The following is a 72,089-nucleotide window of genomic DNA, read 5'->3' on the forward strand; positions in this document are numbered from 1 at the left end:
TAGGCGCAGAAGTAAATAATAAAGAACAGATAACTTATAATTAAAAAAAAAAAAAAAACGGGGATTCCTGTGTAAAACGTTTGAGTCGCTTGAATGAGCTGAAGAACTCTTGGGTAAAATATGTGCTTACAACATGGAAAGAACTACAAAACATACAAACTAAACAAAGATGTTAAAATCTTAAACTGACTGGCTTATGATCAAGGTTTTGCACCTAAAATCACAACAGGTATAAACGTTTTTCATCAGATTATAAAAGAAAATCACATGAAAAACTTTGATATATTGAAAGAATACTAATGAAGTTATTAGGGTTAGGGTTAGGGTTAGCCTAACCCTAACCCTAACCCTAACCCATAATTAAGAAATTAAACAAAGTAACAATCAAATATATTAAAACAAATGGGAAAGAGAAGGTAATCCTGTTTTGACAGATGAAGAGTGGGAAAGAACGTGCATATCCCAGTGCATGACCACAACATTTTAATATTGGACTGAAATTTATAATGCACTGCAGACTCTTTTTGACACTGCCATTCCTCTGAACTCTAGAGCTATGTATTTGGGCCTCAAAACTCCTGCCATGGACACAGTTGGCAGATACCTTTGGAAAATGGTTTTGGCAGCGGGAAAAAAGGCAATCACAAAGAATTGGATGACACAGACCTCACCAACGATCAGATTATTATTACAATTATTATTTTCTGTTGATGATTGATTAATGTCTACTTGTTGACATGTTGTTTTGATTTTCACTCTGGTCATGTTCTGCTCCATGTCGTACTTGATACTTGGGCACAAGTGTATGTATGTATATATATATATATATATATATATATATATATATATATATATATATATATATATACAACATCATTACTGCAGGGGGAAAGATGGCATACATGGAGCGCCATATATTCTGTGATCTGTCCTTTTCCTCTGTATCTACTGCGTTGTATCAATGAAATTTCCCCATGTGTGGACAATAAAGGATTATCTTATCTTATAACCAGGCAGCTGGCATAGTGTACAGGAACATCTGAGCAGAGTACGGGCTGGAGACCCCAAGGACAAAGTGGGAAACACTTCCAAAGATAGTGGAGAACGACCGAGCCAAAGTCCTCTGGGACTTCCAGATAAAGACAGATAGAATTGTAATGGTGAACCAACCGGACATAGTGGTGGTGGACAAGGGTCAGAGGAAAGCCGTGGTGGTGGACATCACAGTGCCATGAGATGGAAACATCTGGAAAAAGGAACATGAGAAACTAGAGAAATACCAAGACAGAGAGGAGCTGGAGAAGGCCTGGAGCGTGAAGATATCGGTGGTGCCCGTAGTGATCGGAGCACTTGGGGTCGCCAAACTGACCCCCAAACTGGAAGAATGGCTTGAGCATATCCCTGGAAAAACATCAGTGTGGTGCTATAACGGCAAAGATACTGAAGAACACTCAAGCACGCTTGAAGGGGGGAGTATATATATATATATATATATATATATATATATATATATATATATATATATATATATATATATATATATATATATATATATATATATATATATATATAGATGTATATATATACACCTAGAATGTATAGTTGCACTATGTAACTTTTTATATGAAGGTCAGATCTGTGGAGAAGCGACAGCGCTCACAGTAAGAATGCATGTTTTTCCAAGTTATTTTATTTTTGATCACACAGACAGGGGATCTGTGTGATCAAAGTCTGACACTATGTATTTTGGTATATATTAGTCCCACTTGTACCAGCGATAGGTAAATATGTCAATTTAAAAACTATTATTACTCATTATTATTTTATTAGTAATATTTTCTTTTTAACAATGTAATGTTACTTGATCTCATTGACAGTTGGTTCACTTTGTGTCATGGCTTTTTTCCTGTTGCCAAACCTCTATTGTTTCCATTGCAGGAGTTGTATGTCCCAGACACACAGATTTAAAGTCGAGTGGGATAATCATGATAAATCGGAATGTCCCAAAACACAAATTCTCCTGGAAACAATTATGTCCCTGCGAATAGTGTGCACTTTGGCACTTTCTTTTCAATAAAAACACTCACGAATAAATGCAAGACCAGTTTAATGTTGCACCGTGAAACATCCCAGACAATGCAATAACGTCACATAAAAGTAACACAAACCTTTAAAGATGATAGATTATGTGCGTCTCTTCTAAACACCTGCCACTTTAACTACAATTTAATCAATCAATCAATCAATCAATCACTGCACTGCACTGCACTGTCACTTTCTGCTCTACATCTGTAAATTAACTGTACATTTGGATAAGATAAGATAAGATAAGCCTTTATTTAAAAAAAACATAACTTTTAAAAAACACTCTAGTAGAAAACTCTTATTAAACTCTAAAAAATCTTAATACAATTACTCTTAATTACAGCTTAATCTTTTTATAAAGATTTTTTTTAGAGTTTTATAAGAGTTATCTGTTTTTTATTATTGACTTCGGCACCTACTTTGTGTTGCAACACTGGAATTTCTCCAATGTGCGACAAATAAAGGCTTATCTTATCTTGTCTTAATATATAGTAAGCCTATTTTTCTTTTTTTAATTGTTTTCTACATTGCATGCTCTTTTTGAGTCCATATATCTTCTTTTTTATTGTATTTGGCACCGAATCACCATTTTTCACAACGTTTTTTTATTTCGTCCATCGGCAATAATAATAATATTAATAAAGGCAATAAACCTTTTCTGATTCAGATTCTCTGCTCGGACCCGGACACGCCACATCGACGTGCGCCATCCTTCGCGTCCTCCCGCACTCCTGATTGGTTTACCCGTCGGGCGCACCACCACTTGTTGACAGCCTTTCTGACCACGCTTTCACTCTTTTTATAGTTTATGGGCTTGTTTCTCCGCGAATGTGCGGCGCTTGCATTGGCCGAGGGCGACGCTCGCTGTCACCGCGCGCGCGTCGCGTTCGCGGACGGGCGGACGGAAGATCGGGACGACTTGTTGCGAGCCAGAGCTGTCAAACACCGCGCGCGGACGTCTCCCGTAAGTAACGGCGCGTACCAGACTAATCCATCAGACAAACAAGTCGCAGGAGAGATTATCCTTTTTTTTCCCCCTTTTACCGCCGCGACCAAACCACGCTCCCCGCGCGCGTCCATACGGTTGTTTTCGCGTTAAATCATGCGCGTTTTTTTTTTTTTAATGTCACATGGCTTTGGAGAATTCAATAACAACAAAAAATGGCGACAATCACGTTGCTCCGTGTGGTCTTGCTGCGTCATTAAAAATATTCATGTAAACACGGGGATTACTGCGCGCGGATTCCAGGTAAATCGCGGTTGGATTTGATGTACGTGCGACGCGAGGTGAAATCTGCGCGTGAAATTGTCAATATGCTTGGATCCATTTCAGCGTGCTGTTTGTTTTTGACCCGAAAAAGGGGTGTGTGTGCAATGCAATGCTGGGCGTCAACCTTTGGCTGTATTATTCCATCATTTTAGCACGAAAACACGTCTTCAAAAGCTTATTATAGAGCACGACAAGCCGTCTTAAAGCGCGTATTGGTTATATAATGTAATGGAATGTGCGTAAATAGCCGTGCCTTTGAGAATATGACAACTTTTCTTCTATTTGTTGTGACAAGAGAGGGTGCAATGACTTTCCGACGCGGCCCATTCACAAATAAGTGTATTCCACCCCCGATCCAGTTATTTAATCTATACATCAGACCGCGCCGTGCATTTTTAACCCCATGTGTTCTCCGCGTTGTCTCCTCGCCCCATCGCATTTAACACGCCTTTTTTAACGCGCCATCGGCACGATTCGGCCCTTGCAGACTTAAACCCAGCTGCGGCTTCACGAGTGACCTGTTTTTCTGATGTTTTAACGTGTGACGTGCTCGGTTTTTTGCAGCGGGGCCACGGGACTTGTTTACATCGAGCGCAGAGGGCGGAGGAGGGGGAGGAGCCGCTCCGTGCCGTCTGCCGCGCGCCGACTGCCCGAGGAGGGGGCGGGGCTCCGGACGACCATAACAAGTCTGACGTCACTGGAGAAAATAGAAAATACAGTGAGGTTTTTCAGTGCGTGAGGAGGAGAATGGTCAGGGATTGAACGGTTTGTGCAGCAGCAGATCTGGGGAAAAAATCGTATAATATCCTATTTTTTAATTGGCATAAGTAGATTATATTTATTTTCACGTTTTGTTCATGTTCTTTTTAGTGTCGTACAAGGGGACATTAGTTTTGACACCTCTCTCAACTCATAAAAAACATTTAAGCAAACAGACGCAAAACAAATAATATAAAAAACATAGAGTAAATAAAGGAAAATGTCAGAATAACCCAAAAAGTACATTAAAACAAATGGATGTTGTTCATTGTCAACAGCAAAACTGATCTAAAAAGGTTGAATAATATAAATATGAATAGGACCATGAATGCATAAGCCCCACCTTTTCAGTTCACTGTAGCAAGCAGTATTTCTTTACATCGTTTTATTGTAGAAAAATGGCTACATAACATTTCGGAAATTTACGTGTTTGAACTGGAGTCAGATTATTTGGAATAAATGCAAATTAAGATAAGATAAGTTAAGATAAGATATTCCTTTATTGTCCCACATGGGGAAATTTCATTGGTGCAACGCAGGTAGATACAGAGATAGATACAGAAGAACAGATCACTTATAGGAAGTCTGAAAAACACTTTCAGTAGAAGATCTCCTATAAATAAATAAAAACTCCCATAGACAAATAAATAAATAAATACCATTGCATGTGATCCCGACAGTAATTGCACATGAATATGTGTCACGACAGCACATAGATTGCACATGAATTTCATAGTAATTGCACATGAATTACACATGAATTCCAACAGCAATTGCACATATTAATTAATTAAATTGAAGTTCAAGATCAAGACTCATTATGCATAAGATATCTGCCAAAAGGAGCAATCCATCATCCTTTACCGATTAGAGGTTAGACTTAGACAAACTGTATTGATTCACAAGGGAAATGACTTTGCAGTAGCTCACAGGTCACAATATTACATAGACGTAGGTCAATAAATGGCACTTTTGCCTTGAGCAGAAATGTAATAATTAACTTCTTGGGGTGACAGGTCAAAGAAAAATAATGATTTACTGATTGTTGCAAAGAAAAGATGTCAATCAACAACTTTTCAAATGTTTTCGTAGTTTTGTAGTCTGAATGAGGGCAATGAAATAGAAAATGTGGGTGACAATGATATCGTGAATTAAATAAAAGAACATTCAACTTTCTGAACCAAATGACCAAATGATAACATCAACAACATGGCCATCCACCGCTTCATAAAACAATTATTATCAGTGGAAGAATATTTGATTTGAACGTGTTTATTCTGTATTTGACGGACAGATAGTTTGTTCATACTGTTCCTTTATCCATATCCAGCTGATATTTGATTACATACTATTGTTGACATTATGTTCCTGTTTTAAATTTGATAAATGTCTGTGAACGTGTAATGTCGTTGTGTAAAGTTGCGTGTAGTCGTGACAGTAATGTAAACCTGGCGTGGACTGTGAGATTTGCCGGGCTGCCCTGGTTCAGTTATCACGGTGCTGCTGCTGTCGCCATTGAAGGTACAGTACTGTGATAACTGAAGGATGGCTGCCAACTGGACCCAAAACACCCACACACCGGAGGACCCCAAGGAACTCACAGGAACCCACAGGAACCCCCGGAACCCCCAGAAACCCCAGGAACCCCCGGGGAACCTTACGGACCAAAGAACCTCGCACCAGCATAGAGTCAGCGGCTGTGAGTTTGCTAATGAATTCATCGGTTCCAGGCGTATGATTCCTTCCTGAAGTGATGGATATTTCCCAGTCATATTTTAGTTTTAAGATGTTGCTATAACAAAAAAAAATCTTTAATATGGTGAGGAAACAGTTTGAATAAATGTCATGATGATTCAGTTGTAAATTAAACGCTGTGGGCTGAAATTATGTGCATTATGTTTTTTCATATGCAGAGTAATAACACCACAATACAATATACATAATAAAACACCATTTTATTTTACTTAGAATTTATTTTACAATGAAGCAGTTGTTAAAGCGGAGTCCATAGTAAGGATGATGATGATGATGATGATGGTATTACATCAACAAAAGGTATTTATTTTAATGCAGCAGTTCCCTAAATTATTAAAACATGAATTACTGATTACTAATAAAATTTTAATCAAGATTGAGATTTTGTCATTGGCTCGACGAGTTTTCTTAAATGCCTGGTTTCTTCTTATTATTATTATTATTCATGGTCATTCACGGCATTTTTGACCCCCTGCACATTGATGAATGTCACACATGGGGGCATAGACGCGAATAAAATGGAGCTTGCGAAAACGCCCGTCGCAACAGTGCCGACTAGTTCAAAAAAGAAAAAACATGAAACGCTTAATCTTTGGCCTAGGCACATGAGACTTGGGACAGTGATAGAGCTACCTTTGACCTCTGACCTTTGAGGAGTAAAACGCACCTGGCAGCATTGTTGTATGATAAACAGGAAGTCAGCCATGTTGAATCAAAGTGGCACCGCCTCGCTTGACTTTTTTTTTCAAAATCTTGTCCTAGGTTTTTTGTCTGATCGAGCTCAAAACAACACTTTTTGCATCTAAAGACATTGCAATTTAATACAAATTCCAAAAAATGTTGACATTCCTTACGGTCTCCGCGTGACACGCCCTCAAAAAAGGCTTAATTTCCATTTTTTTTCACGCCTAATGGAATTGATCTACGGAGCTCATATTTCACTCACTAATGTATTTTTATGGTCTGATTGGAAATAAATACCCATGTAACAAATTTACTCCATAGCGCCCCCTACCCATTGTGTGAAAAACTCAACATTGTCTGATTTGTTTGAAACTCATGGTTTATATTCTCCTCAAGACGCCATGAAAAAAGTGCATTGCAGATATTGTGTATTTTCACAATTGGCCAGCAGAGGTGCAATGAATGCCTTCACTTCCTCTTCCGCTTTTATTTTGATGGAACATTTCCTCTTGTGCCGTGGTCTTAGCATTAGCATCAGCGTTAGCATCGGCATTAGCGGCGGTCTCTGTTGCTAGGTGACAGAGGTACAGGGAGGAGGCGGTCTAAAGAATAAAGTCTAAAGAATAAAGTCTAAAGAATAAAGTCTAAGAGTATGCAGTGTTGGGCGGGTGGCGAGAGCCATCATCGTCGCTACCGTGGCTTTAATTTCTAATTGTTATTTATTTAGTTATTTATTTGTCACTGTTGTGTGTGGATTTTCTTTTTTCAAGAGGTTTAGAGCCAATTAACCAGAGCATTGCAATAAAATGTGTTGAGTTCAGTGTCGTAAGAGCTTTACTATTGAAATATTTACTGTGTTAATTACATTTGAATTGAGCTTTAGTCATTCCTGTCACAAATATGATGGATCTTTTCTATTTAGAGGTCCAAAGCCTCATATAAACGTCAGTGAAAGCATGTGATTTGGAGCTCAATAATAAGCAATAACAAAATATTAGTACTTTTTGTGATGTCAAAGAAAGCTACAATCAGGTGCTGAACATCATAGTTTTTTGGAGCGTAATGTCTCTGTACATTGTCCCTTCAAATAAAGACTAAACTAAACTATTGGACTTGTTATAGGCGATTAAATTGTATGTTGGCACTTTCAATTTATCTAATTTGAGACAATAAAGGTTTATCTTATCTTTTATTTGTTCTCTTAATTAAACAAAAAACACATTGAGAAAAGCCCCTGTCAAGCACCTGGCGAGCACCACATTTGTAGACTATATTTGAAACACAAATAAAAATCTTTAAAAGGACATTTTATTTCTAATCTTATATCACATGTTCATTTTGGCAAAAAGCCTTGGTCAGATCATGTCTTTCTGTCTTTTTTTTTCTTTGGACCAGTGCAAGGAAATTAATATTATTTTTTCCTTTTTAAAGTTGCTCTTTCCTGCATTTGCACCAGTATCACGTACTATTTTTAATTTGGAAGATAAAAGTCTGTCAGGAAATGTATATCGAAACCGATTTATTTGATTATAAAAACGACAAAATAGAATAGAATTGAGTTTAGTTGTCATGTATTTTGATCACACACGATGTAGGTCATGTTTATGTCCAGTGTTTAGTCCCAATAACCATGACCAGCATTCGTCAGTAGATGGCGCTGCAGCACTGTCCCGTAGAGCCGTTATGTTGTAACACAAATAAACATGACACAAACTGAACCCTGTTTGTTTGTGATGAACTGCCACATTGAAACTTGACAGATTGATGGTGAAATAATAGCATGTTTTGGAACAACACCTGCTTGTCCCTTTATGTTAAACCACTGAATGAACAGGAGGAAATCCCCTCAACATCCTCAGCTCACGGTTGTGGCTTCTAACCTCAGCTTGTCTTTTGTTTTTATGTAAGTCTTTTTTTTTCTGTCTCCACTGTGAGAACATGTGAACATCTCGGTTGTGACATGAGCCCTGCCGTCTCTCCGGACACTTTAACAGCGCTATGGGGAATTTCTGCTCAACTTCTTCTTAATAAAATGAGACACTGCATCCAGGGAAGTCCCTCTCTTAACTGTGAACGTCCCATACATTATCATTATTTTATCCTTTTATATAGTGCGTTCTTTGTAGCCTTTTTGCTTCCCCCATTGAGATTTGCATGGTGTGTGACAAAAGAGTCTGCAGATTAGATCACGGTTGCGTTTGAGTGTGTTTCCTCGTCTGAATTCCCCTCCACGAGCAGGGCATCACAACACAATGGAAAAAAGAAGAAAAGAAAACATAGCTAATTATTGAGTCGTCGTTGCTCTCACATTGATAGTGCTCACGAGAATTTCCTACTCAGTTGATGTGGTACTTAAAAGGAAAATGTCTGATACCACAAGGAGATAGTTATTATGAGGTCCAATGCCAGTTCTAATACAGATCAAGACTATTCTAACTGTTTCCTTTTGTAGTTTGTTCAGTGCGTTTCATTAGTTTGAGTGTTGATTGTTAGGACGACCTTAATTGATATTTGTAGTTTGAGTATTTAAGTATTTGTACCCCAGAATATTTCCTTAAATACACGAATGTGACAGGAAAGGATGTCCAGATTAAAACTGCTTTATGCAAATGTATTCAGCTGCCCTGAGTCTATATTTTGTGGAACTGCTTTTCCAATTTGCTTTCCAACTTTCGGGTATTTCCCTGCTACCAGCTTTGCACGACATGTTCTTCTTTGCAAAACAGCTCATGAATATGTTGAATATGTTTTGTTTTGAACCATTGGACTGCGTCTCTGGCTTTATGTTTAGGTTTGTCAGGTTTTCTTCCATTGCCCTGTATTTGTCTCCATCCATCTTCCCGTCCACTCTGAGCAGCTTCTCTGTCCCTGCTGCAGAAAGCCAGGCCCACAGCATGATGTTTGACTATGAGGACAGTGTTGTTTTGTCTTTAGGTGCGTCCTCAGAGCACCTTCCTCCACATGTTTGCCTCCTCATGGCGTCTGGCAAACTGCAAACAGGACTTTTTAAGGCTTCCATAAAGGCCAGATCTTTGCAGTGCACATGTTATAGTTGTCCAGTGGAAAGATTTCTTCTGTCAACAAACTTCTGAGGCCTTCACAGAACAGCTTCATTTATATTGAGATTAGATTAAGTCCAGGATGACTGTTTAATCATTAGGTCAACATTCAATCTTTCATCCGAGACAAGAGACTGAATACTTTTACATGCTGTTTTTTTTCTGTATGTTTTTTTTTATTTTATTTCTAGTAATCATGTATAATTTTCCTTCCACTGGTTTATTTTATAAATTAAAATATAAGTTATTTAAGCTTGTGGTTGTGACTGGAAAAAATGTTCATGGAGCTGGATCAACGTAATACAATGATGATTATGAGGACGCAGCTGATCAGTCACAAATGCAGAAATCCTTGAGTCAGAACACATTTTAATATATATACTGGGCATATACTGGCATATTCAGTCTTTCAGGGATAGTCGTGCAATGCAGGTATTACAATAGAGTGAGTTAAATGAATAATGCATCAAATTGTATTGCAACTTTGAAGGTCTAGACATTGACGGTGAACAGGACATTTTTGTGCTCTACAGTTATTGTTACTGTATTTGTTTAATTGGTCGGGACAGTTACGTGTTAATGAGCATACAGAATACACAGGCTGTAAACACTGCGGATTGTTGCCATGGCATCATTTCCATCCGTTGTCCCGCATTCAAACAACAGCAACAGCGATGCTACGCCTCAGTGGGACTTAATAACACCTGTCCCTGTCTCAATAGACAAATATTCACTCTCTCTTTCATACACCTGCATACTTGGACCCTGGAGGCAGGGTGGATAAAGTGTCATGCCCAAGGACACTATGACAGAATGCACTACAGGCTCATCCCTGCGCAGCGTCAGAGATCCCGATGTTGACGTCACAGCCTGACTCACTCCTGGCATAAGTCCAACGCATCGTTTCATTTCTTCTAAATATCTGTATCCTTATTGTCAACTTGAATGTTGTCGCAATTGTATCACTATCGGCACTTAATTGTGTAGTGTGTTGGGATGAAAGGTGAATATCTCTTTGTCTTATATATTAGGGAATACAAGAACAGTAAATTAAAAGTAAAATAGACACAAGGGAAATGTTAAAGAGTCAAAGAAGTGTGTCAAAGAAAGTAAACATAAGTAAGTCTGAAATAATCTCTTGTTTGGACCATGGGGCTTATGCAGTACAACATCAAGTCCATTCAGAAATTCATCTTCACAGGGTTTTATTCCAAGGGCATAAAACAATTGTTGGTAGAGCGGTCAAATCCCCTAAAGTCCCCACACATGACCATTGCCATTGTGTCACTGGGAAAGACACACCACCCGCCTGGCCCCCAGTGTCTGCACACACTGGTGTATGAACGGGAATATGAAGTATTTCCATCATACATAAACCGTTTTGAGGGGTGATAAATGCTCCGTATGTGACCATTTACCAGTGCCCTCCAGTCTACCTGCACTGACCACCTGCTTCCACACAGGCGCCTCAACCTAAACCCCAAAAATGGTGCTAATACATAAACAAATGGAACACAAATCAATTAATACCTCTATAAAATATCAACGCGGCAAACAGTGACGCGACTAAATACTGCAATATAGGATCGAAATATGCAAATTTGCAAAGATTTGATCAGTAAAATAATTTGAAATGAACAAAAAAAAATAATTAAGTGAATCATAATTGATAACTAGTTCCTTTTAAGAGTGTTACTAAACCCTGAGAGAGACCGTGGGACAGTCCCTTTGTCCCCTGTGTGGTCAGTTTAGTACACACAGACACGCACATCATCATCTCCCCTTTAAACACAAGTACAAAAAGTCAACATCAGCGGCGTGGACAGACATCCGGCAAACGCACGGGCCACATTATGTGAACAAATCAGTGCGAACTCACTCCACATCCACCTTGAATTTGTGCCAAAAACTGCTCATTCTTCAGCCGGTGACGTAACCCGGACTGACAGGCGCCTCGGCCAATCAGAGGCAACGTCGCACGGAAGGCCACCGCGTCGTTTTCGAGAAGGGGCGTGTGCTTGTCAGGAAAGGAGCAGCGCGACTGTTTGCGGACTTTACGGCTCTAAAATAAGACAAATACACCGCCGATTTGTCTCTGGATCCGCAAATTCGGCGTCCGACTCACTGAGGAACGAAACGGCTCGACATATCTCTGGAAAGAACGCGAAACTTTGTCTAAATGCGAGATCCAAAAGGGAAGTAAGTTGCCAGAAGCAGCAGCAGCAGCTAAGGTGAGCTAATGTCGATTATTCTTTCTGTTTTGCTTTTGAAAGTGGCTCGATCGGGCTGTTATAATCGTACGGACACATTAACAGTTCAGTTATGATGTATTTATGCTGTTGTCAAGCTTAAATGTGGTGTAGTTTTTTTGTCCTGATGGTTACGACGAGCTAACGCGCTTGACATGACGCGATGGGACGCGCTCGATCTACGCCCAACGGCAGCGCCAGTTTAAGACTTTATTACGGGCCGTAAATGCTTATAATCTACTTCAACTTGTCATAATAGTTGATTATCTAGAAGTTGAGAACGTGACGCGCTTGTTTGCCGTAGTGGCGCAATGATTGTGCGTGAAATGGAAGCGCATTTGAGGCTGACGTGCGACTACGTGACATAATTGAGCCGTCAAGGAGTAATAACGTGTAATAAACGTGTAATTAAAGTGTCGTAATAATCTAATAATAGATTATACACATTTTTTTTACATTCTTCTGTTATTTCTGGAACTGTTTGTGTATACTGTAATTTATTTGTTTGATTTTTATTCATTTTTTTCGTAATAAAGCGATATTTACATGGTATTATCACAATATTCATTTCACGGGTACAATTTCTTTTTGCAATATCGTTATTGCAGTCAACCTGTCAGCGATTATTATTTGATTAGTCAATTTGATTCGTTACATTCAAACTTAAGTATAAATCAGCCAAATGAAGGGTTGAAATTTGGCTTCTTGAATTATTGATGACATATTATTTTACATTTTGATTGATTAATTCCACTGTCTTTTGTTTCATAAAGGTATTTTGATATGTTTTATAGTCCATATAAGGATTGTAATTGTTTTTAGTGTTCGTGCTCGTCACCAGTAGTTGATCGGTGCAGTCCTCGTTGTGGAGAGGCTTAACAGAAATATAGAAATTATACTTTTTCCTTCCTCCTTAAGTCTTTGGTGCACTTCGGTAGCCTAATGCCAAACAACTAAGACACAAAGTACTTTATGAGTTCTGTCTTCATATTGTCTGCACTTATGAGCCTTTAGCGGCTGCTGCGAATACAAAACAACGCATTCAATCAAAGGAGCAATAACTGGGGGTTCGACTCCCGGGCCTTTCTGTGTAGAGTTTGCATGTCTCTCCCCGGCGGCATAGAAGAATGGGTCAAACGCAGAGGACAAATTTCCCTATGGGGACAAACAAGCGTACCTTAACCTTAATGTAACCTAAAGCCCAATATATATATCGGATATTTGAATGTTTTAGCATACACGGTATTGGCCTTACTTCTCTTCTTCTTCTCTGGTGTATTATGGCGGTTGGTATCATAAAGTGTTACGTAATTACCGCCACCTGCTGTAGTTGTACGTCTTCAAAGTCTGTGTTTTACTCTATACCGTTAAAAAACAAAAAAAGAGGGGGAGAGCTAGAGAGAGAGAGGGAAAAAACCCAGAGACTTGAGACGTATTCAACTCATTCACAAGTTTGGCCTCACTTCTCCAGCATGGGCTGCCTAAAGTGCCTGGTGAAACAGGGCTGCGGGTGAGTTTGTGTTGAATTTAAATAAATGCCAGAAGGGCAGAGCGTGTATCGGCAGAGCGTGTATCGGCAGAGCGTGTATCGGCAGAGCGTGTATCGGCAGAGCGTGTATCGGCAGAGCGTGTATCGGCAGAGCGTGTATCGGCAGAGCGTGTATCGGCAGAGCGTGTATCGGCAGAGCGTGTATTGCATGCTACTGCGTTAACACTGTAAGATAAGGTGACTTTATTGTTTGGTTATCTTCTTTGTTCCTTCTCTTCCCTGTCTATTTCGTTTTTTTTTCGATGAGAGCGGCCCGTTTGATTTTCTGTTATTCCTCTGTAAAATAAGGTGACTTTATTGTTGTGGTGACTCCGCCCTGTGCTGGTGACTCCGCCCTCTGCTGGTGACTCCGCCCTCTGCTGGTCTGTTTGGTTATCTTCTTTGTTCCTTCTCTTCCCTGTCTATTTCGGGTTTTTTCGATGAGAGCGGCCCGTTTGATTTTCTGTTATTCCTCTGTAAAATAAGGTGACTTTATTGTTGTGGTGACTCCGCCCTGTGCTGGTGACTCCGCCCTGTGCTGGTGACTCCGCCCTGTGCTGGTCTGTTTGGTTATCTTCTTTGTTCCTTCTCTTCCCTGTCTATTTTGGTTTTTTTCTATGAGAGCGGCCCGTTCGAATAGAGTTCTTACGACCGATAGTTTGTGTGTAGTGCAGTATTCGGATGTAAGTATTGATCTGTGTGTGTGTGTGTTTTCTGTTCACCGTTGTTATGACGCTGCCGTTTTCCATGTGGTGAATTTGGACGTCCAGAAAAGCCATTTCTCCGTCTTTCTCCCCCTCGTGCCTGAATTGAATGTCACCCGCGCTGTCTTATGCGTTGACATGAAAAGGAATATCTCTTTTTATCTTTGTTTGGGAGATTTTATGAGTAGACGATACACTCAATATTCTAATTTTGCATATCTCCAAAACGAATGAGGGATTACACCGACATATCTCCAAAACATTCATTGCATCATTATCAATTTCTTTGATGCCAAGTTACACAATTCCTGCCACATGAATGCTTTTAAACGCCCGCGGCATCTTTTGACTTGCTGCACTTTTATGGATTTGTTTTATGGATTTGTTGATCGCAGATGTAATTCCATTTTAAAACGGTAAATCAATGTCATTCTCCCAAAGAAGTATGGTTTATCAGTTCATCTCTTGTCATCAAACTTAAACAACTTAACTTTGTTGTTGGATTGAGTAAAACAGTAGGCTGATTGTACGTTTTCAGATAATAACAAAGTAGTAATTACTCAACTTGCTGCTGGTTGATCAGACGGTGCACTTCTCTTTTCCTTTGTACAGTCCGTTACGTACATTGGTATTGGTACACTGAGTCTGAGCTAACATTTAAAAAGGATTACATGGACTTAAGGAAGTATTATCCCATATTTTCACATTTAAATACTTTTATCCACATGCCAGAAACGGTTTAATGACTCAGATAAAAATGGCACAAGAAATTTGTACAATTACTATTAAAAAAACAAAAAAAAACAAATCTTGCTCGTTCTCAAGTGGCATTTCTTTAGATTCATTTTGGTTGAATGTTGTAAACATGCCACAGTCATGGGCCTATCACAGTCTAAACAACTAATCTATTAATCAAAAGAATATTTGCTCAATACTGGCACTAAACTGGGACTAAACCCGGAACTAAACCTGGACTAGACCAGCACTAAACCAGAACCAAACCAGGACCAAATTAAGTCTACATCAGAATTAAACTGGGCTCAAACTTGGACCAAACAAGTGTGAACACAGCCCAAGTTGACTGTAGTGGTATTTTCTTTCACACAAGAATTCAGACAAGAACAACATGGTGTACATCGCAACCAAAACATGCAGAATACGTCAGATCCTCCAGCTACAATAATCCTGATCAAACTGAGCTGTAGATGTGGAGATGTTTCCCCGAGCGCCGTGCGACACCAGCTGCTGACAGTTTGCCCCAGCGGCGTCGAAGGATGAGTCAAATTCATGAGTATTAGTTGGGATTATTAAACTTTCCCTTAACACAACAAACTAAGCTTTCACAGTTAACGTTCAATTCAATTCAATTCAATAAAATTTTTTTTGTAACAGCCAAAAACACAACAGCCGTTGTCTTGGAGGGCACCAACAGCAATCCATAATAAAACTGAATGATTAAAATACTTAAAGAACAGGAGGTCGCGACATAGACCAAAGTGACCAGTAAGGATCATGACAGATCAATGATCATCTAGAACAAACATGTTCACGATGACTCATGGTGTTCATGGGTAATCTTTAGATCCCTGATCAATTCATCGTTTTCAAAACGATGATGATGATATTTTAATTTGTAGGTTTAAAGATCATGATGCATTTTGTGAATTGTGCATTTCCATGTAGGGCTTCACCGATATATCGGCCCAGTATCGGTATGGGCCGATATTCACGTCATTGAGTAATATCGGTTTCTGTCCAAAACCACCGATATCGATCGATAATGAAAGAGTTAACTCTGCAGTCACTTCAGAAACGAGGAAGAAAACAACAGTGGACAGAAATGACAAAGTTACAGACTTTTAAAAGCTCTAGAAAAGTTTTAGACAAAACTCATAACTAAATATAAGCGCGACGATAAACACAATGTTCTTTTAAGACTTTATTTGACTAGTTTTCCTCCTAAAAGATCAGTTTAGACATGTTTCCTCCAAATAACTCTAGTGTGAGTTGTTTAGCTTGTGTTAAAGAAGGAGAACAGAGTGAGGAGGAAGAGGCGGAGCCACACGAGGATGACACACGGCTGGAGAGATTCAGAGAAACACTTCAGTCTGAGAAATAATCTAAATAAAACAGGAAATTCACAGAATGGAAAAGTGTGAAGGCTAATTTACTCTAATAAAGAAGCATCATATTTTAGCCTCTATTCTAGCCTGTATGTAAACACAGTGCTTCACACGCCCTATCATATCAAACCTTTTCATTTTTTCTTGTAGCCGATGCGATGTATACAAAATGTATTGCCAGTACTAGAAATTTTAGTTTGTTTAGCTTGTAAAACATTTCTAAAGCTTGCCCAATAACATTATATTGGCCCAAAAGCCCATATCGGTGCACCTCTATTTCCATATTATTCCATTAAAAAGTGAACTGAAGTAATCAAGAAACAATATGAAATTATAGTCCTGATACTGTAAATATTAATGACATATTCATGCAGTAGTACATCATGCACCACTGCATAAATATGTCATTAATTCATTTATGCAGATATCATGACGTGATGCATAATAATACATGAGGTCATGATTATAAAACGTTACCTGTGGATTTACTATTTAAAAAACCCAAGATGATCAGTGATGAGTTGAAATGATTTGATTTTAAAGTTTTATTTGAACACTTTAGTGTGAAGACTGCACTGCTTTCTTATCCAGTTTTGTCGTAAAAGCAGTTTTACAGTTTGTCATATTTTGAAATTATATTTGGAGAAAATAATCAAAATTGTTTGTACATATCAGGTCAAAAATATCGTCAGAGTTTATCACCCACTGTTTCCCCTGGATTCTAGACTACGGTATCAATAATGAGCATGGAAAAGCACAATAAACCATATTAATAATAACCGCACCATGAAAGCTGAAAGCGCAGGTTTTATGGCCGGTCCTCGGCTGCTTTTATCCCTGGTCATGGTTCATCAGGTGAGTAGATATTGAACCGGGCCGAGTTGTGTGATCTCACTGCACTGATGATGATGAGTCACTGTTCTGCAGAAGTGTGACGTTCACTCAGACCGTATGTCCACAGGGAGCCCAGTCGCCACACATACGTGAAGAGTTCCCCCTCACTCTTCCCCAAACATGATCAAGTCTTTTGTTAAGATCAGTTATTATCTTAACACGCAATCAATCAATCAATCAATCAATCAATCAAATAAAACAAATAAAAACAAAAACACTTCACGATGCAAATAATTAAAAAACATGAATAGTCACAATAGTAAACTACAGATAAAATTCCCTCACAGCTAAAAAAAAAGAGACTTTTTCAGCCTAGATTTAAACATTGTTAAAGTAAAGGCCTCTGAACTAATGAGTAATAAATGTGTAGTTATTACGACGAGATGCATTTGTTGCCCCTTTGACCCAATAGGCATTTAATAAGTGTTTGGTGGTTTGAATTGTGTAGGCGTCAGTTGTAATGTCTTGTGGAACCACCTTTAGGAGCTTTCTGTAAACTGTGTGTTTGCTCGGGCTGCAATCGACTAAAGACGCGCCCTGTGCATCAGTTGATCAATTAGAAGATTAGAAGGTAAAGACTTTCAAGTAAAGCTGCATTGTCATAAATGAAGTGAAGGCCGGATAAACTGTCCAGTCTCTCCTAAAACTCACACGCACTAACTCCAGGCTTTCTCCATCCATCTTAAACACAAACATCCACGTAAAAAGCACTTGGTTAGCTTTTATTCGGAGGAAACGCACCCAGACACGGGGAGAAACATGCAAAGTCCACACGCTTCTAAAATAATCAGGATTATCGCAAAAGAAAATTGAATTCTGGGCAAAAGTTTTTAAAAGTGAACAGGCTTTTAGATAGGATTTGAAAACACCCCGTCCAAATCATTTTGTCTGGGTGTACGGGGGCCGACTAGGCGAAAAAAGTAGTAGCTTCGGCATTCTCCGGACCACGGCTCGGCTGCCAATCAGAGCTAAGCACACAAATTTCGTCGACCAATCAGCGCGCAGCATGCAAATTTTCACTTGTAAACAAAACTGTCATGGAGGACTATTGTCAAATACTTCCCGGCCCGATTTAATGAACATATTCCCTTTTTTTTTTTACTCCGTCCAAAATACGGGAAGACGGCCCTCTATCTAAAAGCCCTGACTCACTCCAAGTATTCTCCATCCATCTTAAACACAAACAGCCACATAAAAAGCACTAGGTTAGCTTTTATTCGGAGGAAACGCACCCAGACACGGGGAGAAACATGCAAAATCCACACGCTTCTAAAATGATCAGGATTATCGCAAAAGAAAATTGAATTCTGGGCAAAAGTTTTTCTAAGTGAAGTGAATACATTTTGCCACCTTGTTTTGCTTTGGCACCCGCCCAGACAAGAGATTACACGGACATGACTGCACGTTGTTGTTGTTTTTTGTCCTCACCTTGGGATTACCTTGTGATTCAAAGCGCAGACGCAGCCGCAAGTTATTTTTTGCACAGTCTAATTCCAAACAGGGGTCACTTTTGTCACAGGCTTTTAAAAAAAAAAATGCTGCGTTGACAGAATAAAACGTTGACTGCCGGTGTTGCTGTGTCGTCAGTGTCTGAATGCCAAATCTGCGGGCCATGGAGTTGAGTCGGCAACTGTGCGGGAAGATGCGGAGGTCCAAGCGATCGCAGACTGCCTCTCCGCCCGACGCTCCGCCCGGCCTCCACATCCACCTGTACACGGCGGAGCCCCTCTACTACAAGGGCAACTGCTACACCGCCGAGGAGCTGTGCGTCGAGGCGGCCAGGAAGTGCAGTAAGTCGGGATTACTGTGTGTTTATTCTCTGTTACAGAAGTGTACATCTATGAAAAAAAAAATAAAAAATTAATACATATTGGCAAAAATAATCGTACGTGTGGGGAATATTCTGATAATGATAAATGTGCAATCTATTAGAAATGAGCTATCTCTTTGTAAAGGTAAAGTATCACACAAAAGTTAATGTTAACTAATGTTGTATTATATGTTGTATTTTATCATTGTAATCATTATCTGGACCAGGGGTGCTCACACTTTTTGCGAGTTACTTATAAAATTACCAAGTCCAAATGATCTACCTACTGCAAAAATCCCAAACATATTTTTTTATAACTATTTTGAGAATAATTTTTACAATGTCTGTTGATGTACTTGCATAGCCACATGAGCCCATACTGCACAACACAATTAACTATGTACAGTCTTTTTGTCATTACCTGACTTCACTCTGATGACTTGCACTAAATGGAATCAGCCCGGGATGCATAGTCCGGACAGTAGCTGCTGACAGCCAGCCTCAGGCACACTTCCAAATGATTATCAGTCGTGGTGGAACGGTCCTTAATGATCTTCATGTGTGAAAAGGTCGACTCTTGTGCCCCGTGGTCGAGTGGTTAAGGCACAGCACACGTATGCCAGGCTCCAAGTGCAGCCGACAAATCACAAATCCCGACTCCAACATTTGCTGCATGTCTTCCCTTCTCTCTCATCCCCATTTCACACTCTCCTCTTCTGTCTAATAAAGCCTACAGGCCAAAACATCTTAAAAAAAAGAAGAAAAGGCCGACTCACGTAAATAAGAGGAGCCGATTAATGCAGTTACGGAGGTGGCACATGCGCAGTGACCTAAGTGTCAGAAAAAGTCAGATGTCAAGTGGGATGGATGATTTTTTTAAATGTAATTTGATCTACCCACAGTACTTTTTGAGATTGACGTATTGCGCACCCCTGATCTGGACTATACAGACTCTAAAACGCATAACACCTTAAATATGCTTTATTTGTACATATTTCTATCCAAGAGCCATCAGTCAGCATATTTCAAAATGTTATTATGTATTTAAAAAGTATCAATCAATCAAATTTATTTATAGAGCACAATTCGTACAAAGCGCAATTCAAAGTGCTTTACAATGTTAAGACACATTTAAAAAAGTAAAATAAAAACACAATGTAGTTTATAAGAATAATAAGTAGAAGTTCCAGCCTTAGATTTGAACTTAAACCTACTTATGCAGAAATAAATATAACTTTATTCTCTTGTTTAAAGATTTCACTGCTGTTACTGCAACTTTATGCAAATGTGTACTTGCCAATTGTGAAAATTGTTGCTCACAGAGTGTTTTTAACATCGATGCTTTGTGTTTCCAACAGCGATTTCTCCCTTATGCTTCAACCTGTTTTCCCTGTACAATGAAGAAAGCGGCCTGTGGTATCCCCCCAACCACGAGTTCAAGATCACGGACGACACCAGCCTCAAGTTGAACTATCGTATGAGGTAATATGGGCTTGATTGTTCTGAAAATTGTTAATAATAATGTTAGCTACTATAAGGAAGGTATGCAAGAAAAAAAAGTACATTCGTTTGATGTGTTAATCCATTTACAACAGCCAGATGTTTGGGTCAGTTTGGAAAGATTGAACTCCAAAGGCCGCCACACACTGTATACTGCGAGTCACGGCTCTTAAAACGAGTTTCATCTGCTGATTACTGTCTAAAAGAGCGACATAACGCGGAAAGGAAAGGCCAGAGGAAAAGCGGTGATTTGACAGGTTTTAGAGACAGGAGTTTTCCGGCGCTGAGAGAAGACGAGAGGAGCTCTGCCTGCCTCGGCTGCAGCTCTTCTCACTCTAGACTTTTACGGCGCTCCTTCTTTTCTCTCTGCAGAAGAATCAAAAGCATGTGTTTACTGATTCTGCGCCGCATCCTAATTCGACAAATTCCAATTGTGGCGCTGTGTGCGCACCTGGCGTGCGCGCGCACGCCTGGTGCTCGCGCATGCCTGGTGTGTGCACGCCTGGAGCGAGCGCACGCCTGGAGCGAGCGCACGCCTGGAGCGAGCGCACGCCTGGAGCGAGCGCACGCCTGGAGCGAGCGCACGCCTGGAGCGAGCGCACGCCTGGAGCGAGCGCACGCCTGGAGCGAGTGCACGCCTGGTGCGCGCGTGCCTGGCACGCTCGTAGAACATAATAGAAACTCACAATCTGGAGTTTAGGGCGTGTTCACACCAAAGTTCACACAAAAACTCCCTGTGGCCTTGGACCACTGTGAGCAACATCAGACACACTGTGGCCACACACCCCAAAACATGAGATCAAAGATATTTACATGGCTTATTCAAATAATTATAGCAGATTCTGTCAGATTCCAGTGTTCTCGCTGGGCTGAGGGTTGAGGATGGCGGTGGGACACCAAAAAATGTCCCTCGATATAGAAAGCCAATATGATCACACTCCGCCACTTAGGAGCGGCGTATTGCGGTGCTCGGTGCCCACTCTGCGCCCACTCGGCGCTCGGTGCCCACTGTGCAGCAGGCGCCACGGGCGAACAACACCACGGTGCCCGCGCCGCCCGCGGCACCCGAACGCGCAAGTGAGCGCAGCAGCACCCTAATGCCCGCGGCCCGCGCACGGTTATCTTAATACCTGGTATTATCTTTTGAGCATGGCGGGTGCCAACGGCAGTATGGCGGGTGCCTACGGCAGCATGGCGGGTGCAGCATGGCGGGTGCCTACGGCAGCATGGCGGGTGCAGCATGGCGGGTGCCTACGGCAGCATGGCGGGTGCAGCATGGCGGGTGCCTACGGCAGCATGGCGGGTGCAGCATGGCGGGTGCCTACGGCAGCATGGCGGGTGCCTACGGCAGCATGGCGGGTGCCTACGGCAGCATGGCGGGCCGCCATTCCAAAAGCCCTCAGCGAGAACACTGGATTCTTTAATTAAGTGCTTGAGGCCACTTACAAGGAAAAAGACATAAATCTTGTTTTTGAACTGTGCAGTAGGTTGAACTGGCTGGTTTAGCTCTTTTGTTGCCTGAGCAGCCATTCCCAACACGTTTTGACAGACTACTTTACAAAGCCTTGAGGGTCTGGGATCCAACCCAGTCGCTCCAATTATCCAAATCCAAAGGGTGTAATTGACAGGCGGATTAACCAATCAGATAAACGCATTGTCCGTTGTGTCTAAACAAACATGGCGGATTACGAGGAAAGACTAAAAATAACACAGACTGAGAAACGTCGCCGACTTCTGCTGAGTCAACACGCGTCGCACTAAACTAAACAAATATTAAAATTATTTGAGAGACGTCTTCTGCATTTGAACATAATGTGGGAGGGACTGGCTGGTCAGACTCACATAGTCTGATGATAGAATTATGAATTGAATTTTTAGCAGGTACTTCTGAAAGCAGGGGGTCTGGGGGCCCTTCCCAAGGAAAATATCAACTAAATATCTGTAATTTCCAATAATCTAGGGTATTTTGTGATATTAAATGTAGAGACTTGTTAGTTCTTCAGCTGCTTGTGACCTGAAATAGAAATGGGATGTTAATGGGATGCAGAACGTTTTTATAGATTCCAAACTGTTTCTAGAGCCTTTGACTTTGCGCTGTACGGTCTTAATGATCAGTGCAGTGTGCAGCTTAGACGGAGCACTGGCTCACACATGTTTGGTCCCAGTTTAAGCCCACTATAATTATGATGTAGACTTGATTTGGTCCTGTTTAGTCCGAGTTTAGCCCTGTCTTTAGTCCTAATTTGAATGTGATGTTAGAACAGATGTGAACTCACCTTCAGCCTGAATTGAAATATGTATAAACAAAGACCAACCGCCACATGTTGCAAAATAGCACTAAACACCCCAACCATCATGATACTTATCACTTATAAATCTAAACATTTATAAACTCAGTGCATGTTTTCTTATCTGTGCTTTTCTGTCGACAGGTTTTACTTTAAAAACTGGCACGGCACCACAGAGGCCGAGTCCCCCGTGTGGAGACACTGCATTAGTAAACTCAGAGGCAGCCTGAGCCCACAGAAGACTCCAGAAGGAACTCCTCTGCTGGACGCCGCCTCTTTGGATTATCTGTTTGCCCAGGTTTGTGCTCACATGAGTCACAAAGTGGCGCCAGTATATGCTTTGTTGATTCTTATCTAGATAAAATGATATAATATCAGTTGTAGCATGTTTCCTCTCCTCACTTCAGATACTCAATGTTTGTCTTTGTGTCTTTGTTGTGCAGGGCCAGCATGATTTCCACACAGGTTTCATCCCCCTGAGAGCGTCTCACTCAGAAACAGAGCAGCATGAAATAGAGAACGAGTGCTTGGGCATGGCGGTTCTGGCCATTACTCATTACTCTCTGACCACAGGAATCCCACTCACGACAATTTCACAAGAAATGAGGTAAGAAAGTGCCCACGCCCGGTCTCCTAATGACCCATCCCTGACCAACTGCCTCTGTCCTGCGCCTTTTCAGATTAGAAAAGAAAACGTACTTCAGCTTTTTGTGCTCGAGTAGAAGTTAAGAAGGAGCTCCAGTTGAAATCAGTGAATATTTTCATAACCGACAGAAAATATTGACGAAAAAAGTAGTACTCGATGTGGGTAATGGCACACTAGATCGCAATTATTGATTACATTGAATACAGAAAAGATCAATAAACTTAATAATTTTTCATTAGTTGTAACCCTATTTGTTACACAGCAATGTCAAGTACGAGAATAAATGATGAATGAAAACATAAGGAAAACGTTTGGGGATAAGACTTTAGGATCAGTGATAATAAATCTTGTCATTCATTTTGTAGTTATTATTATTTAAGTTCTTTTATTAGACGACAATCATGATTAATGGCACTACTTTCTGACGTTGCTGAAAATAAAATTGACGGGTTAGTCTTTAAACTTAGTGCCAGTTCCCGTGTCATGCAGATAGAGTTAACAATTTGCTCCGTAAACCAGAACGACAAATCCGCTATCCAAATGGCAAAAAACCCGGCCCGTCTCCAGCTCAATTCGTAAACGACAAATCATTTCCTGTGTCTCTCCACGCCAGCTACAAGTGCTTCATTCCCGAGTCGCTGAACCGCAACATAAAGCAGCGCAACATTTTGACGCGCATGCGGATCAACAACGTGTTCAAGAAGTTCCTGAGCGAGTTCAACCAGCGCACGGTGAAGGACAGCCACATCGCGCCCTACGACCTGAAGATAAAGTACCTGGCCACGCTGGAGGGCCTCACCACGGGGCTGGGCACGGAGCTGCTGGAGCCGAAGTCCGTGTGCATAAAGCAAGAAGGAGAGCTGTGCAACGGGCTGTACCACGGTAAGAAGGAACAGCGGGAAGTGGAGCTCGTAATAGATGTGCAGAGTGAGGGTCGCGATAATTGTCTGTGAGAGCAATAATAAGCTCCTCAGACAGAAGTGGGACGTGTATGGAAACTTCTATGATATTATTTGAGGTGGGAAATGTATGGAAATGTATATAATATTGTGAATGTGGGTTTGAATATTTGCTAAATCAGGGGTGTCCTAACTTATGTCACAGCGGGCCACGTTTTGAAACGTATACGTTGCAGAGGGCTACAAACAACCCGACAATGTTTCAATGAACCTCCACATCTTTAATAAGACTTGAAACATTAATATTAGTTTTGTATAACATCAAAATGCTTGAATTTTTGTTGTTGTTTTGACCCAAAAAAGTTGGTCTGAGGGCCGCATTTGGCCCCCAGGCCGTAGGTTGGACATGTCCGCGCTAAATTTACAAAATTATTTTGTATATGTATTGGTTATAAATATAAATGAAAAAGGTATGTTATATCGGTGGGGTGGATGATATAGACAAAAATGTTTATTTCTATTTTATTTTTTTGGACTGTACCGATAACGATATTCAAACGACTCCAACGAATGCGTTTAAACATGCCTTTATAGGTATTAATTATGTGTAATTACAACGGAAACTTGTCACGCTCTCACTTCAGATGAACAACACGCTGCACATGTTAATGCTGTAAAAGTTATTGCATTTTCCTGGTTTAATTTCCTGTAACTTCGTCCACATCTGATGTAAAAGCACCTGACAAAAGCTGGACTCACCGGTTTGTTTTAGTCATATTTGTTCACACTTTCACATCTGTGCAGAGTCCATAATTGTTTACTGTCATTCTTCCCCGTCTCGTAATACTTTCTTAGCTGACTGTTTCGGCTGATGGTGCGGTTGTTATTGTTGCCGCGGTTGTTAGATAACCGGTTCAGTCACACCCACTTTCAGTTCAAACAATTGAGGAAGTGAAAATAGACTGAGCGTGTTGACATCTCTCTCTCATGCATTGTGAAAATAAAATCATTAAAATGACTCAAAGGTGCGCACAATTTGAAGAACACTTATAGAATCAAATTTATGCCACTGACGCATAAACCCGAAAGCAAGATTAGCCAAAAGAAAATATTCAAAATGTGCAATACTGAATTGAATTGTATTAAAACATGAGCTGCAATAATTAAACCGCAGAATTAAACACTTTTTAGTGGTTAATTTGTATCTGTAGTTGGGGAGATTAACTAATAATCGCGACTAGAAGCAAAATGATGTAATTTCTATTCAATCCAAATAGGGCTGCCAAATTTATGTGGCAGTTTATATCACAAAAACTTTACGTTTGCATTTAGAAAGTTTGATGTCATAAAACTGGTCAAGTATCAATGGAACATGCATTAGAATGAAAGAAAATTAAGGATTTCGCTTTCATTTTTGTCATGTTCCAATAATCGTGAATAATTATTAAATTCTCACAATAATTTAAGTAACCGTATTTTCCGGACTATAAGTCGCACCGGAGTATAAGTCACACCAGCCAAAAAATGCATAATGGAGAATAAAAAATATATATATAAGTTGCACTGGAGTATGAAATGCGGTTGCAAGTGTGAAAATAACAAATAATATCACATATAAGTCACTCCCGAATATAAGTATTTAAGTATAAGTAGCACCCCGGCCAAAACTATGGAAAAAGGTGCGATTTATAGTCCAGAAAATACGGTATTTATTCAACTTTATTCAGTCTACTGCTCAAATCTTACGGTAAAACAGGAAAATAACCTACGATAAATATGAAACCCTCAATAATGATAACAGAACGATCATTTAAGTCGATATAGTCATTATTGTGCTTCTATAAGGATTGCGTATAATATTTTGTTGTCCGTTTGTTGTCTTCAAGGTTACTACAATGAGAAATACGACCAAACGCCCACTCATACGTTAGAAACGAGCAACAACATCCAGGTTTTGGTCACCGGCACCGCTGGGATTTCCTGGAGGAAGAAACCCGCGCCCGTGAGTCCGACCGACGTGAACTGTGCGGCGCTGTTTTCTTTTCCCGCCGTTTGGTGTGACTTACCGCTGTGCACGTTCTTAAATCGCAGAGCCACACCGGAGCCAAAGAGAAGGGGAAATCGAAGAAGAGCAAGCACGACGGCAAGCGCAAGGCCGAGCAGAAGAGCGAGGACGGCGGCTGGGAGGAGTTCTGCGATTTCTCCGAGATCACGCACATGGTCATCAAGGAGTCCACGGTCACCATCAAGAAACAGGACAACAAGACGATGGTGAGGGGGGAAGACCGAGGGTTCTCTTCATAAATCGCATCAGACGACATATACAGTGGTCTGAACTAGAGATGGACAGAAACGAGAGAATCCAGAGAACGCGATGGTCAATAAGCTCTGCCGATATTGTTTGGCCGATATGTGGGGCTGATTTTGATGATTTCCCCCAAACTTTATAATTTGGAAATGACTACTTACTCCTTTACAAAATTTGTTTTAACTACAACATGGAAGTAAGAGCAGTGCAGTCACTAAAGTGTTCAAATAAAGCGTAATGCATATTCTTTAGGCAGCAATTTGGCCAAAATAAAACTTTGGGTTCTGTTCGGTCAATATACGGCACTAAAAAGTGCAATAAATTGGTCTATCTCTACCTGGATATGTTGATGTTTGCAAAGAAAACTCAGGGATGGCTATATTAATGCTAAAATTTCATTCATTCATTTTATTTATACAGGGAAAATCCAATGAGAAAAGTTCTCTTTTACATGGGTCCCTGTTAAAACACAAGACAAACTGTCCTGAGGTGTAACGAACTTGATAAATAATCTGGCAACTTGCCAAAAAGAGCCTTATAAACAAACACAAGGCAGTGCTGTTCTCTTCATGCAATATCAATGAGTTTGTTTACTTTTTATTTTTGTGTCATTCCCAGTTCATCCTCAGTGGATCAGATTAACCTTTTTTTTTCCTCTACAAATTCATGAGTAAAAATAGAAAAAAACAGGCTAAAAGATTAGTCTGTATGTCCCAGATAAACACTTTTTGTCATTATTTAACTAAAGTGAGAAATTCATTTTCAGATCTTGACTCGGCTCTTTGCGAGTTTATGCAAAAGCAACATATATAAAAAATCAACAATGTACACACTGACGACATCTACACGAGGAAAATATAACCCTGCACTTCCTTACAAGAATAACTGGACTAAACTCTTACACACTCTTGATATACTGTGTAATCGAATATACTCCTGTCGTGATGTGTAGGAGCTTCAAATGGAGTCCCGCGCCGAGGCCAAGTCCTTCGCCGCGCTGGTGGACGGATACTTCAGACTCACCGTGGACGCTCATCACTTCCTGTGCAAAGAGGTGGCCCCGTCCTCAGTGGTGCACGACATCGACAACGGTTGCCACGGACCCATCTGGTAACGCTGAATGCTTCTCTGTTTTCTCGAAATACCGTATTTTCTGGACTATAAGTTGCACCTTTTCTCATAGTTTTGGCCGGGGTGCGACTTATACTTACATTTATACATATATACATATACTCCGGAGAGACTTATATGTGATATTATTGTGTGTTATGTTATTTTCACACTTGCAACCGCTTGTCATACTCCAGTGCGACTTATATTCGTGTTTCTCTGTGGCAAACGCTCATCGATTACGTTTGCTTCCGTATTGACATGGTACGTAAAGGTCTCGACATGCTGCCTGTGATTATCCATCTGTTACTCACTGTTACTCACTCAATGTCATTTTTATTAGACTTGGCTAATTCCCTGTATGAATGGAGCAGGAAGTGAAGCTCTGCGTGTTTACTGTCGTTAAAAGAGCTTATACTTTTACTTTTGTACTTTCCACTACTGGTAAAATAACCTTAAACATTTAATTTATTTATTTTTAATATAAATAGATGCATTTACTAAATAAATTACAATTGGTTCAGGATCAGATTTAGACATTTTGCTTGTAAGAAACCACTTCAGTTTGATTAAATCTATGTATAGCACGGACCACACCATTTCACACTTAAAAACGTACAAATTAATCAAACCCACACGAGATAAATAATCATCATTTTAACAATTCGTGTTTTTATAGCCTTTTTTCTCATGCAGGAAATTATTTGATGGTGGCATACGGTGAGATCCTTACTGTGAGAAAACCATGAAAAATGTTATTATTTTGTTATATGTTTTTTTTCTTTATTATGCATTTTTTGGCTGGTGCGACTTACACTCCAGTGCGACTTATAGTCCAGAAAATACGGTAAACGCTCCTGATTTTGTTGGCGTTTTCATTGTTAAATCTGTCTCTTTTTATTGTTCTCTGCAGCACGGAATACGCCGTCCATAAGCTCCGTCAAGAGGGCAACGAAGAGGGCGCCTACATCCTCCGCTGGAGCTGCACCGAATATCACAACATCATCATTACGGTGGTGTGCAACGAGGTAACGAGTTTTTCATTCAGCTGGAAAAAAACATTGGCTGAAGTAACTGTATGAAACATCGGCCTGGAATATTTTGAGTTTGGATAGTGAAAATATTGTTTATTGAAGTAAATTTGGTAGTCTCTTGTGATAAAATGTAGTGTAAAGTCATGGGCGAGGAGCAGTGCGCTAAACTGCTCTGCAAAGTGTTGCACGACAAGAAAAAACACTGGGATCGGTGTGTTTGTTTTGTATTAATTACTCTACAAGCAAAGGTCGTCATAACGAGAAAAAAATTACCAATGCCTTCTTGAGCGCTTAAAAATGCACTGTAGCTGTTCTGTTCTGTTCTCTTTGCCTGGAATGAACGATTATTATAGCAGTCGACTAGTCAAACGATTATTTCTGTTGTACATTGATCATTTTCAAAGGTATTTTTAGTTAAGAATAAATTGTATTATCAAAGGGATTATTTATGTTTATTTTATAATGTATAATGTATATAATCTTTGTTACAAAAAGGTAATTTCCTATGTGGTTTGGAGTCTGTATAGTCCAGATAACGATTACAATGATAAAATACCACTATATGTCAATTCATTGTTGCAGCCTTGTGGAGAGTTCACTCGCAAATACAATTTCATTATATTTTTAACAAAAAAACACAAACAATATCACCCGTAATCAAAAAAAAAAGAAAAAAAAAAAAGAAGTTAGATGTTGAGTGCGACACTGTGGAACATTCCAGGTAAAGCGATCAGGCCATCATCTCTTTGGAGACGCGCTGTGGGGCCCTCATGTGGGTGGAGGGTCCCAGTGTGTTTGGGGCGTTAATCATGTGAGGTTGTTTCCACTGCGGAAAAGTTCTTTAAAAAAAAAAAAAAAAGTGACGCGAGTTGACACTTTCCCCCCCCCCCGAGATATTCAATTAAAACTTATCAAACGTTTTGTCCTTTTCAGTTTAAGGAGGGCCGCCCCGTGTGCCTGTATAAAAACTTCCAGATCGAGAAGCTTTGCCCCGACGGGTTCCGTTTGTCAGGCACAACCACCGAGTGCCCCACACTCAAGGAGCTGCTGGAACATCTGGAGGGACAGAGTCTAAGAACAGACAACCTGCACTTCCAGCTGACGCGCTGCTGCCCCCCACAGCCCCGAGGTGGGTGGGCACAAACACAAACACACAAACACTCGTCTTTGTTCGCGTTGTCTTTGTGTTGCCGTGCGCTGTTGCAATCAGGTGTAGTGTACTTCCTGGAGTTAGGCAAATGTGTTGAGTCATAGATCATGATTGATGTTTGTTTGTTTGTTTGGATGTGCACGACACCAGTCAAAGCTGTAATTATGTCATTATCTCACTTTTATTCAGCGATGTAAAGGAATCCATGATACGAATACGCACCCATACTTTTTCGTCACAATAGTGGGGGAAGAAGTTGTCATTTATGATCTGGTGTGAACTTTTGGTCCCACAGTCGAGCTAGTTTGAGTCATTAAAGTGCACTTAAAAGCACAAATCGTTTTAAAAGTCCTTGCTTCCAGATCGCTTCTTTACAAAACTCACAAGCATTTGAACCGTGGATGTGTTAATTCATCAAATATTTAGACGCGTGTCGGATGTTTTGGGCTCGTTATGTTGAGGTCAGACTGAACACTGAGGTCAACTACAGGCACTAAGAAATGGATAATAATGGTTAATTATGTTTAACAGGAATCTTAACGTGGCACTCTCCATCACAGACTCGCTGTCATCGTTCGGTCGGCTCAATTAAGGATTTCAGATTTGAGTCTTTTATTACTGTGAGAGGAAACAACACAATTTAACAATTATTCATGATCGTTGACACCGCGGCTCACAATTCCTCTAGTACAGTTGTTCTCAAACCTTTTTTCACTTGCGACCCAACCTACATCTCTCGCCCTTTTTTTTTTTTTTTTACATATATATATTTTTTAAGTAGATTATAGGCTTGTATATGATTGAGAATATGCTTTTTATCTGTACGTTTAACCCGTAATGCTGTTAATGAGGCAAGAGTGAGACCCATCACCGTCATACAAAAGACTTACAACATTACCAGATAATAAGTATGTGTTTTATACTGCGTTTACTGTGTTTTATACTGCGTTTACTGTGTTTTATACTACTATACTGTGTTTTATACTGCGTTTACTGTGTTTTATACTGCGTTTACTGTGTTTTATACTGCGTATACTGTGTTTTATACTGTGTTAACTGTGTTTTATACTGCGTTTACTGTGTTTTATACTGCGTTTACTGTGTTTTATACTACTATACTGTGTTTTATACTGCGTTTACTGTGTTTTATACTGCGTTTACTGTGTTTTATACTGCGTATACTGTGTTTTATACTGTGTTAACTGTGTTTTATACTGCGTTTACTGTGTTTTATACTGCGTTTACTGTGTTTTATATTGTGTTAACTGTGTTTTATACTACTATACTGTGTTTTGTTTCCTGTATGTGGAAGTACCAAAGCTCTAGTTTGTTACCGTCTTCATGATATCAAACTTTCTAAATGATAAAGTCAAGCGTTAATAATACAGTATAATAATGTAAAGTAAGTTATTATGAACACTGTCGGTGTAATCCCTCATTCGTCCAGGCGTGTTCCATAGTAGAAAAAGCTTCAGTTGTAGTCATCTGGACTCAGTTTGAAAAAATAGACGTTTCGACTCTCATCCAAGAGTCATTGTCAATAAAAGAATTTAGATCGAGAACTCCGATATTAATACTGTTCTGTGGTAAGACCCGCCCATTGGGAGGAGCCTTCCTGAAGTAGAAAGAGTTGTTTGTTTCAACAGAAACTCCCCCCTTGTATCTACCGAGCTAGCCTATTCAGAATCTTAATGGGCTATTAGAATCCTCTTTGTCTTTGTGAGACCCTGGCTCAACCACCCTGAGTATCTGATTAGCATCTACATGTCCTGGTCCTGGTCCTCTACCTTTCCAGGGGTTCAGTATTCCATTATAGATACCAGGAAGATGAAACCTAAGCCCTCCATTTCTGTTTAAAGAAGGTCTTTCTTTTTTAACAAAAATAGCTTCCTTGACTCCTCTTTCAAACCATATTTTCTCCCTGCTTAAAACCTTCACCTCACCGTCTTCAAACGAGTGATTAGAGGCTTCAAGATGGAGATGCACGGCACTCTGAGGTCCTGAACTAGTATTTCTTCTGTGCTGATAAAGCCTCTTGTGTAGAGGCTGTTTCGTCTCACCTATGTACCGTTCTTTACAACTTTCTTCACTGCATTGGATCGAATAAACTACATTGCTCTGTTTTTGAGTCGGCAACTTGTCCTTAGGGTGAACCAGTTTTTGTCTTAAAGTGTTTCCTGGTTTAAAATAAACAGGGACTTCGTGTTGTCTAAAAATTTTTCCGACAGGCCAGACACATAGGGGATAGAAACACCCTTCCTTCTCTGTTCAGTTTCCCTTTTGTCCTGCTTCTTGGTTCTCTTCACTCTGTTGAGAGCCCAAGCGGGGTAACCACAGGCTGAGAGGGCATTTCGGACATGTTTTTCCTCTTTCTTCTTGCCTTTTTATTGACAATGACTCTTGGATGAGAGTCGAAACGTCTATTTTTTCAAACTGAGTCCAGATGACTACAACTGAAGCTTTTTCTACTATTATTATGAACACTGCCTTTTACATTCAGGTACAAGGTTTCTAAAATGGTCCTCATTCTTTTTATTAGTTCGTACTATTCGACGTCAATTCAATTCCGAACGGTAAAAGGATAAAACGGTAAAAGGATAAAACGGTAAAAGGATAAAACAGTAAAAGGATAAAACGGTAAAAGGATCGTCTTAAGATTGTTTCTCTTGGGTAAAATGATTACATGACGAGGGGCCTTGTAATCCCTCATGTGTCCAGGAGTGGTCTTTGGTAGAGAAGTTTCAAAGGTGCTCACAAGTCATTCTTCTTCTTTTATTGATTCTTTTGTTTGTTTCGCTAATTAAAGACAGAATAGGTCAATCCAATCCAACTTTGTTTGTACAGCACATTTTACAAACACAAAGTCTCCAAAGTGCTGCACAGAGTCCCAAACAAGCACATAAATAAATACAAACAGACCAAATAAATAAATACAAATAAACCAAAGAAGCACAAGTAAAATAGGTAAAAAAAATAAATAAATACATACAAACCAAATAAATAAATACAAACAAACCAAAGAAGCACTAGTAATGTAAAACAAATTAAATAAATAAACATAAAAAAATACATACAAACCAAATAAAAATGAATTAAAAACATAAAATACATATAAAATCGAATTAAAACAAATTAAAAACAACATGAAATATATAGAATCAAATAAAAACTAATTAAAAACAACATAAAATATATCAAATCTAATAAAAATGTATTTAAAAACTACATATAAACAATGAGTCTGTGAAGCGCTTTAAAAACAAACAAGAACATTTTCAAACCAACTCTAGAATGAATGAGGAGCGAGTGCAGTGTGGATAAAATGGGTGTAATATGTTCTCTACGTCAAGGTAAAAAACAAGCTATTTTGTCTTCTTACAATTACATTTATGATTCTTTATTTTATCGTTCATAGTCAACAGTGCGCCTTCTTATACGTGTCCCATTAACACTCAAGAGAAGACTGGCATGAGTGAAGAATCGAGACTCAGAACAGGTTTGCAGAGTTGTAACTGCGCGTTGGGTCCATTCAAAGAGCGATTTCCTTTGGATCTCGCTGAACCGAGTGTTTGTCGTGCCTTTGTGAAACGGGGTCAGGGAGGAAGAGAGTTGTAAATGTGGGTTTCCTGTGCCAAAGTGGAGCTTGTTTACCTGCATGTGCGAGCGGCCTCATCGACGCGTTACATAATGAACACTGGCTCACGTGTAATCGTCTTTTACGCACAAATGTGAAGGGAGCGGTCTACGTTTGATTCTGAACGTGTGGGATGAGACCGTGCCATTCAAGGGCTGTTGTTCCTGAATTAAACTATTTTATTAAATGCATTACTCCAGGCATTAGCGCTTTTTTTTAAGAAGAAAAGTGACAATCACATGTTCTGAATTTGGGGCATGACACTTCACATTGGCTAGAATGTGGGCAATATTGACACACATTAATATCACAATATTTTTTAATAGTCAGACGATATTACGTCAGTCCAACAAAAAATGTAATGTCCTTAACAGCATTCGTTGAGATTGAATTGTCAGGCAAATTGGAAATATCTGCAGGTACAGAATAGTTTTGACCCTTTTCATTTACATTTCTAAGCTCTTTTTGAAGCTTATTTTTTTTAACTCGAAAATTATTTGATAAAATCCAGGAACAAGAACATTTCATCTTGAAATACAATTTCACATGGTGAATATATGTACGTATGCTAACGCTAACACCTTCAGCTACATGACGCAGAGACAACGAACTGTGGTAAGTGTCTGGTATGTTAACGTAACATATTAACAGTTATTCAGATAACTATAGCATAAAGAACATGCTAACAAGTTTACCAAAGCATCAGTTTTACCCCAAATCACTAAATCCATTGAATTCTTCTTCCTCTGTGTCACTTCTGAACAACTCCACAAACTCCAGAGGTAGAGGAAGAGCCCCCTTGCTGTTGCCAGTGTGAAAATAACGAATAATGTCACATATAAGTCAAGTTTCACAATCTTTAACACTTTCTCTTTCATTTTTATCTCCACATTAGTTTTTACTTTTTACCATAATTATTCTTGTCAAAACCTGCACAAGTGTCAAATGTAACAGTCACATGTCACTAAACTCCAGAAATCAGACAATGACCAGGTTTATAATGTGTAATGTGCATGTAGAGCTCTATTACTTGACTTTTGTCATAACGGGAAACACTGGGAGTCGGTGTAGCGTGTCCCTTGGCAACAATGCATTTATGTCTCTGAAGAGGAAGTGGGAAGGCGGCGCCGCACAGCACGGCGGACGAGAAGATCAGAGCGCACTATTGTTCGCCGTCGGTGCAAAGAGCTCGTCTCTGAACGCTGCGCCGTGCGATGTCGACACTCTGCAGCCGTTTCCCTCTGCGACCACAATGTGCTACTTCTATCACGGCTTCACTTGTGAGCGCCCGCAAACCTGCAGGGCCCCACGGGTACGCTTACGGGTACATGTACCTCCCACGCCACGCTCAAAAAGTAACAGTGACAGATGCGGCAGCGGCACAACAACCTCAGTCGCTGTTCGCGGCCGCATTGACGTAACTGCTCGTTTTTTGGCAAAATATGTTCTTGTGATTTCTCTGGTGGGCATTTAGATTTCAGAACATGTATATTTGTATATTTTTACACCTTATTCTATGCGTGCCTTTTATTTAGTCACAGATTATACAGTGTTTTACTACTGTTATTCGTTGTTTTTCATTGTTTTATGCTTCATTTTGCCAAAACCAGGTCTGTTCTGGTTAGATTCTGATTGGATCCTTTAAAATCACGATTCAGTTCATACATGTGCACAATTTTATGACTAAAATCTGAAATATGAACTGGTAAAGCAACACATGAATCACATTTCATAACATGGTCGGGTTGTGCACGGGTAAACGACTCAAAAGTACACAACGTCAAATAAAAATAACAAAACTAGGAACATAGCAGTATTGCATTTCAGACCGCACGGTTAAAGGATCGCATGACTCGCCTGGAATGTTCCGCAGTACGACATCGAGAGCGCCTACTTCGCTTTTACTTCGCCGTGGCAGTTTCTAGAGCTGTGTTCAGGGTCGTAACGGTTATTTAAATACTGTCGTCTCGTGTCGCCAAAAGTATCACGGTTATAATCTGGGGATGTCGCAATATATCGAATTGTGATGACAATCCTTTGCGTGAATGCCACAGAGGGAACTGCAGTACATCGTAGACCATGATCCTTTGCTCCATTTCAGCGCAGCCAACGTGCACTTATCGTATTTTCCGGACTATGTAAGTCACACCAGCCAAAAAATGCATAATAGAGAAAAAGAAAAAAGAAAAGAAAAAGAAAGAAAAAAAACATAATATATAAGTTGCAATGGAGTATGAAATGCGGTTGCAAGGGTGAAAATAACAAATAATGTCACATATAAGTCGCTGCGGAGTATAAATATATAGGTATAAGTATATAAGTTGCACCCCGTTCAACTCTTTGCAATACGTTATTTGTACCAAAGGTTTGTCAAGGCATTCAAAAAGCAAAACTTATCTAATTTCCGACTCCTCCCCCTCCACAGATCTGAGCTGTAACTTCTCCACCTGCTTTTTCCCACAGAGATGAATGCGTTTAATGCCGTATCGTGCAAAAGGCAATAGCAGACACCATCAAAATAGTTTTGGAACATTCATTTTTGCGAGATGACAGGAATATGAGTCACTAATACAAGTAACTACATTTGTAACAAGGTCTAAACTGCAGGATTAAGTGTTTTTAAGACTGGATATTATGTCGTTTGCGGAGGTTTAACTGCAGCTTTTTGGGGTTTGTGAATCCCTGTCCCTTTATTAGACAGGAGAGGAATATGTGAAACGGGGGATGAGAGAGAAGGGGAAGACATGCAGTAAACTGTCGGCTGCGCCTTAACCGCTCCACCGCCGATCGCCGCCATTTCCTCTCGTTCACGCGCCATTATTTAAATTTTTTCCCACCACCTTCTTCCAAAACATTCGCACAATCGTCTTCCAAAGCGACGACGGGAAACACTGATCGTCCGTGTCGTCTTTGTTTCGCAGAGGTCTCCAACCTGCTGGTGATCACCAAAGACCGAGCGCCGCTGCCGTCGGCCTCCACGCAGGAAAGCCAACTCAGCTTCCACCGCATCCTGAAAGACGAGATCGAAGAGGTACACACTGTGCGCTTGTATTGCAAACGTATCTTTTCGCGTGGCGTGCTTTGAATATAACATTTGCTGTACTTGCTGCGCGTGCCCACGTCATTTGCATCTGGTTGTTGTTTTCTAAGGATTCACATAGATGTCACTTATAAACCCCTTTGAACTATTTATACACCGCCGCAAACTCCTTTTCATATTTGTGGCTTATCTGTTCCACGATGGGGGATTTTTAGTGTTGTAAATTCAAAGTACAACGTGTAGTTTGAATGAAATACAAGGATGTACGGTGGACTGTGCTTATCAGTGTGGTTTGATCTTTTAATAGCGCTTTACTAGTACATTTAACGTTACATATTATATGTTTTCATGATCTTCAGTTGCTCTATTTTGAAACATTTTGCAACGATCGATTCCCAAATTAAAATCATTTTCACAAACTTAAGTAGGATTGAAATGACTACGCTCCAGTTTAGGACTCAGTAGTACTTTAGGTCTTTTTAGTAGTCGACTAGTCAAACGATATTTTCTACTGTAAATTGAGACTTTTTGCATAAATACAGTACATCATCAACCAAATAAATGTTTACTGAAGGCTTCTAGTTGGAGAATATTTTCAAATTAGTGTGTGATTAGTGTATTATCGTATTTTCCGGAGCATAAGTCGCACCAGCTAAAAAATGCATAATAGAGAAGAAAAAAACATATATAAGTCGCACTGGAATATGAAATGCGGTGGCAAGTGTGAAAATAACAAATAATATCACATATAAGTCGCTCCAGAGTGTAAGTATATAAGTATAAATATAAGAATAAGTCGCACCCCGGCCAAAACGATGAAAAAAGTCCGGAAAATACGGTATTAAAAAAATCTGCAATAGTTCATTCTTTTTTGACACTTTGATTTAATAATACCACGTTTTTTTGTCTTTTCTCATGTGTTTTAGTGTCTGTATTATGCACGTTCCACTTTATCTTGTCCGTCTGCGTTATAGTCACGTTTTGTTCTTCCGTGACTTCGTTGTGGTTTTCAGGGCGACCACTTGGGCCAAGGAACCAAGACCAACATCTACTCCGGCACGCTGAAGGTGAAGAGCGAGGACGAGGGGGACTACCTCTCGCCCCAGGAGATGAAGGTGGTCCTCAAGGTGCTGGGCGCTGGACACAGGGACATCTCCTTGGTAAGATATTCCAACATATTCTGAACAGATGTGGTGAAGATTGCATAGAAGTGGAATGTGCGTTCTGACCTGGTTTACGGTCGATGTCTCTGTATTTACTGGAAGTATTCGCACAAAACGAAGACTGGCACAAAGCTCAAAGTCTTGTCTGTCATCGTGAGTTAACTGAGGTGACTTTGTTTCCTCGCAACAGTGTAAAAAAGTGCCATTATTCAACCATAGTTCATGTAATACAGCAGTTGTTGGTTGTATAAATACTGCATAGTACAATATCCACACTGGGAGAAGCTAAATGTACTGAACTGTGTTGGGGGTTCTATTTTACTCATAATCTTCTATATTTTGTCACGATTCAGTTTTGATTTTGACTTTAACTCGTGACTTTGACTTCCATTTAAACTCTTCGGTCAAATTGGGATATGGCACAAAAATATCCTAGTCATTCTTCTCCTGCTGTAGGTAAAGAAAGAGCATTATTATTATTCATAAATTCTATCCAATTAATACAAATCAGAAATATTCATCAGAAAAATGTATTATGACAGTTCTTTACGATACAGCTAGAAAATGCTCACTTTTTTAGTGTCAGTTACAGAACAAAAAGGGCAGACAACACACTATACAACACGCACAATACAACACACTATACAACACGCACAATACAACACACTATACAACTTGCACAATACAACTTGCACAATACAACACACTATACAACTTGCACAATACAACATGCATAGTACAACACACTATACAACACGCACAGTACAACACACTATACAACTTGCACAAAACAACACACTATACAACTTGCACAATACAACATGCATAGTACAACACACTATCCAACTTGCACAATACAACACGCACAATACAACACACTATCCAACTTGCACAATACAACACACACAATACAACACACTATACAACTTGCACAATACAACACGCATAGTACAACACACTATACAACTTGCACAATACAACACACTATACAACACGCACAATACAACACACTATACAACTTGCACAATACAACACACTATACAACTTGCACAGTACAACACGCATAGTACAACACACTATACAACACGCACAATACAACACACTATACAACTTGCACAATACAACACGCATAGTACAACACACTATACAACTTGCACAATACAACACACTATACAACTTGCACAATACAACACGCAAAGTACAACACACTATACAACTTGCACAATACAACACGCACAATACAACACACTATACAACACGCACAATACAACACGCAAAGTACAACACACTATACAACTTGCACAATACAACACACTATACAACTTGCACAATACAACACACTATACAACACGCACAATACAACACGCAAAGTACAACACACTATACAACTTGCACAATACAACACACTATACAACTTGCACAATACAACACACTATACAACACGCAAAGTACAACACACTATACAACTTGCACAATACAACACACTATACAACTTGCACAATACAACACACTATACAACACGCAAAGTACAACACACTATACAACTTGCACAATACAACACGCAAAGTACAACACACTATACAACTTGCACAATACAACACGCACAATACAACACACTATACAACACGCACAATACAACACGCAAAGTACAACACACTATACAACTTGCACAATACAACACACTATACAACTTGCACAATACAACACACTATACAACACGCAAAGTACAACACACTATACAACTTGCACAATACAACACACTATACAACTTGCACAATACAACACACTATACAACTTGCACAATACAACACACTATACAACTTGCACAATACAACACACTATACAACTTGCACAATACAACACACACAGTACAACACACAATACAATAGGTAAATAAACTCTCAATATCGTTTGGCGTATCCCGGTGTTTTAAACGTATTAATTGAGGTTTAATTATCAGACGAATGTGAAATGTCTGTCAAATCAAACACAAAAGTGCAGAAATATCACCCTTTAGTTTAGAATAATACTTGTTGCTGTTGAAACTTATACCTTCAGAACGACATTCACAATATCATCTACATTTTCATATATAGTATAGTATATATATTCATTCATAATGTTCATATATCTTCTAGTTTAGAGTTTCCAAATGGAAAACGGGGAAAGAATCTAACGTCCATGAATCAGGACAGACACAAAACACTCACATTATCGCTCGAAAGTGAACTCCGAGCCACATACTTTGATTCGTTTTGACTGGATTCATATTTATTTAGCTGCTACACCATCATCACAATGGGCCTGACTGAAACGTCTCTCTTCTCCTTGTTTGTTTTCCAGGCCTTCTTCGAAACGGCCAGCATGATGCGCCAAGTCTCGCACAAACACATCGTGCTGCTCTACGGCGTCTGCGTGCGCAACCAGGACAGTGAGTGGCTATTCTTGTGCCTTTCACTTCTCTAAACTTTCCCCGTAAATAAGACGCGTTCCGAGATGTTTTTAAAAAAAGGTCGAAAGCCGGAAAAGACGAAAAAAGCAAAAAAACGACGGGAAGACAAAAGCGGAAAGTGCTGATTTGGCGCGATCGCAAAGAGGATTTGTAGGGAAAATTCCTTGTGAGCGTTACTCATAATCTATTTCAAATTGGGGATGTCAAGATTATCTGCTTCAGTTAGTTTGATTTCATAAAGCTCATTCCATAATAGAGCAATAGTGATTACTTAATTGGGAAAAGATCACGTAAGATTTCCCTGTTTTGTTTTACTGTAGCCTTTGTTAATAAGTAAAGATGTATTTGTTTATTTGATAAGGACATATGTACATTAGACTCTAGATTAGCTGCAAAACAATGCAACATTTTAACTAAGGCCAATTTGCAATGACAAACAAGATTTACATGTCGTTTACATTTATAGAACTATTTTATAGATACATTTGCCTGAGGAAGGAAGTAAGTTGGAATTATGATACATATTATAAAGGCAAAAGGCAAATGTCATCACAAATAGTCTTAAAACCTGCTTACGTTCACGTACCAGCTCAGGACCAAAGGAGTTCCAGAGTTTAGCTTCTGGACAGAGAAAGTAGAAAAGCGTAAAGAGCGATTAAACGATGTTTAAACGACAAAACTTTTAACATTTTCAAACCGAAGAACATTAAATCCCTGCAATACCTGGCAATGGTTTTGTTTTTTCGTTTAATATGTTCATGGCCTCGTTGTCAATCACTGTCAGAGGCTCAGATGTCGAGGCTTTTGCCAGCAAGTCACACACACAACATCTAGTTTGAGTGCACACACACAGACATTTGCAGCACTGAATTGTAAAAAAAACGTCTCTAATCGGTCTAAAGCGACGTTTCTTGAAACCCGACATGGTGGCGCTCTTATTTTGAAAACCCGCGTGACAACCGCGTCTCCGTTGCAGACATCATGGTGGAGGAGTTCGTCCAGCACGGCCCATTAGACCTGTTCATGAAGATCCACTCTCCGCTGAGCACGTCCTGGAAGTTTCAGGTGGCCAAGCAGCTCGCCTCCGCTCTCAGCTACCTGGTAAGAAAAAAGTTGAATAATAACAGTAAAATCATGTAAAAACGACTTGATTTCAAAGTATACGTCTTGATTTGACAAGTTATTAGGGCTGCAACGATTAATCGACTACGAAAAGAGTCATATTTTGCTAATAATAATTGTTTTTGGACTGTACAGGCTTTAAAACACATGAAAACTGCAACAACAGGGGCATTATTCAATCAAAATGTTAAAAAAGAACACACTATTCCCAATAATACACTTTATTCATAAATATTCTCTATCTAGAAGCCTTCAGTAATGTAAAATGTATTCAAACAGCCTCAATGTACAATAGAAATCATGTTTTGTCTAATTGAACTAAAACAATCATTAGTTGCAGCTCTACTAATGGATCATAGGTGCTGTTGACGCTAAATAATGGCGGTTTGTGTTGTAGGAGGACAAGAGGCTCGTCCACGGCTTTGTTTGTGCCAAAAACATCCTGCTGGCCAGAGAGGGGCTGGCCAAAGACGAGGAGGGGCCGTTTATTAAGCTGAGTGACCCGGGCATTCCCATCACGGTGCTGTCCAGAGAGGGTGAGTGTCCTGCACGCACCGTCCCGGCCGCTCTGAGGGAACGTGAAACTTAACTCTCACGACGACGAAAAGAGCTCAAAATGAAATGAAAACCAAAAGTAATTCAGTGCCACGTCACAGTCTTCCTGCTGAAATGATAAATGCTGATGGTGGTTATTATGTGGAACAGGAAAAAGATCGATTCAATTCAACTTTTTTATGTTTTATTTTTTAATTTTAAAAACACGTGAGAAAACAGAGAAGGGAAAACAAGACCAGAGAGAGATCAGATATTAAAAGAATAATAAGTAGACATCCAACAAATCATAAAAAGTCCCATTTTGTTCAAAGTCTGCCAAATGTATCAATTTTCATGTCAAGTCTGTATGTCATTTTTTCCATTTTGCGAATGTCCAATATAATATCAGTCCAGTTCTTGGTCGTCGGTGCATTTTTTGTCACCCAGCCAAAAAATGCATAATAGAGAAGAAAAAAAACATATATAAGTCGCACTGGAGTATAAGTCGGGCCAAAAAAAAAAAAAATTGTGGCTTCTAATAAGGAAAATACGGTAATAAGATAAAAATAAACTTAAATAATAAACACGTGGTTTACATTTTTAGCATCTCCCCCATTGGTGAAAAACTATAATTTATATGCACAACATGTATAAATACACCAAATGAAGTCAAAATTAGACAATGGTAAAAGCCTGTCATACGCACTTTAAAGGTCTGTGCAAAAAATGTGCTCCTCTGACCAACCGAACCAAATCACGTTTATTCTCAAACGAGCACAGTCCGTAAAAGGATTCATATTTGTCGTAATCGATGCACTCTGGGCTGACCGCATTGCCCACTCTCTCTAATTAGATTTTTTTTTTTGCAAAAGGAAATTCACTAAAGATGGAGGCATTCTGCAAACGCCTGTTGACCTCAAATGGCAGCTTCTCCTTCCTGTTTGTTTAGGAGAGTTTCAGGCCGCTCTTTGGACACGTATCTGATGATAATGTTATTTTTCGGATGTATTCTGTCTATACTTGTGATTTGTGTTTTAACGAGCAGCATTCCGATCAAAGGTCACATTTTAAACCTGCCCAGGCGCATCAGCATTTGAGAGAAGACTGAAAAATAGACCGTTGAGCTAATGAAAGAATCAACGGCATTTCAGAACATGCCTGCACTGGTCTAAACTGTGACGATGGGAGATTTGTTCACAATAAGACATGATATTTTGTTGTAGAAGAGCTCTCGAAACTAGTATTTACATAATCTGACTTTATATCTGACAGAAAATACTCTATATCAAGCGATTCACTTCATAACAGCTTTGCGTGCGGAAAAGTACCAATAATCTCTGCATTTAAATATTAAAAAAGCTAAATGAATTACATTTACTCCAAAAACTTAACTAAGACATCTTTGTTGTCCAAATAAACCTTTATAATCCGATGAAATAATAAGTCAACTGATTCATTTTACAGCTCTAATGCAAAGCTGTGGAACATTCTAGGCTAATTTAGGCTACAGGCTAATTACTAATTTTACGACTCGGGATGTCAAGATTATTACCGTATTTTCCGGACTATAAATTGCACCTTTTTTCATAGTTTTGGCCGGGGTGCGACTTATACTCCAGAGCGACTCATATGTGATATTATTTGTTATTTTCACACTGGCGACCTCAAGAGGGCGCTCTAGGCTCTAAGCGACTACCTCTGGAGTTTGTGGAGTTGTTTAGAAGTGACACAGAGGAAGAAGAATTCAATGGATTTAGTGATTTGGGGTAAAACTGATGCTTTGGTAAACTTGTTAGCATGTTCTTTATGCTATAGTTATCTGAATAACTGTGAATATGTTACGTTAACATACCAGACACTTACCACAGTTCTGTCTGTGCGTCATGTAGCTGAAGGAAGAAGAAATTTCCCCCAAAAATTCGATTTATAATCCGGAAATGACGGTAACAGTCGGGATTATAATTGTAACCACTAAAAAATGATAATCCGTGACAATAAAGTGACAAGTACTTTTCTTTGCATCTATTGTCCAAAAATATAAATACATCAAAATGTAAAGTGCTGTTTTTGTCACGTTATCTTTTCTTTTTACACAAACTTGAAGCTGAACGGCGCCAAATCGTGTCGTTTTCCTCTCACAATAAGCGCCTCGTTCACATTTCACTCTGTTATATTCTGTAGATTCGTCATCGTTTGTGTGCGAATGTCCGCGGCTCCCGGGGGAACAGCCCCCTCCCCGCTCGCGTTTTTCCCAGAACCGCTGCACGTCTTTTTGCGGCGCCCGTGTTCCAGTTACAGCCGTGTCCTCGCGCTCTGGATCCGATGGACAAAGTGCTGCTGGGGCCCTGGGGAGCGCTCTCCACTCCTTCCCAGCATCGGCCCGTGTATTCCGTTTGTCAGGCCCTAATCTGTGCCTCCGTCTTATCTTTCACCATCGGACGGTAGCGCCGCATCGGGCCACTTTGAGCCGTAATGGCGTGATTTAGTATTCTGGCAGTTAAATGCACTTGTTTCGTAAATCCTTTGTGAAATGTGATGTTATCGATCCTGTTTTTGTGTCGGTAAAATGTTATTATGGAAGAATTTAACGCAAATATTGATAGAAATGTAAAAATGCAACTGTGTAATCTTTCAAAGAGGGTTTAAAGTCATAGTTCAAGTGGTCATTTCACATTGAGAATCCTCGATCTGTCAAATACTGCCATTTTGTGGTTTTAGGGCTGCACAGATTAAGGCATTTGCAGACCGTAAAGCACAAAGATTGTTTTAAAGTATTTTCTTATTTTCCTCAATAATACACCTTTTTCGTGAATATTATCACCATATTTACCATTTAAAAAGTCTCAATGCACAGTAAAAATAATCGTTTGACTCGTCGACTCATCTAAAAATGAAACGCTGACTATTCGACTATTATTTTTGTTATTCTTTTCCTGTTGTTTGAAGCACTTTGAATTACTTTACGTATGAATTGTGCTCTACAAATAAACTTGCATTGCCTTGTTTCCAGAGTGTGTGCACCGCATCCCCTGGATCGCCCCTGAGTGTGTGAAGAACTCGTCCTCTCTGACCGTGGCGGCCGATAAGTGGGGGTTCGGGACCACGCTGTGGGAGATCTGCTACGATGGAGAGGTGCCACTCAAGGACAAAAGACTCACAGAGGTAATCCAACGCAAACCACGTATAACAAGTCACTTACTCTATTCTCTTCAAACATTTACACTGAAAGATTGACAACAACAAAAACACACCATAAACATGACCGTTATATTTGGAACATTCATTCTGTTTCATTTTAATCAAACGTTCATATAAAACATTACCAGTTCACCAGCCATTTCTCAACGGAAAGTTCACACAGAGAATGCACACGTTTCAAAAGAATGATAATTGGGCCAGTCATTTTGAAACGTGTGGGTTGGTACTAAAAGTTGTAGGAATATAAAAAATGCACATCAAGTCTGATATTTAATATGAATTTACTAAAAAGGTAGTTAGAGCGCACGGACCACAACACAAGTGGGAATGAACTAAGACTAAACATATCATGCTTTTGTCTCCTAGAGGTATAACATATTACACTTGTGGATGATTATTTTATATTTTGGACATTTTAAATTACATTATTGATCTAAAACAATTTTATTTAAAAAAAAACAAGTCCAATTTCGAGGGTTGAAAAGTGCAGGGATGATTTCCCCTTGGCCTTTAACGCTACGTCATTGTAAACGTCACCACAACAAAGACAACAAAGTGCTGGGACGGGAAAACAATTATCACACAGTTACAAGCTCTTAAAAGTGTCATAAAAAGTCTACTTCGAACCAGGACCAAACAAGTGTAACGATGTGAAAGGTCAGCATCTCACAACCACCGCTTTACAGCCCTTTGTGTTCTCCTGCAGTGCAATAAAATCATGCATTCTACGTGTGATAGTCTTGTGTCTGTTTGTTTGAGCAGAAAGAGCGATTCTACGACACCGAATGCCAGCTGGCCACGCCCGACTACAAGGAGCTGGCCCAACTCATGACCCACTGCATGAACTACGACCCCAAGAAGAGGCCGTTCTTCAGGGCCATCGTGCGCGACCTGGACATGCTGGAGGAAGAGAGTAAGTGCCACCGAAACAGTCAAACATCAAGATTTTTTTTTTTTAATTTGCACTCGTGGGAAACCCTAACCCTATTTTAGTTTAGTTTTTAGTTTAGTTTAGTTTAGTTTAGTTTAGTTTAGTTTAGTTTAGTTTAGTTTAGTTTAGTTTAGTTTAGTTTAGTTTAGTTTAGTTTAGTTTAGTTTAGTTTAGTTTAGTTTAGTTTTGTTTTGTTTTGTGTTGTGTTGTGTTGTGTTGTGTTGTGTTGTGTTGTGTTGTGTTGTGTTGTGTTGTGTTGTGTTGTGTTGTGTTGTGTTGTTTTTTTGTTTTGTTTTGTTTATTTATTAAAAAAAAAAAATATATATATATATATATATATTTTTGTATCAATATTTTTTATGTATTTTTTCCTTCAATTTTTTTATTTTTTAAAATTAATTTATTATTATTATTTTATTGCTTGATTGATTTTATTATTATTATTATTTTATTTAGTTAGTGCCCATTAGGTGTAAGCAATATTTACTAAAGTGAATATCTTGATATTCTTGTTACTTACCTTTGTTGAAGCGTCACATAAAACGGACTTTTAAATAAATATGAACGATTGACAATATGTTCATCGACTCGAATTTCCGTCATTAACAGCTTCAGTGGGATTTCTCCTCCGCCTTAAACTGATTCTGTGAATATTTACTGTTTATGATTATGAAAGATCTGTGTGGTCCAGATAAAAGTAAAAAACTCTCACAATTATGTTTAAAAGCACCGTCTGCTCCATAGAAAAATAATAAAAACCCTTTCTTCGTCAATACAATGTCATTTTCAACTAAGAATATTATAGTGTCTTTAATAATACTGTGTTCTTATATTATTTATGATATAAAAGCAAGCTCATTCTATAAAAGGGTTGGATTTTGTTGTTGTTTTTTTGTTCCTGAGGTGATGAACTTTCTGTCAACCTTAATGTTGCAAAAGCAGTTTAACACCGATGGCTTGTTTTAGCACCTTTAAACACTGCAAACCACAAGCATCTGCTCCGTTATTCTAGTTATATCTGTTATTGTCTGGCCTTTGCACTTTATCTGACCTCTAGGAAAGTCAAACAGCACGTTGTCGTTGTGATGTTTTCAGTGTAGTGTGTGACTGTTGTGGGGTTTTCCTGTGTAGTGTGTGACTGTTGTGGTGTTTTCATGTGTAGTGTGTGACTGTTGTGGTGTTTTCATGTGTAGTTTGTGACTATTGTGGTGTTTTCATGTGTAGTGAGTGACTGTTGTGGTGTTTTCATGTGTAGTGTGAGACTGTTGTGGTGTTTTCATGTGTAGTGTGTGACTGTTGTGGTGTTTTCCTGTGTAGTGTGTGACTGTTGTGGTGTTTTCCTGTGTAGTGTGTGACTGTTGTGGTGTTTCCATGTGTTGTATGTGACTGTTGTGTTGTTTTCATTGTAGTGTGTGACTGTTGTGGTGTTTTCATGTGTAGTGTGTGACTGTTGTGGTGTTTTCACGTGTAGTGTGTGACTGTTGTGGTGTTTTCATGTGTAGTGTGTGACTGTTGTGGGGTTTTCCTGTGTAGTGTGTGACTGTTGTGGGGTTTTCCTGTGTAGTGTGTGACTGTTGTGGTGTTTTCATGTGTAGTGTGTTACTGTTGTGGTATTTCCCTGTGTTGTATGTGACTGTTGTGGTGTTTTCATGTGTAGTGTGTGACTGTTGTGGTGTTTTCATGTGTAGTTTGTGACTATTGTGGTGTTTTCATGTGTAGTTTGTGACTATTGTGGTGTTTTCATGTGTAGTGTGTGACTGTTGTGGTGTTTTCATGTGTAGTGAGTGACTGTTGTGGTGTTTTCATGTGTAGTGTGAGACTGTTGTGGTGTTTTCATGTGTACTGTGTGACTGTTGTGGTGTTTTCCTGTGTAGTGTGTGACTGTTGTGGTGTTTCCATGTGTTGTATGTGACTGTTGTGTTGTTTTCATTGTAGTGTGTGACTATTGTGGTGTTTTCATGTGTAGTGTGTGACTGTTGTGGTGTTTTCATGTGTAGTGAGTGACTGTTGTGGTGTTTTCATGTGTAGTGTGAGACTGTTGTGGTGTTTTAATGTGTAGTGTGTGACTGTTGTGGTGTTTTCCTGTGTAGTGTGTGACTGTTGTGGTGTTTCCATGTGTTGTATGTGACTGTTGTGTTGTTTTCATTGTAGTGTGTGACTGTTGTGGTGTTTTCATGTGTAGTGTGTGACTGTTGTGGGGTTTTCCTGTGTAGTGTGTGACTGTTGTGGGGGTTTCCTGTGTAGTGTGTGACTGTTGTGGTGTTTTCATGTGTAGTGTGTGACTGTTGTGGTATTTTCCTGTGTTGTATGTGACTGTTGTGGTGTTTTCATGTGTAGTGTGTGACTGTTGTGGTGTTTTCATGTGTAGTTTGTGACTATTGTGGTGTTTTCATGTGTAGTGTGTGACTGTTGTGGTGTTTTCATGTGTAGTGAGTGACTGTTGTGGTGTTTTCATGTGTAGTGTGAGACTGTTGTGGTGTTTTCATGTGTACTGTGTGACTGTTGTGGTGTTTTCCTGTGTAGTGTGTGACTGTTGTGGTGTTTTCATGTGTAGTGTGTGACTGTTGTGGTGTTTTCATGTGTAGTGTGTGACTGTTGTGGTGTTTTACGTGTAGTGTGTGACTGTTGTGTTTTCAGTGTAGTATGTGACTCTTGTGGTGTTTTTATGTGTAGTGTGTGACTGTTGTGTTGTTTTCATGTGTAGTGTGTGACTGTTGTGGTGTTTTCATGTGTAGTGTGTGACTGTTGTGGTATTTTTCTGTGTTGTATGTGACTGTTGTGGTGTTTTCATGTGTAGTGTGTGACTATTGTGGTGTTTTCATGTGTAGTGTGTGACTGTTGTGGTGTTTTCATGTGTAGTGTGAGACTGTTGTGGTGTTTTAATGTGTAGTGTGTGACTGTTGTGGTGTTTTCCTGTGTAGTGTGTGACTGTTGTGGTGTTTCCATGTGTTGTATGTGACTGTTGTGTTGTTTTCATTGTAGTGTGTGACTGTTGTGGTGTTTTCCTGTGTAGTGTGTGACTGTTGTGGTGTTTCCATGTGTTGTATGTGACTGTTGTGTTGTTTTCAGTGTAGTGTGTGACTGTTGTGGTGTTTTCATGTGTAGTGTGTGACTGTTGTGGTGTTTTCACGTGTAGTGTGTGACTGTTGTGGTGTTTTCACGTGTAGTGTGTGACTGTTGTGGTGTTTTCAGTGTAGTATGTGACTATTGTGTTGTTTTCATGTATAGTATGTGACTCTTGTGGTGTTTTCCTGTGTAGTGTGTGACTGTTGTGGTGTTTTCATGTGTAGTGAGTGACTGTTGTGGTGTTTTCATGTGTAGTGAGTGACTGTTGTGGTGTTTTCATGTGTAGTGAGTGACTGTTGTGGTGCTTTCATGTGTAGTGTGTGACTGTTGTGGTGTTTTCAGTGTAGTGTGTGACTGTTGTGTTGTTTTCAGTGTAGTGTGTGACTGTTGTGGTGTTTTTATGTGTAGTGTGTGACTGTTGTGGTGTTTTCATGTGTTGTGTGTGACTGTTGTGGTGTTTTCATGTGTTGTGTGTGACTGTTGTGTGTCTCACCTCTTTGTGGCCTCCTCCAGCAGCAGAAAGGGGCTGTTGTTGACTCGATGAGCAGGAGGAAGTTCACTGTCACTGACCCTCACCAGGGCCCCACGCGCTCACACACGCCCTCTGCTGGACACACTAAGGCACTGCGCTCACTTTACCACGTCAAACACTTACACAGATGTGGGTAGAGGAGCCGAAATCTGTACTCCAGGAAGAGAATTCAAATGATAATGCTCGAGAAGAAGTACAAAGTCATCGAAATGACTCAAAACAGTGAAAAAGTTTCAGGGGGAACTATGACTCAAGTAAGAGTAACTGTTTGGGGGTAAAATCTGTAAGGTATGGGCTGGGGGGCCGCGAGATGACTAATTATGACACAGTATTTCATGTATTTTTTAATTAAAAATGGTATATTTTAGTGAAATGATTAGCGACTAAAATAAGCAGAATTAAACCTAAATGTTATCATATTGAGTATTTTGGTGAGTGATTTGTGTTTAATAACCAGATTATGTATCCATTTGAAATCTGTGAGATGAACTGACAAAAAGACTGAACTATGAACTGACAATGTATTTCAGAATCAGAATAAGGAGGAAATAGTTTTTGTTTTTGGATGGGTTAGGATTATTTATTGAGTCGCAAAGTGAGACTTGAATTACATTTCCCTTTGGGCAGAAAAACATGGCTCTTTTCTCCGTCTTGAGAGCAAAACATTCAACAATCCTGATCCATCCATAATAAGACTGTTTAAATGTAATCATTCCTGTTTATTGTTTCCTTTTCTTTAGTCCACGGCTTTAGACGTCTGCCTCCAAACTTAGTCGACCCAACTATATTTGAAAAGCGATTCCTGAAGAAAATCCGAGACCTGGGAGAGGTACAACTTTTTCTTTCACTTTCAGCTTTAAAATAACTCTGTCATTCAATAAGAGAGTTTGGAAAATGTGTGTGTTTGATTTGTGTTCCAGGGTCACTTTGGGAAGGTGGAGTTGTGCCGCTACGACCCGCGCGGAGACAAAACTGGGGAACTGGTCGCGGTCAAGTCTTTAAAGCCCGAAAGCCGCGAGGAGCAGGGAAACAACCTGTCCACGGAGATAGACATCCTGAAGGCACTGTACCACGACAACATCGTCAAGTACAAGGGCATCTGCCTGGACGAAGGTGAGCGAAGGGCACCGGGGTACAAGGGCATCTGTCTGGGGTACAAGGGCATCTGTCTGGGGAACAAGGGCATCTGTCTGGGGTACAAGGGCATCTGTCTGGATGAAGGTGAGCGAAGGGCACCGGGGTACAAGGGCATCTGTCTGGGGTACAAGGGCATCTGTCTGGGGAACAAGGGCATCTGTCTGGGGTACAAGGGCATCTGTCTGGGGTACAAGGGCATCTGTCTGGGGTACAAGGGCATCTGTCTGGATGAAGGTGAGCGAAGGGCACCGGGGTACAAGGGCATCTGTCTGGGGTACAAGGGCATCTGTCTGGGGTACAAGGGCATCTGTCTGGGGTACAAGGGCACAAGGGCATCTGTCTGGGGTACAAGGGCATCTGTCTGGATGAAGGTGAGTGAAGGGCATCAGGGTACAAGGGCATCTGTCTGGACGAAGGTGAGTGAAGGGCATCAGGGTACAAGGGCATCTGTCTGGACCAAAGTGAGTGAAGGGCACCGGGGTACAAGGGCATCTGTCTGGACGAAGGTGAGTGAAGGGCATCAGGGTACAAGGGCATCTGTCTGGACCAAAGTGAGTGAAGGGCACCGGGGTACAAGGGCACCGGGGTACAAGGGCATCTGTCTGGACGAAGGTGAGTGAAGGGCATCAGGGTACAAGGGCATCTGTCTGGACCAAAGTGAGTGAAGGGCACCGGGGTACAAGGGCATCTGTCTGGGGTACAAGGGCATCTGTCTGGGGAACAAGGGCATCTGTCTGGGGTACAAGGGCATCTGTCTGGATGAAGGTGAGCGAAGGGCACCGGGGTACAAGGGCATCTGTCTGGGGTACAAGGGCATCTGTCTGGGGAACAAGGGCATCTGTCTGGGGTACAAGGGCATCTGTCTGGGGTACAAGGGCATCTGTCTGGATGAAGGTGAGCGAAGGGCACCGGGGTACAAGGGCATCTGTCTGGGGTACAAGGGCATCTGTCTGGGGTACAAGGGCATCTGTCTGGGGTACAAGGGCACAAGGGCATCTGTCTGGGGTACAAGGGCATCTGTCTGGATGAAGGTGAGTGAAGGGCATCAGGGTACAAGGGCATCTGTCTGGACGAAGGTGAGTGAAGGGCATCAGGGTACAAGGGCATCTGTCTGGACCAAAGTGAGTGAAGGGCACCGGGGTACAAGGGCATCTGTCTGGACGAAGGTGAGTGAAGGGCATCAGGGTACAAGGGCATCTGTCTGGACCAAAGTGAGTGAAGGGCACCGGGGTACAAGGGCACCGGGGTACAAGGGCATCTGTCTGGACGAAGGTGAGTGAAGGGCATCAGGGTACAAGGGCATCTGTCTGGACCAAAGTGAGTGAAGGGCACCGGGGTACAAGGGCACCGGGGTACAAGGGCATCTGTCTGGACCTTTCAGCCGGAGCCACTCCTCTGTGTTTTCTATAAACATTAGCATTAGCATTAGCTCTATAGAGGCTTTGGCTGGTACAAAAACATGACATTCACGTGAGATCAAAGTTGAGTGTTTTTCAATTATAATTGTCAAGTAAATCATGCATCTGAGCTGAGGACCAACGTTAAGATTTATGGTTTATGTTTTTTTAATATTAATACGTTGAAGATCAGTATATTCCATGTTATGTCTTTAAATGAGTCAAATTAGAACGGGCTGAACGCACAAACTGCACACACAACAAAGGTTAAAGCGATGAACATGACAATAGACACAACAATCACAACAACATCTAGTCTAGAGACCACTAAACATCGTCTTTTACACGTTATTAATGAAAAGAACACACAAATGACTCGCTCTGAGCGCAGCAGATACAGTGTTCAACCAGGAGGTGAACTTATAAACCTGGGGAAACTAGTGATGAATATAAATATGCTAACTCCATTTTAGTAGTTTGATCGATAGTAAAGGGAACAAGCTCCCTTTTTAAAGGTTCCCGGCTGGACCAAGACAGACCAAGACCTTCGTCCAGACAGATGCCCTTGTACCCACCATTGGGTGAGCACAGGGATTTAAGGGTTTTTATCATTGATTAGGTGTTGGTTTTGGGGTTTTATGTATATATTTATGTATAGTTAACTGTGTATGTGTTTATTGTTTTTTATGGAGGTTTTAGTATATTTTTTGGAACACCCCTATTTATTATTTATCGTTCGACCCAATGGTGTGGACGAGATAAAAGACGCCTCAACCATCAGTCCTGGTTCTGCTGCTGGAAGAGACACAGCTCGTGGCCTCCAAACCTTTTTGCACAGGCACTTTATTTTGATTGAAAATGAAATAAAATGTGGACCACAATTATTTCTCGTCTCCCTTGACTTCAACCGCTCCGGCCATCCTACGTCACAATAACCCTCCTTCTTTTGTCCATCTTGTAGGTGGCCAGGCTATCAAACTGATCATGGAGTATCTTCCCCTGGGCAGTCTGAAGGAGCACCTGCCCAAATACAAAAGCAAGACGAGCCTTGGCACGCTGCTGAGCTACGCCACTCAGATCTGCAAGGTCTGTCGCGCTCGCCCACACTCGCACACGCTCACGCACCACTTTATTATTATTGTCCTTACTATGGTTATTGTCTTTCCACAAACAGGGCATGGACTACCTGGGATCTAAGAACTACATCCACAGGGATTTAGCCGCTCGTAACGTGCTCCTGGAGAACGAGCGCACGGTGAAGATCGGCGACTTCGGCCTCACCAAGAGCATCAAGGACAACGACGGCTATTACGTGGTGAAGGACGAGAACGAGAGCCCCGTGTTCTGGTGGGTTTACGGGGGCGGTGGGCGCGCGCGGGACGTCGCCGTGGGAATGCTCTGACCTGTGTGGGCGTGTCTTCTCAGGTACGCGCCGGAGTGTCTGACCCACTGCAAGTTCTACCGCTCGTCGGACGTCTGGTCGTTTGGAGTGACCATGTACGAGCTGATCACCTACTGCGACTCGTCCAAGAGCCCCATGCATGTAAGACACACACACACACACACACAAGAGCCCCATGCATGTAAGACACACACACACACACACACACACACACACAAGAGCCCCATGCATGTAAGACACACACACACACACACACACAAGAGCCCCATGCATGTAAGACACACACACACACACACACACACACACAAGAGCCCCATGCATGTAAGACACACACACACACACACAAGAGCCCCATGCATGTAAGACACACACACACACACACACACACACAAGAGCCCCATGCATGTAAGACACACACACACACACACACACACACACACATACACACACACACACACACACACACACACACACACACACACACACACACAACACACACACACACACACACAAGAGCCCCATGCATGTAAGACACACACACACACACAAGAGCCCCATGCATGTAAGACACACACACACACACACACACACAAGAGCCCCATGCATGTAAGACACACACACACACACACACACACACACAAGAGCCCCATGCATGTAAGACACACACACACACACACACACACATACACAACACACACACACACACACACACACACACACACAACACACACACACACACACACACACACACAAGAGCCCCATGCATGTAAGACACACACACACACACACACACAAGAGCCCCATGCATGTAAGACACACACACACACACACAAGAGCCCCATGCATGTAAGACACACACACACACACACACACACACACACACACACAAGAGCCCCATGCATGTAAGACACACACACACACACACACACAAGAGCCCCATGCATGTAAGACACACACACACACACACACACAAGAGCCCCATGCATGTAAGACACACACACACACACACACACACACAAGAGCCCCATGCATGTAAGACACACACACACACACACACACACACACAAGAGCCCCATGCATGTAAGACACACACACACACACACACACACACAAGAGCCCCATGCATGTAAGACACACACACACACACATACACACACAAGAGCCCCATGCATGTAAGACACACACACACACACACACACAAGAGCCCCATGCATGTAAGACACACACACACACACACACACACACATACACAACACACACACACACACACACACAACACACACACACACACACACACACACACAAGAGCCCCATGCATGTAAGACACACACACACACACACACAAGAGCCCCATGCATGTAAGACACACACACACACACACAAGAGCCCCATGCATGTAAGACACACACACACACACACACACACAAGAGCCCCATGCATGTAAGACACACACACACACACACACACAAGAGCCCCATGCATGTAAGACACACACACACACACACACACAAGAGCCCCATGCATGTAAGACACACACACACACACACACACACACACACAAGAGCCCCATGCATGTAAGACACACACACACACACACACACACACACAAGAGCCCCATGCATGTAAGACACACACACACACACACACACACACACACAAGAGCCCCATGCATGTAAGACACACACACACACACACACACACATACACACACACACACACACATAAACACATAAACATAAATACAAACACACACAAACTACTTGACTCTATTTTGTACATTTGTATTAAATATTGAAATGTCTAGTGCAGTTTGCTCAGCTTTAATGTTCCTGAAGTGTTGACCTTGTTGACCTTTGGTCGTGTTGCAGCTTTTCCTCAGCATGATCGGCCCGACTCAAGGTCAGATGACCGTGATGCGACTGGTCAACGCGCTCAAAGAGGGAAAGAGGCTGCCACGCCCGGAAACCTGCCCCGAGCCCGTAAGAAGCACCACACAGCACATTTCACCCTCAGTAAAACCATGTGTGGCGCTATGGCAACCGTTTTATTAGGTTTTGTTGTAATTTTTGGTCATTGGATTGTGTCCTCCTGACCGATTGTCTCCTGACCGAGTGTCTCCTGACCGATTGTCTCCTGACCGAGTGTCTCCTGACCGAGTGTCTCCTGATCGATTGTCTCCTGACCGTTTGTCTCCTGACCGATTGTCTCCTGACCGATTGTCTCCTGACCGAGTGTCTCCTGATCGATTGTCTCCTGACCGATTGTCTCTTGACCGAGTGTCTCCTGACCGAGTGTCTCCTGATCGATTGTCTCCTGACCGTTTGTCTCCTGACCGATTGTCTCCTGACCGATTGTCTCCTGACCGAGTGTCTCTTGACCGAGTGTCTCCTGACCGAGTGTCTCCTGACCGAGTGTCTCCTGACCGAGTGTCTCCTGACCGTTTGTCCTCCACAGGTTTACGAGCTCATGCGCCGCTGCTGGGAACAGGCCCCGGACAAACGCATCACCTTCAAGAGTCTGATCCAGGAGCTGAGCGCGATGCAGCGGCAGCTCCCCGGTCACCGCGGCGACCCCTGAAGAACGCCCCAGGGGAGAAAACGACACCTTCGGGACGAACAATCGAAACCGCTCCCATTTCCGGACGGTTCCCGAGCAGCAGCGCCCCAAAGAAGGACCTCCCCCTCCCCCTTTTTGTTTATTGCACGTTTCCACAAAAAAGACATCAATGCTCCTCATTTACTTCAATTACTTGGGAGTTATTTTTTTAACCGAAGATCTCACTTCCTGTAGCTCGCGCCTGGCCTAAATGTGATGTGACCTTTAGCCGCCATTAGAAATATCGGCGGCGTTACGGGAACGGCGGTGTCAGGACCAGTTTTTATTGTAGCAAGTAGAGAAAGTTATATATATATATGTACGTACAGAGAAAAGACTTATATCTTTTACTACGGACTTTGGTTCATTCAACAATACCAGCCTCGACTCGGGTCTCGTTGCGGCGTCGATGTTTAGCGGTTAGCTTGTGTCGACGCGCGACGACACAACAATCGAACTAAAAAAAAGAACGCCACGGAAACAGCCGCGCGATACGTCCAGTCGCGCAGTACAGTTTAGATTTTAGATTTTGCTCCTGAAATAGACTTTTTAGATTTCTTGTTTTCGCGGCACGATTGAGCAAGATTGAGCAAGATTGAGCACGATTGAGCGCGATTGAGTGCGATTAGCGATTAGCGATTAGCCGATTCATCCCGACGTCCCGAGCTTCAACCGGACGAGCAAAAGCTTAAACGTCGAGTGTTACGTGGTAGAACTGACCTTTCAAACATCACGCAACTAGTTTATACTTTAACGCAGAATCGAGAGTCGTAAAATATTGCGGTGTTCGTAAAAGATCGTTAGAAAGCGAAACGCCGCTCGGTCGCTGAAGTCACGTGTCGCTGTTTGTTTTTCTTCCACTCGGATTGTGAAATAAACTGATATTAAATGTTGAATCCATCAGCGACATGAGCGAAATGAGCTGTGATTTTATTTTTTATTTTTTTGAAGTCCGTTTCTGACGCTGTAGAAAACAATATCGCAAAGGCTGCAATTTAGTTTGAAGTATCGCGGCTAAATATCCCGTTTGTACGCTCCCGGGCACGTTTTTGAACAGAATCCTGCATCAAATCGCCCAAAAAATCACTCTTTTTTGGTGCTTTTTTAAAAGATATTCCGCCAAATTATACAAACCGCTAAGTTATTGAAAAATGTTGCAGATTTTTTAAGTTTTACACATGTTTAAAGAGCCCGGGCATTCGCTTAGCTTAGCCTTACGTTGTGCCTTTTTTAACTGGTAACGTTGGAATTGCTGTAAATCCCTTCCTCCCGAAACCTCCTGCGCGCGCTACACCTGTAACAGTCACTAGGGGGCAGCAGAACGTCACTTTTCTGCCTGTACAAACTTGTCTATACTCAACTACAAATGTTATCCAGTGTATTTTAACGAGCCATTTCCCCGCCGTCTGTGCAGAGCGTTTGGGCCGACACGTTCTTCTGTCACGAACGGCATTTATTTCATGTTTATTATGTTTTTAAAAAAGGAAAGAATTGTATGTTTGAATCATGTTTATGTGTAACATTTGTATTTCATTTTATTTGCAACGCCCGGTTTGTAAAACGTGATGTGAGCCGAGGGTTTTCCAGACGGGATCGATTATAAAGTCATAACTGTTATTGAAATGTATTTGCTGTGAATGTTTGTACACAAAACACACACAAAACACTAAGAAAAATAAATAAACATACAAACAAACAAACACACAAATAAACACACAAACAAACATACACACAAACACACACAAACACACAAACAAACAAACACACACAAAACACAAATAAACAAACACACAAACATACAAACGCGCAAACAAACACACAAACAAAGAAATAAACACACACAACACACACAAAGAAATAAACACACAAACATGCAAACAAATAAACACGCAAACAAACACATAAAACACAAACAAACAGACAAACACACAAACAAACACACAAAACACACACGAACAAACACAAACACGCAAACAAACACACAAACACGCAAAAAAAGAAACTGCTCCGCTTCAGTCCACATTTTATTGAGGAATGTAAAAGACAATTCCTTCTGCTCAAAATAAGCCAAAAGAAATATATTTTTCCATAAAATAAGAAGAAAGTATCCATAAATACATGTTGGAAAAATAAATAAAATCAGTGTATCAGCCCCAATGTAATATTATTATTATGAACAGCTGAAAAACATGACAGTCTATGATATATATTACAATTAGCATGCGGAAATTGCTCTAGAAATACTTTATTCACATGAAACGATACCAATGTATATAAAATGTAGCAAAGTCTACAGTATATTTTAGGTCAGAAAAAATATCCACATCATTTTTCAAAGCAAAGCGTTGAAACACGGCAAGTCTAAAAACTACAGCTTTAAAAGATCAAAAATCAAATCTAAATGATCAAAATCCGATATATGTTTTGTATTGCAAAGCTTAAATATTGTATCAGTCGCACTATTGCCAGTGTTTATGGACCAGAAACAAACAAGAATGAGTTTCCTGAAGTTTATCGATCATAAGGTTTATTAAAAAGAGATGCAAATGAGTCACAGGAGATGAACACGTGAACTGGATGAACGTGTGAACTGGATGAATGAACGCGATTAACGAGTGAACTGGATGAACGTGTAAAAAGGATGAACGTGTGAACGGGACAAACAAACAAACAGTGGCACTCTGCTCGCTCATGTTATAAATGCTCTTTACACATGTGTTCTTGGCCCTATCTCGCAATGGCACTGAAAAACACAACGCACCTGAAGCCAAATGCTCCATTTTGTGATTTTTTTTGTGATTTTGCGTTGCCCATTTGGAGGATGACGGAGCAGCAGAGCGAGCTTGTGCCCGCTCACCAGCAGGTAAAGGGTTTGAGCCTTCAGAATCTCCAACAACGACGATTCCGCCGTATAATCTGAATACTTGTTGACTATTTCAGTATTTGTTAGTCGTTGTCTGGGCTGCACAGACTCCGAAACACCTTCTGAAAGAGGTTATTGTCAAAAATAATTGTCAAATATCAAAATGTCAAAACGCAATGAACAATTTGTGGATTTCATCAATAATACGCTTTATTCGTAAGTATTATCCATCTAGAAGTCTCCAGTCTGCATACTTGACCTTTATCTGGTTAAAAGTGTTCAATAATTACAACATCTCAGTGGACTGTAGAGCTAATCATTTATTAAGTTGACTAATCGCTGACTAATTGACTACAAAAATAATCAATAATTGCAGCATTATTAAATCAAAATGTCAAAACGTGATGAAAAAAGTGTGGTTTTCATCAATAATACGCTTTATTCATAGAAGTCTCAAGTCTGCATATTCTGACCTTTATCTTTGACCTAATCGCTGACAAATCAACTACAAAAATAATCAATAATTGCAGCCCACATAATTGGAGCCCACAGAGCAGGGAAGGCATCCGGTTTAAAAAAACTTGCCAAATCACCATCAGTTATTACCAAATGACACATTTAATAACCCTAAAAACAGCATGAACAAAGACTTAATTCAATGAACGTACAGTAGTTTATTAAGAACGTTTCAGGCTTAATAACGGTGTAATAAACACTGTAATAAAGCCTGAATCCGCCTCAACATTTACGTTATGAATCAAGTGTTTGTTCATTCTTTATTAAGCCTGATAAAGCTGTAGTTATTACAAATTCGTACCATATTTCGGACAGAAAACGTGAGGTAAATATGAGTCCGACCACTAGGGTAAACTTATTCCGTGTCCATTAGTAACGTGAGGCTGTCGTGACCTGATTTAAAATGCACACTTGATTAAAACACACCTCCGTCGTTAATAATGCATGAATAAACAAGAGGAGAAAAAGCCGGCTGAGGTCTGCTAATTAAAAAGGGCGTTTGGATGGTTCGAGTGCGATTGTGAACAGAAGCGGGATCGCGCGGAAACCGATCACGGACATATATACATTTAAGTGCTTAACGTATATCGTACGTCACGTTTTCTCTCACATTTGCATTGCAGGAGTCACTGTTGTCATTAGGAAGACAAAAGTGCAAGTGATTTTAAAATGACTCTTTTTGATATTTAACTTTTTCTCTTTAAATCTTTGCCTTTTGACACTGAATGTTCAATTTTCTTTGTCAAAACCTGCACAGAAAATGTAACTGGCGACGATTATGGTTGAATTTCACGACCTTTAGCGTAATTTAAATGCCACAAAATATGACGCGCGCCAGAAATACATCGCGCATACATCGTTTTAACGTTTACATATATATATTATAACTTTAATAATCTATCAAATCTGGTAATAATCCGATTTCAAGTGCAACCGCAGCCACTGTTAAGCTGCAGCATGAAAAGTGGGGGGAGAGAGCGGGTGTAGACATTCAACAAAATGGTCGAGGGCTGGAATCTGTGACAGCGACGGCTTTGACCACCGCACCACCAGAGGGCGCTGTTCAACGGACAATCATCAGATTTGAGCGTAGTCGTTGATAAGGAGTAGAAAGTAGTAGTAATAGTAGTACAGGAGATGTAGTAGTTGTAGTAGCAGGGGTAAATTTAGTAAATAATGTAAAATAAATGTACTTTTTCCCTGGTTTAATAAATGTTAGAAAGCAGAAATAAGTAGTAGTAATAGCAGTACAAGAGGAGAAGCAGTAGTTGTAGGAGTAAATTTAGTAAATAATATAATAATAAAATAAATGTACTTTTTCATTGGTTTAATACATGTTAAATAGCAGAAATAAGTAATAGTAATAGTAATAGTAGTACAGGAGGAGACGCAGTAGTTGTAGTAGTAAATATTGTAAATAATGTAAAATAAAGTTAGTTTTTTCCTGGTTTAATACATTTTAAATAAGTAATAGTAGTAAAGGAGGAGAAGCAGTAGTTGTAGTAGTAAATTTAGTAAAAACATGTAAATAAATGTACTTTTTCCCTGGTTTAATACATTTTAAATAGCAGAAATAAGTAGTAATAGTAATAGTAGTACAGGAGGAGAAGCAGTAGTTGTAGGAGTAAATGTACTAAATAATGTAAAATAAATGTGTAAGTATTATATTTCTTGTGTCATGTTGTGCCCGGCCAATTTCTCCCTCTGAATAATTAAAAAGCTCCAGCTGGAGCCGAGTAGGAGCTGGACTGGAGCGCGATGGAGCTGTATAATGTATTCAGCAGGATTTGGAGCGCAGCAGGAGTGAGGCACCATGGGACTTCAGTAAATGCCAGTGTGTGGGCGAGTATTCATCACATTGTGGGGACTCATATCTGCACTCATTTGACGGGACCCGCCTCTTTTACAGGGACCCGCCTTCTTTACAGGGCCCCGCCTCCTTTACAGGGCCCCGCCTCCTTTACAGAGCCCCTCCTCCTTTACAGAGCCCCTCCTCCTTTACAGAGCCCCGCCTCCTTTACAGGGCCCCGCCTCCTTCACAGAGCCCTGCCTCCTTTACAGGGCTCCGCCTCCTTTATAGGGCCCCGCCTCCTTTACAGGGCCCCGCCTTCTTTACAGGGCCCCGCCTCCTTTACAGAGCCCCGCCTCCTTCACAGAGCCCCGCCTCCTTCACAGAGCCCCGCCTTCTTTACAGGGCCCCGCCTCCTTTATAGGGCCCCGCCTCCTTTACAGAGCCCCGCCTTCTTTACAGGGCCCCGCCTCCTTTACAGGGCCCTGCCTTCTTTACAGGGCCCCGCCTCCTTTACAGAGCCCCGCCTCCTTTACAGGGCCCCGCCTTCTTTACAGAGCCCCGCCTTCTTTACAGGGCCCCGCCTTCTTTACAGGGCCCCGCCTCCTTTACAGGGCCCCGCCTCCTTTACAGGGCCCCGCCTCCTTTACAGAACCCCGCCTCCTTTACAGAACCCCGCCTCCTTTACAGAACCCCGCCTCCTTTACAGAGCCCCGCCTCCTTTACAGAGCCCCGCCTCCTTTACAGAACCCCGCCTCCTTTACAGAACCCCGCCTTCTTTACAGAGCCCCATGACGTGAAAGAACGTTACTATCACAATATAAAGTTGAAGTATTATGTAAAATCACACTTTTCAGATAATTTAACCGTGATGTAAAAGCGTTTCCTCGCCGTTCGTTTGGTCACGGTTGTATTTTGATTGATTCACACGTGTTTGAGTTTATCCTGTTTTCACCTGGCCACGCCCACTTCCCAAACGTTCAGACCGCATGTCGGACGGCGGATGTTGGGCTGAAGGGGACACTGGGGTAAGTTGAGACACTTTTTGCATTGGCGTTTTTTTTGTTGTTGAAACCGACAAAAGACATTTCCGTGTACAGTTTTACCTAGAAAAAATACATAACATCTAAACATATACATTTAAATTAACTTAGATATCTCGACGGACAAGTAAAAAGTATAAAAGTAATAATTCAACGTGATCAGTTTCATAATTTACTTCTTATGGGAGATATTGTTATACTGTATTATAATTTAGGAAAGAAATGTACCTAAATTGTATGTTCTGTATTTTGCAAAATGACCTGACATTTGCGACTTAAAAAATAGATTACATTAAATAAATAAATGTTTTGCTCCAATGTGAGCCAGATTTTGTTTTCCACCCAAAAATGTGATTATTTCCACCTAAACGTTTTTATAAACACAATTTAAGGATGTAAATTTCAATGTATGACGCCAAATGACAATAAAATAGTTTAGTATTGAGTTTATTTTTCTAATTGAATTTAGTTTAGTATGTAAGGGTTGTATTTAGAGTTTAGGAGGAAACTTGAGACAAAACGAGTCACTTTTAAGTACCAGCTGCAGTAGAAACACGATTACGCCACATTCAAACCCGTTTCAGACTACGGTTCACACGAGTCTGGCGGGGAAAGCCTCTCGGAGCGACACACGGCGAGTCGTTTAGTGCTTAATCAGCCGAGCCGCCGCACAAACTCCGCATCAGCAGAATGTTACTGTAACACGCGCTCACAGCCGGCGAGACTCTGGGATTTATCTGAGCTTTAAAATAAGCCCGACCCGACGGACGGGGCAGGAAAACAAACAGGGATGTAACGGTCATTGTCTGCTGCCGAATTCATGGCGTATTATTTATCTGTTCATTATCATGGTTCTGGAGCTACTGACAGGAACGTTCAGCCCTAATTTGTGATAAATTGCACCGCAGCAATGATACTTCCACACAAACCTAATTTATGAGCATCGTTCGATCACATTTTACTTTCAAATCTGTGAAAAGTGTGCGTTTAACTCGTTAATAAATATGAGGAGATTGTCAAACTGTCATGGTTCTGGAGCTACCGACAGTAACGTTCAGCCCTAGTTGGTGTTAAATTGTACCACAGCAATGATACTTCCACACAAACCTGATTTATGAGCATCGTTCGATCACGTTTTAGTGACGTATACTTTTAGATCTGTGAAAAGTGTGTATTTAACCCGTAACTAAATGTGAGGAAATAGTCCAACTGTCATGTTTCTGGAGCTACAAACAGTAACGTTCAGCCCTAGTTGGTGTTAAATTGTACCACAGCAATGATATTTCCACACAAACCTGATTTATGAGCATCGTTCGATCATGTTTTAGTGACGCATACTTTTAGATCTGTGAAAAGTGTGTATTTAACCCGTTAATAAATGTGATACATTGATTTATCTACATTTAAACTGGCAGCACTTGCAGCCGCAGCCGACAGAACACAATAAACGTGTAAAAAAGTTAAATGAGTTTAATGAAAAGACGCCAAATTGGGTTCTGAGCGGTATCAGCGATTGCAATAAAAGTAGTAGTAGTAGTAGTTTGGAATAGTAAATCATAGTTATAATGTTAGTAGCAATTTAGTTTCTGTGGTAAATATTTATCAAATGGCTGTTTGGAGAAAAAAAGTTCAAAAGAAAAGTACAAAAATAGAGGAAGCTTTAAATTAGCTCCGTCTGTGTCATCAACAAGCGACGTTCAGTCAGCAATTTACACGCAATTTTCTGACATTTTAAGCAATAATTTAACAAAATAAAGGTGTTATCAGGTATTATTATTTGTCAAACCATAACTATTGTGTGATGTATGTGGATTTCAGCCCTTGTTTACGTAACAGTTGCTCGGTAACAGTTGCGTAATTACCTCTGTCACATCTGTGGCAGGTCGGAACTAAACTAAACATTGAACTAAAATTCCATTAAGTTTTAACTGTCTCCGACTTTATTTTGTTGAATTAATGTTTTGAATGTGAAAAAAGCTGTTTCTTTTGTGTAATTTATGCATCAACTTTGTCTGGAATTAGCGTGATGTCACTTCCTGTCATTTCAAACGGATTTCTCAATGTTTTCTGCACAAATTCCTACTCGATTGGCCTAAAAGTATAATTCATATGTACAACAGGTATAAAAACACCAAAAAGTCTGAATTACCAGTCATACGCACTTTAAATTTAATCAGATTCACTGCGTTTTAGTTAAAAACAGAGTCTAATGTGTCATATTTAAGTCTGGGTTTAGCTGTGGTGATACTCAAAAAGCCAAATACGATCTCAGTTGGTGTGGAAAGCATTTACCTCTGAACTCCGCCCCTTGTTTTGACGCATCTCTTGTTTTCTCGTGTTTTTCCACCTCGTCCAGACTTCGCCGAAGGTCACGCGGGTGAAGCAGAGGTGAAGGCAGCGGGCGGAGGAGGCGGAGAACACACAGGGCCACAAACACAACAGGCACATCAGGAGTAAGAGCCACATGACGGGGGCCCGCTTCAGGGGGACACGCCTCTTTAACGCAGATTTGCTTTACAGTTGACAATTTCCATTTTAACCTCTCACAAAGGTTTTTCTCATCTAATAATACTAAAACGAGAAATGAATAAGGGTTAAAACAGATGTGTACTCGGTCTAAACAGGATCATAATCAAACAAGGTCTTGGAGAAGCCTTGAGTAAACTGAATATTGATAAAAATGCAGACTTTTGTTGTCGTACAATAAGTTCTAAAGACTGAAATAAATCCTCAGGTTCAACATTTGTGCATTTTCATTTCACATATTTCGTGGCAAAGTCCAACGTGAACGCAACCAAACAGAAAACCCAGTAATAAGATCAGATTTTTGGTGTGTTTTTACGTGTTCATGAGAAATCTGATCGTCAAAATCCTGTTGGACCTGGAAAACAAAACAACTCTTTAAATCTTGTACATTTTCTCTTTCATCGTCATCGTTGACACATTCGTTTTTGCATTATTTTCTTTGTCAAAAACAGCACAAATCAGATGTAACTGTTCATATATTAATATATTAGACGTGTCGGTAATCTGATAACTCCAGAAATCAGATCATGATCGGATTTGTCTGTGTAACTTCAATCACAGAAGGCAATAAGGCGCTGGTACAGCTGGCAGCCCGGTGTAAACGCTCTCTCTTCTTTCTCACACTTATTGTGCTTTATCTCCTATATTTTGTAAATATAGTTAGTATATTTTTTCTATTTTACTGTACGATAGGGACACGCGCTGGAATAGTTTTTTAATTCAACTGTTTTTTACTTTTTTCGGCTGGATTTGAGCGTTTTTCGTTGCGTTCGTTGTGTTGTTGTGACGTGAGCCCCCCCCCCCGCGCCCTCCGGCCGCGCTAAAGTACGGCGTGTCGTCGGTACACGTTTATATACACGTTTATATGAAAGAGGAACTTCACGAACGATCGGGACACGCACTGGAATCGCTTTAAATTAACTTGTTTTGACTTTATTCGGCTGGATTGAGTGTTTTCGTCGTGTCGTTGCGATGTGTTTTGGCTCTGAGTCCCCCGGCTCCGGCCCCGCCCCCCGCCCGGCGCCGTACCACGTTTACACAAAGGAGGAACTAATGAAACTGCGGAGAACAGTCGTCTTACCCGGAGATCGTCACGTTATCCCGGCGGACATCCTAAGGAAAACGCAACGAGGCAGACGGGCTGGGCGCAAACTCCGAGAGAAGAGAGGGACAAACAGGAAGTCGGTTCCCGCCGTAGTCATGGGTAACGTGAGGTCCCTTCAAAATAAAATGATGGAAATAGCGAGCCTCATGCGGTCCCAGAGGATTTATAGGGACAGCAGCGTCTTGATTTTCACAGAGACCTGGTTAACAGCAGAAATGCCAGACTCTATTGTAGGTTTGGACAATTTTCATCTGCTGCGGGCGGACAGAACGAGAGAATGCGGGAAGAAAAGAGGTGGAGGTCTGGCGGTGTATGTGAACACGAGCTGGTCCAAACCCGAACACTGCACAGTGAAGGAGCAGCTATGTAACAAGGATATTGAACTATTGGCTATTGGCATGAGGCCATATTATCTGCCCCGGGAGTTCTCACATGTGATTTTGATCGCAGTCTATGTGGCCCCGTCTGCCAATGCTGAAGATGCTTGTGAAGCACTGCTCTCCTGCACTTGTAGGCTGCAAACACAGCATCCACAGGCTCTCTTCCTCATCTCTGGTGACTTTAACCACGCTTCTCCCTCTTCTGTTCTACCAACATACACCCAGTATGTTACCTGCCCCACCAGAGAGAATAGAACATTGGACTTGTTTTTTGCCAACACCAAGGAGGCTTATTCTTCTTCCCCCCTCCCTCCCCTGGGCAGCTCGGACCACAACCTTGTACATCTGAGGCCTGTGTATGAACCCATCGTGCGCAGGCAGCCTGTGGTGTCCCGTGAGGTGAGGATGTGGTCTGCTGAGAGCGAGGAGGCTCTGAGGGACTGCTTCAGCACCACTGTCTGGACTGAGCTTTATGACCCACATGGGGAGGACATCAACACCATCACAGAGTGCATCACGGACTACATCAACTTCTGTTTTGAGAACATTGTTCCCTCCCGGACGGTGCGGTGTTTTCCAAACAACAAGCCATGGATTAACCGTGAACTGAAGGCTCTGTTGAAGGAGAAGAATAGAGCCTTCAGGTCAGGGAACAAGGAGGAGCTGAGGACTGTGCAGAAGGAGCTGAGGAGGAAGATCAGGCAGGCTGAGGCCGGCTACAAGAGGAGGATGGAGGAGCAGCTGCAGCAAAAGAACATTCAGGGAGTGTGGAGGAGCCTGAAAACCATCTCGGGCTTCAAAATCCCCCCTGCCCAGACAGAGGGGGATCTACAGTGGGTGATTGATTTAAATGCTCATTTCTTGAGGTTTGATCGGTCACCCGCCCCTCCCCCTGCACAGCTGCATGCTCCCTCTTCCACAGCTGGACAATGCCCTGCATCTGTTCCTCTTCGCTTATCTGCCCCGGACCATCAGCTCCCCACTTCGCCTGGACTCACCCATCCCCCCAGCACACGGTCCCCCTGCCAACCACTGACTGTCACAGCAGCAAGGGTGAGGAGTGAGCTGAAGAGGATTAAAGTGAGGAAGGCAGCAGGACCTGATGGCATCAGCCCCAGGCTCCTTAAGTCCTGCGCAGATGAACTGTGTGGAGTTATGGAGCATGTCTTCAACATGAGCCTGAAGCTGAGGGTGGTACCACAGGTCTGGAAGACCTCCTGTCTGGTACCTGTGCCTAAGACACCGCGCCCCAAAGACCTCAACAGCTTCAGGCCGGTGGCTCTCACGTCCCACCTGATGAAGACACTGGAGCGGCTGGTCCTGGACCACCTCCGCTCCACCGTGAGCTCAGCCATGGACTTGCTGCAGTTTGCATATCGGCCTGGCATCGGAGTGGAGGACGCCGTCATCTCCCTGCTGCACCGCTCTCTCTCTCACCTGGAAAAGCCTGGCAGCTCTGTGAGGATTCTGTTCTTCGATCTTTCCAGCGCCTTCAACACCATCCAGCCGCTGCTCCTGAGGGACAAGCTGGAGACGGCTGGTGTGGAGTATGACCTGGCAGAGTGGATCCTGGACTACCTCACAGACCGACCCCAGTTTGTGAGAGCCCGGAACTGTGTGTCTGACACTCGGACCTGCAGTGTGGGGGCGCCCCAGGGCACTGTCCTCGCGCCCTTTCTCTTCACCCTTTACACTGCAGACTTCAGACATGACACGGACAGCTGTGTCCTGCAGAAGTTCTCTGACGACTCTGCCATCATCGGACTCATCACGGACGACGATGACGCGTACAGGGGACTGGAGCAGGACTTTGTGGACTGGTGTCAGCGGAACCACCTCCTCATCAACGCGGGGAAGACCAAGGAGATGGTGGTGGATTTCCGCAGACGCCACCCCACTGCCCCCTCACCAGTGAACATCCAAGGACGGGACATTGAGAGAGTGGACTCATACAAGTACCTGGGTGTTCATCTGAACCACAAACTGGACTGGACTCATAACACAGACGCACTGTACAGGAAGAGCCAGAGTCGGCTCTACCTCCTGAGGAGACTCAGGTCTTTTGGAGTGACAGGGCCACTCCTGAAGACCTTCTACGACTCTGTGGTGGCATCAGCCCTCCTGTACGGTGTGGCCTGCTGGAGCAGCAGCATCACAGAGAGGGAGAGGAAGAGGCTGGACAGAGTCATCAAGAAGTCCAGCTCCGTCCTGGGCTGTGCTCTGGACTCGGTGCAGGAGGTGGGGGACAGGAGGGTCCTGGCTAGATTCACATCTATGCTGGACCATGAGTGTCACCCCCTGCAGGACACTCTGTCCGCTCTGGAGAGCAGCTTCAGTGAGAGACTGATCCACCCTCGATGTGTGAAGGAAAGGATCCGTAGGTCTTTCCTTCCTGCTGCTGTCAGACTTTATAACAAAAACTGTTAGTACTGAACACTCGCAATACTGACCTAACCCAATACTGATGTGCAATTCTGTCATATGTGCAATTGCTGTTGGAATTCATGTGCAATTACTGTGCAATTACTGTGAAATTCATGTGCAATCTATGTGCTGTCGTGACACATATTCATGTGCAATTACTGTCGGGATCACATGCAATGGTATTTATTTATTTATTTGTCTATGGGAGTTTTTATTTATTTATAGGAGATCTTCTACTGAAAGTGTTTTTCAGACTTCCTGTAAGTGATCTGTTCTTCTGTATCTACCTCTGTATCTACCTGCGTTGCACCAATGAAATTTCCCCATGTGGGACAATAAAGGAATATCTTTAGAGAAAAATGACTCTAAAATACAAAGCAAAGGGACGACTTCTCCAAACTACTATTACTGTTAAAACACTTACTTACACTTCGTAGACCTTAACCAGTCCCTTCTCTTTGAGCCAATGCAGTTTTTTGTATGATTCTATCTGTGAACAACCTTCTCAAAGCAATAAAAATGATTAAAACTGATTTTATCCAACTAAAAAGCCAGAAGGAGCGTGTCTGTAACTCAGGAAACCCACTGCTCTGGCCTGACCTACAGTATTTCTGCACGTGAACAACAGGAGCTTGGTTTGCTCTGGTATGTAGCACTTTGTACTGAGAAAAGCTGAAAAGTGACCTAGCAACGCAAGTGTCGCCAACTCCCATTTCTGAGACGCCGACGAGGGTTTTGAAAGACGGTTTACAAAAAAGTGGATGTGAAAATGTAAAAAAAATAAAAATAAACATCTCTGTAGTTGGTTTTGGTGAAGTACACGACAAATTGCGAGATAGGGCCACGTATACACCACCGCAGAGCCTTGAGTTCACATACAGTCTGCATGAATGTAATGTTTAGGTATTTAAATGTAGTTAAATGACGCAAAGCACTCAAAAACATGGCACAAAATGACAAAAGATGAATAGTACTTGGATGATATGGTAAAAATACAACGTTAAAACTTGTATATTGCCTAAAGTTGTCGTTTGTGGATTCTGGACAGAGGGACGCTCGATTACGGAAAGAAAAAATAAATCATTATAACAATTATTTGGTTATTAATGGCAATCATGACGTGTTTGGAGAAATTACAGATGGATTTGCGTATAATTGATAGTTATCTAAAGTATAATTAAAAGTTAAAAGAGTTCTTGAGTATCTAGACGTCGCAACATGCCGTCTGGTTACCGTGGCGACGATCCCTCTAGTGTTCATTAATACCTGCGACAGAAAAAGCGCCCATATAACCATCATATGCACAGTTTAATCATGAATTGTTTTATTTTTCCACACATTCTTTTTGATAATCGGACGTAGCATTATTAGCGATTCATTCATTTTTATTTCTTTTAAAACGGCCCAAACTGAACACGTTTCGTCCGCTGCGAAAACGCCTGAAACGCACAAACAAGCTTTTCTCTCACGTGCCCGCGGTTTTCACAGTGTCGGAGGCGGGTTGCCATGGCGATGCAAATAATGTTGAGCACAATGAAAAACATACAAGTGGGAAAGCGACAGACGCAGAGTAAGAGATGTGAATCAAACGTATGACAGCGTACAAAAGGAGTTATTGCCATCTTCAGAACAATAGACAAAACCAAAAACCTTACATTGTTTCTTCATAAAAGGAGAAGTAAGGGTGCAATTATGATCAAAACACTAATACTGATAAGAAGATAAACTACGGTGCAGATTAAAACTCATTTCATGTCAACTTTTCAACGGAAACGCACACAAAATATTGGATTTAAGGGGTTAAAGTGCACATGACAGCTACTCACGTTTGTCTGTTTATGACTTAATCGTGTCTGAAGTAAATGTTTGTCACCTTTTTACAGCGTTCAAGTGGCAATTTGTGAAGAAAAATGGAAAAATTCAAGTTGAAAATGGCAGGACGTGAGCTCCAGCTGAGTTCTCTGTGATGTCATCAATAAGCGACGTTCCATTGTAAACGCGGTGGCAATTTACACACAACAAGTGCATTTTTCTGACCGTTTAGACAATAATTTGACAAAATAAAGGTGTTACCAAGTACTATTATTTGTTAAATCATAATTATCGTGGCTATTATTTTGGCCCTTGTTTACATTACGGTTGCTAGGTAACAGTTGTGTCATGTCCAACCAGGAAGTACAATTATAAAAAGTTGAACATTTGTAATAAAATCTTAAATATAATCACATTTACGACGCTTTAGTGAGACGTGTAGCTTGTCATTTACGACACTGGGTTTCAGAGCGATGAAAAATTGTGACCTTTGACATAACAATTGGCATTCAATTTTAAATTCAGTTCAAATTTGATGAACTTTGGACTGTTGGATTTGTTGTGGCTTAATTTTATTTGTTTGTTGATTGTATTACTGTAATTATTTCTATTATTTTTATCATTATTATCTATTTCTGTCCTACTTTCTGGTCCTGTTTTTTTTTTGTGTGTGAAACATTTAAAACAGTGAAAACAATTAAATAAATAAATAATAAATACATTCAGAAGTCCTCAAAAAGTGGCTGAAACTAGTGAATATTCAGTGGAGATGAGGGTGATATTATATTATAATGCCATATTACTGTAGTTCTTATGAATAAAGCCCTAATAATCTCTTAAATGGTGGATTTTTGGATATTGCATGTCAAATATTGTAATCGACGGACAAAAAATGGCTTGATTGGTTTCAAACTCATAATAAAAGATAATTATATGAATCTTTTCACCATAATAACTCATTTACCTTGATTACAATGGCATTTCTTCACTTATTTTACACATACCACTTACTTCTCCTTTAAACAGACAAAATTACACCCTGAACACAATCAAAAATGTACTTGTTAAAAAAAGTAGCATACAAGCAAAAGAGGCCACAGTTCAAACATTATATTGGCCAAAATGAAACTGATATTAAACCCTGGAGTCTATATTCATAAAAAAAAATCTAAAAACAAAAAGAAAAAGCCTTCGTTACATTCGAAGCGGCTCAACATTTGGCTTCAACGATTAGCGCCTGTAACTAACTACATTTGGGAGAATACATCTACGCAGTGTCCATAAAATATATTATCACGTTACAAATACATTATATAACAGCTTAAGATAGAAAAAAGGAAAATGTACGACGCGCGAACAAACGCGCCGACAAGAGCCGCACAAATCAGATCGATCTGGTTTTGTCTGATCCGCATGGCTTTATTCTATGTACACGTCCATACTGTGTACTTATACTTATTATAGGTATATGTACACATCCATAATGTGTACACAGACATAATAGGTCTATGTACACGTCCATACTGTGTACTTATACTTCTTATAGGTCTATGTACACGTCCATACTGTGTAC

At 41.0% G+C, this 72,089-nt stretch overlaps 1 protein-coding gene across 1 annotated transcript; it reads left to right on the forward strand.

The window, feature by feature from the left end:
• The first annotated feature begins 11,686 nt into the window (after nucleotides 1-11,686).
• jak1 (Janus kinase 1) lies at nucleotides 11,687-58,204 on the forward strand. The gene is made up of 25 exons (XM_072437848.1): nucleotides 11,687-11,843; nucleotides 18,698-18,900; nucleotides 20,279-20,402; nucleotides 22,853-23,006; nucleotides 23,152-23,315; nucleotides 23,968-24,236; nucleotides 26,140-26,255; nucleotides 26,345-26,524; nucleotides 27,514-27,671; nucleotides 28,585-28,699; nucleotides 29,639-29,834; nucleotides 36,411-36,520; nucleotides 37,543-37,689; nucleotides 40,036-40,123; nucleotides 41,121-41,245; nucleotides 41,664-41,802; nucleotides 44,811-44,962; nucleotides 45,761-45,911; nucleotides 50,268-50,356; nucleotides 50,448-50,640; nucleotides 53,023-53,147; nucleotides 53,236-53,408; nucleotides 53,487-53,604; nucleotides 55,332-55,442; nucleotides 55,918-58,204. The coding sequence occupies exons 2-25, from the start codon at nucleotides 18,705-18,707 to the stop codon at nucleotides 56,038-56,040; spliced, it is 3,516 nt and encodes a 1,171-aa protein (XP_072293949.1). The 5' UTR covers nucleotides 11,687-11,843; nucleotides 18,698-18,704; the 3' UTR covers nucleotides 56,041-58,204.
• Nucleotides 58,205-72,089: the final 13,885 nt, after the last annotated feature.

This window comes from Eucyclogobius newberryi, unplaced genomic scaffold, assembly GCF_026437365.1.
Source record: "Eucyclogobius newberryi isolate DKJ021-1_F unplaced genomic scaffold, fEucNew1.0.hap1 SCAF_9, whole genome shotgun sequence".
Taxonomy (NCBI): Eukaryota; Metazoa; Chordata; class Actinopteri; order Gobiiformes; family Gobiidae; genus Eucyclogobius; species Eucyclogobius newberryi.

Coding starts and splice junctions, on each gene's coding strand:
- jak1 (XM_072437848.1), top strand. CDS start 18,705: ATGCCAAATCTGCGGGCCATGGAGTTGAGTCGGCAACTGTGCGGGAAG. Junction 24,237..26,139: donor GTGCAACGGGCTGTACCACG/GTAAGAAGGAAC, acceptor GTTGTCTTCAAG/GTTACTACAATGAGAAATAC. Junction 36,521..37,542: donor TGAAAGACGAGATCGAAGAG/GTACACACTGTG, acceptor TGTGGTTTTCAG/GGCGACCACTTGGGCCAAGG.